A 72,089-nucleotide genomic window follows, 5' to 3' on the forward strand; every position below is an offset into this window, starting at 1 on the left:
TAAAATAATGGATAAAGTCCGCAGGGTCTCAACCCTGGTGACCTGGAGTTCTCTCGTGTGAAGATGGACGGCTGGTCCTGGTGGGTGCCTGGAAGTTCCCACCACTGGTCTCAGCTTTACAGATCCAAATACAGACTGGTTACACTCAGATGAGGGCTCTCTGGCTATAGGGCTACAAGTTGATAGCCACACACAATTTTAGGCAAGGTAGAGAGAGGGAGCCAGTCAAGGTAGCCTTCTTTCCTCAGCTTATTATCCAACAAGATTGCCTTCCAAACAAGCAGGTTCACAACTTTTGTTTCTTCCCTCTGCCATGTGATTGCCTTTTTGACTCCCAGCTTTTCATCAATAAAGTGCTTTGCAGTTCTACAAACAACTCCTTCTTCAGTACCGCATAGCTCGCGTGATTTCTTGGAAGAGACCTGCTTGTTTACAGTTCTAAGGTGAACTTATGACCTTTTAAAAAAAATCCCAGGTTAGCATCCAGGTGACCAGATATTGCCATGTCTTTCCATTTTGTAAGAGGAATGTCAGTCTTGGGAGATATGATTCTAACAATGGATTAACCTTATCTTCCCTCAAATATAAATGATTATATGGTGATTGTAATGAATTGATATGGTGTTTAGAGAAAATCAATTTCTTCTGGAGGGAGAATCCAGAACAAGGGGACATGATCTTAAAATTAGAGTGACGCAATGCAGAGGTGATGTCAGAAAGAACTTCTTCACAGAAAGCATAGTGGAAATTGAGAACTGTCTTCTCCCCAAAACAATACTGTTGAGGCTATCTGAACTGAACATTTCAAACTGAGATTGATAATTTGTTATTAGTCAAGGGTTAAGGGTCACGGAAAGGCATAAATAGAGTTCAGGTGCAGATCAGTAATGATCTAATTAAATGGTGGAATGTGGTCAAAGGACTAAGTTGCCTGCTCTTGTTTTTATGTTTCCATTGAAACAAGAAAGTAATCAAAGATGGCATTATCTATGATTGAGATGATGGGAATAAAGAAGCCACCTGAAATTGCAAGTTTGGGGGTGGGAGAGGTGGCTGTGAATATGTGTAGGTGAGTTAATATGGAGGGAGAGGTTATGGAGAATAGGAGGGTGATGAACAAGAGAGGAGAGAGCAAGAACAGTTGAGATGAAGTTATCAGTGGAATAGGGCGATAGACATAAATGAGTTTTGGCGATAAGGGCTATACCCATTGCAGTTTGAGCAGGGCAACTGGTAGACTGTAATGCTCTGCATCCAAGTAACTGTTGTTAGTTTGGATAATGACATGTAATATTGTCAGATTGAGGGTAATTTGAATCCTTAACCACAGTGCAGTGTGAAGCATTAGTTGTGAAGCTATTGATTTAACATCAGGATTAGTGCTTTGGTGCCCAAGAAAGAAAAGGCACTGTGGCTGCCTGCTATCATCAAATCATTGAACTTCTTCCAACACTGATCAGCAGCTCTGGAGCAAGAGAGTTGGCATATCTGTTTTCTTTCACATGACATTTGAGGCACTTTTATTTGGCTTCTTCCCTTGTGCACCTAGTCATTATTCTCTTCCTTGCTATATCTCTTCCAGGAAGGGTTTGTGGGTCACCTCACTGACATTATTGGCTGGATTTTCCCACCCCGACATGGGGCAAACTCACATTGGGCAGGCAGAAAAAGAGACACATGTGGAAGCCCTCTACCCATTTCCATATCTGGCTATATTTAGCAGCACGAGAATAGGGCAGGCCGCAAGCTCATATACAGCTCCTTCGACCTTGCAAGCACTATGGTAGCAGTGGGCATTTTAGACCCAGCTCTGCCCCCTTGCAATTTTGTTGACTCAAGCTGGCTCCTGAAGGTGGCATGGTGATTGCCAGCTCAGAGGTGTCATGAATCATGGGGGAATCCTGGTCAAAAGTTGGGAATCTTTTGACAGGTGAGAGCAAAAGGTATTGACAACCTCACATGTCATAGGGCAGAATTTTTACATCGGCGAGCTGGGGGCGGGGCCCGCTCGCCAACGCGAAAACGACACGGGATGATGTTGGGCGGAAACCCCGACGTCATCCCGCCCCATTTAAATATTCATGAAGATGGCGGGACAGCGCGATCAGCTGTCCGTCCTGCCAATTGAGGCCATTGACAGGATAGTTAAAACAATTAAAGGCCCTGCCCGTCCAGCCTTAAGGCTGGCGGGCAGGCCAGGAGCTCAGGCGAGCTTCTGAAAATACATGAAAACTCATCCACTGGCGGGATGAGGTTTCATGTTGGTTTTAAAAAACCTTAATAAAGTTTCTGTGATATTTATTAACATGTCCCATCTCGTGTGACATTGTCACATGAGGGAGGCATGTTATTAATTTTTTGATGTTTCTATTTTTAAAGTTTCAAAAACTTTCAGCGATCTCCCTGAGGCAGCACTTAGTCTCAGGGAGATGTGCGCTTTTTCGTGTGCATGCGGGAAAGAGCGTACTCTCGCATTTGGGGAATCCCCCCCACCCACACAGGAAGCGCATAGTGCTTCCCGTCAGGCATCACGCTGAGCGGGCCTTAATTGGCCCGCCCACTTAAAATGGCAGCGGGACCCGTTTCGGCAGCGGAGATCGGCTGCCCGCCTGCCGCCGAATCGGTTGGGCCCGCCCGCCCATCAAGGGCAAAATTCTGCCCATAATGTAATGCTGTATTATAAGTTAAATATGCTTTTATGCAATGATTTATTATAAAACTTTGTTCTTAAAAGGTAAGGGATTATTAAATTGACCAGCATTGTGAAAGTGGAAAAGCCTTCAGATGCATTTGAATACATTATATGATGGATAAAGTGCTCCTCTACATTGAAAAATAGTGATATTCAGATTGACTGTATCAATTGCACCCCCGCTATGATTAAATCCTTTCATTGAATGGCAGCTCAGACATCTGTTCCCCTGAGTTACAGCTTGAACAGATGGCTGAGATTTTTAAATGACTTTTAAAGATTTTAATACATTCAGCTCCAGAGATTTTGTTTACACAGCTGGGCAATGGAATTCCAGTATGAATCTGCCTGCCTTGATTTCTGCCTCCGCCCTGACTCAGAAAGTGGATGCTCCAACTTCAGCCTGTCCAGGCTCTGCGGGGTGAGAATATGATGGGTGAGAATGGCCACTCAGTAGGTGGGATCATAATGTCAAGAAATGGCCCGACTCCTGATTCCCGGCTCAAAGGGGAAAATCCGGCTCTATTTGTCCTTCTTCTCAGCCCCCTCCCCAGCATCCTACTCCCTTCTTTAGCTGCCTTGACCAAGTCCTTTTGACAAAATCTCACACTTGCCCTTGATTACATAGCTCTAACATTCACCTCAGACTGAAAAAATATTTATTACTCACATGCCACTTCCTACTTCAGAACTTTCTGAAGTTGCAGCCATTTGGCTTTTTGTCAGAAGTTTCTATACCTCTTACCTACCCCCACCCCACCCCTCACCCCAGCCCAGTATTCCTACATACATGGCGAGACACATCAAGCAATGGATATATAAACAAACTGACCTCAGGATTCATGGATTCATAGTAGGGACAGTGCTGGAGAGCATCAGCAGACAGTAATGTCACCAACTGGCACAACACCAGGATAAGTGGCCTATGGGTATTTTGGGTCATAGCCTTTTATGACCAATATGTCACAGCATGATATTCCTAGGAGAGTGATTACTTGACTTATTTATACAAGTTTTTACAGGCAAGCTTGACTAATGGCTCAAGTACTTCCTGGATTAAAGCTGCTGAATTCATATTAATAAGCCAACGCTTGCCTGATACCTCAATGAACTTATCCAAGGAGTAGCTGAGTCATACTGAAATGGTACAATCTCTGACTTGTTCTGTTTAAGCTGATCCAAGCTGAAGTGATGGGACCACAATTGGCTTCAATGTTCCTGGGTTAAGAAGGGGAAATGTTTCCAAGTGCACCGATCATTATTCAGTCGCCACTGATGGAAGAATCCATGAGAACATAGTTTGACTCAGCTGTGAAGCCTCCTGTGGTCAAATAATCTGCTGCATTGTCCTTTCAATGACAGTTATTGGAGCATGATTCAATGGAGTGAACAATTGACTTCAATTGAAATAAAAATTGAAAGAGATATAAAAAGGGCTTCTAACTCATTATCATCTGTTTTATTTTATCACAAAAATAAGATCTTGCTCCACTGTCTTCAGGAAGGGAAGGAAGGAAATTGGCAAGAATAAAGAAAAGTGGAATGATTATCACCAGATAAAGTGTGAAGTTATTAAAGAAAACTTTCTTAGCAGATAAGAGATAATATTCATGTATTTCAGTGAATCAAGTGAAAGCAAAGATTCTTTGGCATCATGATTATTTTTGTTACTCAGAAATTCACTAAGCATCGCTTGTTAGTGTTACCGATATGACACATGCTGGATAAGGAGACTAAATAGCATACTGGTCAACAAGATTGCACGTACATTTTTGCTCTGATATTGTCACTTTATTTTCTTCAGAAAATTTGAAATCCATATACGTCAAGAAATTAATGGCTAACCATTATACACATTTAGGAATTTATTCTTAATAACAAAATGGAATAGGGCAACAACCTAGACAAGATGATTTACAAATTAATGTATTTTTTAGTAACACTTATATGATCAGTCATCTTCTCTCTGACAGCTTCAACATCTATACAAGTATAATTTTCTCTGTTGTTGAATATGTGAATTATGTGTGACAAATAAGTCAGATGAGTTGGAAATAATTCAGCAAAATACTTCAGACAAAGTTCTCATCATCCTAAGTAGTGTAAGTAAAGAACTTGCACTGATATAGTGCCTTTCTTGACCTTAATACATTCCCAAAGTACTTTAACAATGAAGTACTTTTGACATTTAGTCACTGTTACAATTTGCACACAGCAAGTTCCCATAGATAGCCATAAAACAAACAACCAAACAATCTGCCTTTGGTTTGATTAAGGGATAAAATGTTGGCCAGGATACCAAGGGAACTCCCCAGCTCTTCTTCAAATAGTCCATGTGATACTTTATATCCACCTGAGAGAACAGACAATACCTCAAGTTAATATCTCATTCAGAACATGTCACCTCTGACATTGCAATACTTCTTTATTGCTGCACTGGAGTGTAAACTTAGATTAAATCTCTGGAATGGGGCTTAAACCCGCTCCCTTCTGCCTCAGAGCCAAGAGCACTTTCACTGTTGCAATGTTGATGCTTAAATTTTCAGTTAGTATTTTAGATTTAATAGCATTTGTGGAATTACCTTCACATTTCCATTAAATTAGAAAAAAAAAACTTTCTTTCAGAGTATTGTGATGACCCATGCATTTTGGGAAATGCCTGTATTTTCTTTTTGTGCAATGTCTCCTTTAAGTCCAAAGTGAAACTAGGGCATGTTCCAAGAGGATAATTGGTTTCCTGGTATGACATCATTAAGTTCCAATTAATAACAGCTAGTGCCAAAAAGCCAGATGGATCACAGCAATCAGCAATGTTGTTCATGACGAAGTTAGCCAAACAAATTGTAAAACCTTTGGATCCATCACAAATGCTACCCCAGGGTCCAGGCTTACACAGTCCTATAAAGATTTTACTCAAAAAAAACATGAGGAACTCAAAGTTAACACACAACCTTTTAATCAAGGACATGAAAAAACTATATAGACTATGCAAAATGGGAAAGGAGATTTCTTGAGAAGGTTGAAAGAAAGTGAATCAACCAGTGGCAAAATAAACTCTTGTTTGCAAGAGCATTGGACTTTTAGAATTCATGCAAGTTGAACTTTAAAACCTGATTGTCACATTTAGGTGGTTTTGTTATGGATGAAATCTTGTAGTGTTTCCTATGTAATATGCTTAATTGTATAATGGGACCAAGGGGTGGACAGCGTATAAAAAGGTAGCAGCCAAAGTGTTTATAACGTTAAAATGTGTTATATTTTGAAACAGTTGTGAAAAAATCCTTACCTCAGGAATGTATTTTTTTCAAGGGGGGAGGGGGGAATGTGTAATGACTCATGTGCTTTGGAAAAAGTCTGTATTTTCATTTTGTGTGATGTACCAATTAAGACTAAGGTATTCTGAAAGATGGGTAATTGATTTCCTGGTTATTACATTATTAGGCTCCAATAAATGCCCATGTGACCTGTGGTTGCCATAGCAATGAAAAATGATGCAAAAGTAAATATAAAACAAATTACAGTGGTGTTGGGTTCCAGCCTGTCTTGTGATAGGCAGTTCAGAACAGATCCTGTGTTGAAGCATGACTCTGAGAATGGAGAAGGGGCCATGTTACTGTGTATTTACAGCTGGAAAGGACAGAGAATTGAAGGCAGGGGAAGCAGGATTTTGTGGATTAGTCAAGGCCCATTGCTGCTATTTTAGGTTTGCCAGAGCCAACCAGACCATTTGAAAGGATCAGAGAAGGGAGTCTCTGGGGATTCTGTGCCATCAGGACTGCCATGATACAAGTGAGAGAGGGTTCATAGATGTGTGCCTTGTCACTGTCTGGAAACTTTGGATGGAATACAGCTGCTGGTGGAATACAGCTGCTGGTGAATATGACTCAAGGGCCAAAATGATTGGGAAGTGAGAGATCCTACCTAGCAGAGGCCAAGTTGGGAAGAATGGGAGATTGCATATGGGGTCATATTTGTGCAGGAAGTAATGTGAGTGCTTGTAACTAAATGAGGTGCATCTTTGTTGTATCACCTATTTAAAGCGAAATTTACCTTTGAATTTGAAATATCATTTGCCTGTTAATTAATGTTTGCGTTATTTTGATTTTATTTGGCTTGTTGTGGTAAAAATTTTAAAAAGTGAAATCTTGACCATTGGTTTTCTTTCTGTTGGCAATGTAGGGACCCCTTTCTTTTAAAAACAGTTATCAATCTTGATGGGGATCATAACAGTATGAAAATCTATTACATTAATTTGGTATTGTTGTACAAGGTTACCCATACAATCATGGACAGATTATTAGAAATAGGATCATTATTAATTTAAGGGGCCACAGAATTCTACACATTGAAAAGGTGTAGTTCCAGAATCTAGGGAGCAATGCTGTGAAAGAATTAGGATGAAATTATTTCACAAAAATTGCTTTATATTTGAAGTTGTAATGTCAGGATATGGTGATTACTTTGGTCATTGTGTACAAGACATTACTAGTCTGTAATGATAGGATTTCATGACAATGAAAAGGGTTTGCTCATCTGTAGATAATTTATTGAAACTGCTGAAGATGTTTTGCTGTACTTGTCCAACATAATGGTTTGTTCCACTACAAACCTTGTTTCCATTTTAAGTGCCAGTGAAATGACAATCAAGAGGAGTCCTTTGTTTCTGGGTTTTAGATCGTGCCCTAAGGCGTTGACTATTTCCACAGATGAATCCTGCCTCCCTGTAGTTCAGAGTGTGCTTTAATGTGCCTGAGGTCTATGTAAGATGGCCAATTCCCAGCATAACCAGGCAGGTGGACAGTTAAACTGACCTGTACTGAACTGTGAAAATGGATGTCTTTTTAAATATTTTAATGGGATATTGTGTTATTCTGTGAAGAGGGCTGTGTGTGTGCAAATGATTTAATTAAACCGGGGAAAGGTTACTAGAGACAGGTTGTCTGGGAGGTTAATACATGAAATGAGATATAGTGGGTTTGAGATACAAGTAAATTGGTTGGATCTAACATTTGCATTTTTGGATAAGTCGAGAGTTCGTTTGAATACCAAAGGGAAGTCAGGGGTGCAAAGAAACATTTTTGCATCTTACCGGGGTTCCAAGCATAAACAGAAAAGGGTATATTACATTTTATTGACCTGAATACAGAGACAAAATAGAAACATGAAAGATTTTATATTTGGAAGGATCTGATTTTCAAAGAGGTGTGAGAACAATGGGACCTGAAATGAAGGGGGGTAGGTATTTTAGAGTTACTGTGGAGAGCTTAGGAGTTGGCTATTGGTTGTTGGCTGTGGGATGTTGACTGTTGGCTGTTCGCTGTTTGAGGAAGATCTCCTGGAAATAGCTTTGGGCTGGGAGAAGATTCAGTTTGAATCAGCCAACCAGTCAAGCTAGAAAAGTCTTGGGCTGCAAAAGCAGTCATGTTCTGAAGTCTTGGATTTCCACAGCAGAATGGAAGAGAGTTTAAGAGGTCATGTGATATGCATTTATTAAAGCTACAGCAATTGGCCTTGGGTAATATTACTGGATTTTTATAGTTAAACATCTATAATGGAGTATTGCCTAAAAGGTGTTTACTTGTGAGTCTGACCAAGTAGGGAATCTTTGGGGGGGATGTTTTATAAGACTATTTTTAACTATGTAACTGTCATTTTGTGTGCTTAAGTTTTCTTTTCCTCTTGTTAATAAAACTTATACTTTTAATTTTTAAAATCCCAAAAGTGTCACTGGACTTCTTGCTGCTGAGATCAGTATGTTTTCTTCTCATTTTCAGAATACAAAAAAAAGGGTATGGCCCATAAGCCAAGTTTCCCTCTGGGATTTTCTTTGCTCAGCAATTAACATCTACTGTAGTCATAACAGGACCCATTGCCTTCCCATGGGTTGTCTTGTTAACTTATTCTTTTTAGCAAGTGAGAGCACACCTCTCAGCAGAATTCCTCATTAGAAATGCAGACTGGACTCTGATGATGTCATTGGGGCTTGAATCCAATTTTAATCTCTGACCTGTCGGATTTGGAATCAAGGATAAGGATTTTAAGACTGAGGCTTTGTTTAACCAGGAGCCAGCTCAGGGAGCACAGGATCCCATCACAGGACTCGAACTTCTACATTTAAAGGGACCTGTCGTTTGAAACAGCCAGCTGCTTTGGATACCTGGTGGCTGCTTTCAAAATGGAGCCAGTCACATTGCTGGTTAAGATTACAGACTGCGATTTGAAGTTGTTTCCAGCTGGCAAGGACACTAAAAATTGACCCCACTGGGTGGTCCTGTGAGGTATTAAAAGATATTTTGAGTGCTGGGCTTGTAGTGTGGAAGAACTTTGTAAAGCCATTCCAGCTTGTCACTCACATCAGGAGATTTCCCTGAAAAAAGCCATTACAATGGGTGGGCACAAGCACCAGAGAAATGAAGTGAAAGTGGGAGTTCATAGTTCAGCAGACACTGTTAGGACAGATTTAATGATTTTTTTCAATGGAGACTAACACAGCCCTCTGTCAGCAGACCAGCACTAGAACAAAGTAAACTTCTGTGATCATGGGGAGAATTTTCCCCCTTCGGTGGTGTTGGGCGGGTGTGAACCCAATCGGTACCCCCGATCGGGCCCATGCCATCATTTTACGTGGGAGGGCCAATTAAGGTCTGCCCAGCCTGACGTGCGCCTGGAAGCGCTGTGCACTCCCTGTGCGGTTGTGGGGGAGGTTTCCCTGAGTCGGGGCCTGCGCTCTTTCGCGCATGCGAATGTTTCCCACCAAAGCATGTCGGAAATGCCGTTTGAATGTGACAGTGTCAGTGAGCTGGGACTTGTCAAGGAACATTAATGAAAACATTTATTTAATCTATAAACCCTTCATGAAACCTCATTCTACCGGTGGATGAGGTTCCATGAAAAATGCGAAAGCCGCCAAGGCTCTTCGCCTGCCCGCCAACCTTAAGGTTGGACAGGCAGCTCAGTTTATTACTTTAATTGATATTTAAATGGCTGTAATAGGCCTTTGACAGTTTGGCGGGCCGCCGAACTGAAAATCTAAATGATGCGCGGTGACGTTGGGATGCCCGCGCCCGGCATCACCCCGCGTCATTTTACACTCGGCGAGCGGGCCCCGCCCCCGCTCGCCAAGCCGAAAATGATGGCCCATCTTAACCTGACCTCCTATCTCTACTTGGACAGCTACTAACAGAGGAACTATTTTCTCTCCATTGTACACTTAAACATGAAGTAAACCAAGGATTTGGTAAAGCGATTAGTATTTACTTTAGTAAAGGTGAGTGCCTCCCTTGTGTGTATTGTGTCGTGAGCTTCTGTAACAAGATAGCTTATCTCATGTTCTATTTTAGTGAACTGTGGAAATATTGGACGGGATTTTCTGCTCCCGCCTGCAGTGAGTGTAATGGCAGCCGGGAGGGCAAAATATCATGGGAGTCAAAAAGCCAGTTTCCTGTTGGCAGGGAAACAGGTTGCGATCGTCTGCTCCTGCCTTCAATGGTGGGTCATGTTTCCCACCAAAACATTTAGGGAATGCCAGTTGAATACATTAGAATATCAAGAATGCTCCTTGTCAAGGCAGTTCACTGGAATCACACCCTGACGTTGGATCAAAAGGCCACCTCGGTGCCTAATTAGATCAACATGCATCACAACCAGACATAAGCAATCTGCACCTGGTGAAATACACTTTTCTCCTGACTTTGAGGTAAGTTCGCCTACCTTGCATAGTGCTGCACCCATGCCTCTACAGACTCCATGTTAGGCTTCAGCACTTGGCTTCAGGGCTGTCTCAGGCAAGGCTCTATATACCAGACCAGGGGGAAGGTGGGGGTGGGTTCTAATGTGTTACGAGTTAAAGGTTTGACTAACTGTGGGGGAGACAAGACAGAGGCAAGTGAAGTGGCTGGAAGGCAAAATCTTGACTGGGGGGGGAAGACAGGGGAATGTTGAATGCAGACACATGACTGGAGTGGGGATAAGACTGGGAGTAAAGAAATCTTGTGGCCAATACTAAAGAGAGTCAAGGGCAGCAGTCCCAAGGGAGTTCCAGGCAGAATGGCAAGACAGCCGACTAAAGAAGTGTTAAGTCATTATTTTAGCTTGGAAAGATTGTCCTTGTCCCTGTCCAGGGAGGGGGAGTGCATGTCAGTCCATTGTTAGTAGCGCCCAGTATCTTGTGTGGAGGGTGTGCTCAGCACCTCACACATGGTGGTCCGGTGGGTTCCTCGCATAGTATTCAGCCGCAGATGGCACTGTCACAGTCAGTCGCAGTCAAGGGAGGCATCTGAAACCTGTAAATTGGGATAGGTAGTGTAGAGGCGGACACTCAATGGTCTCATGGGGGTGGGTCCCTATATGTGGCGGTACAGTAGGCCTCAAGAGGGAGGGGTAAGGTCTACATGGGGCATAGGAACAAACGGCTCAGGGGGTAACACAGGGAGATCAACCACTCTAACAATGGGATCCAGAATTACAGGAGGACTGAGAGTAATAGGAGGGAGGGAAACCTGAACATTATGCTCTGCCAGGATGATAGGGAGATTTCCACAGTCACACAGAGAGGGTCAAAGCTGGTCTGGCATTAAAAGCTGAGGACCACCATCTTGGAACCTGAAGCAATGGAGCTGTGGAGAATGAAACTAAAAACAATGCTGCTGAGGGGTTGTGGGGGCGGGGGGTTGGAAGGTGGCGGGGCGGGGGGTGGTGGTGGGGGGAGGTTGCTGCTGCTATTAGGGCTTCTGAGAGGAGTGTCTCACAGCACTGGGGGGTCGATTAAAGGGGCACCCATCTGAAACCTGTATTCTCAGATCAGGAGGAATGCACAGCTGAGACATGTTAAGGAGCATCACTGTTAAAACAGAAGCAATAATGAGCTGTTGATGTAAAATGCATTCATGCAGGATTAATTCCAATTAGTTCCAATTATCGATCTCAGTGCAGTGACACTGTGCAACAATCGTGGTTATTCCCCTCTGTGATAGTGATTCCAAAAACATGTGGGCACCTGGACAAGCAGATGGAGCCACCTCAGAACCTCAATGCTGTCAGGTTCAGAGATGGGAATCCCAGGCCCCCCAAAAAGAATCTCATGTCCTCACAAAACATCTGCCCTCAGGTGTATTACAAAGGATGTAGTCTTTCAGTCCACTGAATGAGTAATGTGTAAACTGGAATAAGTGCAGGTCATCCAAGTGCCTGACCAAGCCCATTTCGTAGAAGTAGGTGCACTGAGATGGGGCAAGGGGGAGGGGAGGGGGGGATTTGGGGGAGGGGAGGGGGGGATTTGGGGGAGGGGAAGGATTCTGTGACACTGAGAGAATTCATAGCCATGGCCAGAATTGCATTGGCCAATAGGCGTCCATACTGTCAGCAAGCCCTTAAAACCACAGTCACTCACTAGTCAGTGACAGAAAAAGAACCTTTGGAGACTGCTGATAGCTCATTTTTTTTATTTAATTGATCCAACAGAGAGGAGAACATGAAGAAAATGAAAGCTGCATTTAATGTTGCCTGCACCATCACAAGGCAAACAGGACCTCTGAGTGTGGCCTTTTAGATTACAGACCCTCAGGAATGACAGAGAGTGTGTGGAGATAAAGAAGAGGTTCCCCTTCTCCATGCACATCTACGTCTCTCCTTGTACACTACACCTTCACCTTTCCACAATGCAGATAAGGCAGGAGACTGCATGAGCCCCCATCTTACATAGCCAAGAATGAACATCATTTGTACCTGCAACACGTGTCAACAAGGCGTCTCTCACAAGAACTTTTTACATAGTGGGTGACGCATCACTGATGTCAGAGAAGAATTGAAAAGGGACATACTTGTTGAAAAAAGAGACATACTATTGAAGCTTTTCATCCTGCTCTCATCGGGACAATTTGCAAGAATACCAAATTGTAAAGGGAACAATAATTTATACTGCATGAGAAGAGAATGCTGCTGGGTTGTTGATTGAATCCACAGCTGCATGTAAGAATTTTTTTACACACTTTGATGGGCTCTATCCTCCACTCAAATTCACCTTTGAAATGGAGCAGTCAAATAAACTCCCTTTCCTTAACTTGTTAGTTGAGAAATCTGCCAGTGGGATTTCTACTATCACCTACCAAAAGCCTACCTTCTCTGGTCAATATATGCATTGGGATTCCTACAGTTCCACGCACTATAAGATTGGCCTTATCAGCAACCTTGTAAACAGGGCCCAAGCCACTTGCTCACCGTGCATGCTTGATGCTGAAATAGGGCGCATTAAAGCCATCCTGTGAGATAATGGCTATTCTGATCAGGTCATTGCTCGTTGTATATTATGCAAATTCATGAATGGGGCTAAAGCCACCACTTTTGGTCCTGCAAAGTGCCCAGTCTACCTCTGATTACCCTGGAAGGGTAAGGTATCTGAAATTTTGAGCAACAAGTGAAGCCAGTAGTTTCATGCTGCTACAATGCAGAAGCAACTCAAGTGGTGTTTGCCACTAACAGAACACTACCATCAAGTCAAAATGGCTTTCTGTCTACCACACGAATGTATAATGTGGTAAATGAATTTCAGTGCCGGTGCATTGCTAGGTATGTAGGCCGTACATACTAAAGACTTGGCAGATCATATCAAGCAGCATGTTCCTTCGGCTGTTCACAGCAGGCAAAATACTGACTGTACCCTGTGCAGCTTGTGCTTGCAAAAATCAAAATATAGTATCCAACATTGGACGTGATTCCGCACTTGGACAACATTTGCTAAAAATTCCTGAGTGTGCCAGGAATTAAACTGACAACCAGTTTTAGATTATCAGTCATGCTCACTGTGTGGCTCATTTATGCATGCTAGAAGCTACATTTATTAACACATAGGTCCCTGCCCTTTGCAGACAGAAGGAAACTCTTTTGAGTTACCAACAGTCACAGATTGCAACTCTTTTCGAGTACAATCACAGTTCTTGGTTTTCCAGGAGTGGGACATGAACCCACAACCCTCTGATTCAAAGGCAAGGGTGCTATGGACTGAGCCACAGCTGACACCTCCGCAGACAGAAGGAAACTCTTTTGAGTTATCAACAGTCACAGATTGCAACTCTTTCAAGTACAATCACGGTTCTTGGTTTCCAGGAGTGGGACATGAACCCACAACCCTCTGATTCAAAGGTGAGGGTGCTATGGACTGAGCCACAGCTGACACCTTCGCAGACAGAAGGAAACTCTTTCGAGTTATCAACAGTCACAGATTGCAACTCTTTCAAGTACAATCACAGTTCTTGGTTTCCGGGAGTGGGACATGAACCCACAACCCTCTGATTCAAAGGCGAGGGTGCTATGAACTGAGCCACAGCTGACACCCCTGCAGACAGAAGGAACATGTACACACATTACACCTTTTTGAACTAAACAAAATAGGTGACAGCTATTTCCTGGTTCATTCCCCCAGGGTAATGCCTTGACCAATCAGAGTCAACCTGCCTGGTTTGAATCTAAACAAAGCCTGGAAGTTAATTGTCAATTATCAGTTAACTGGTGTATTCTCCATCTAACGCCTCTACCAATCAGAGTCTACTTGCCAACCAATCAGCACTCTTTTATCATGCTGTATAAATTGTTGTTACTTTTACAGTTTGATATTCTTGCAAATTGCCTTGATGAGTTCAAGACAAAAAATTTTGACAGCATGTGTCTTTTTTTCAGAAATACTCAAGATAAATTGATGAAATCTAAACAGCTATCAGAGGTTTATCTATTCTGTGCTTGATAGGTGGGGCTACAAGCACCTTCAGTACAGATGTGTGATTGTTACGAAGTGGAGCTAGTTTTGGTGAGTTGTGTTGGTATTTGTAGGTGTTAGGAGTCAGTTTTAGCTATAAAGTTATGTTTGATTCGTATTTCTGTATCTCTATGTTCAGAAAGGTCAAACTGAGTTTTAGTTTCACTTTAAAAAGGGTGCTTGCATTTCTAATGGGAGTTTATGACTTAAGGAATTAAGTAAACAAACAAGATAGGAAGAATTGGGCTATTGCCTAGCAACAGAGGTCCAGAAAGGCAGGTCGCTAACACAGACACTCAGGAAAAACTAAAAAAACAGCAGTTTTAAGTTCAGTTTGAAGCCAAGACGCCAAGGGTCCCAAGGCCAAAGGGGTGAGACAGAGACAGAGGAAAGTCCAAAGAAGACCTCTAGTCACAGAAAGGACAGGAACCTAGAAAAGGTCCTGCTAATTGAAGGTAAGAGTGAGAGGCAGAGAGAAAGATTCCAAGCTTCATATTTAAAGAGACAAAAGCTGCAGAAAGCAGATTTAAAGCAGCTTTCAAGAGGCAGGAATGTCCAAAGAGACAACTGAAGGTCTGTAACTCTTTGCTATAGACGTGTGAAGCAGTGGTAATGTTGATGACTGAGTCAGTGAGAGAGAGAGTGTGTGGAAGACAGCTTGAATGCATGTGGTGACCCAAGGAAGAGGAACATCAGAAGGAGAGTTCAAAACCCTGGAGGTGAACCCTTGCAGAAGGAATCTAAGAGAAAGCATCGATTTGGGAGAATATTCCAAGGTGAGGTCTTAGAGAGTGGAGATTGGAAACCCTCGTGTGAAAAATGGAATTCAGTGAGACCGGTTGACTCACGGTGTGACAAGTGTCTGAAGGGCATTGAGGAGAGATCCATAGCATCTGGCTGGGGTGGTGACTGTTACTTAGTTTCAGAGTGTGGTGTGTCTGACCACAGGGTGTCTATCGGTTTACATGGACTGTGCATTTACTGTGAACATTAAAGTATAAGATAGCTTTTGTAGCTCGTGTTATCCTTACAAGTTTGTATATATCTGTAAAGGTATAGTTATGGGTGAAAGAGTAATGGAATATAGTTCATCTTTTCTCGTTAAATAAATGTTTTATTCTTTTGTTAAAAGTTCATTAGCTGACTCCGGTGACTCTGTTCACTAGCCCTTCTCCATCTATCTAGACAAACGAATAAATGGTAGGATCTATCAAGCTGGCTTCCACCCTGGGATCAGGCTTTTCCAGGGGTAATCTCAGCTGGGACCATAACAATGATACATGCTGTTGCCGGGTGTTCCATTGCAGGAAGCGATTGCTCACTGCTCAGCCATTGTAACTAAACTTTCAGCATTGAGTGCTGGTCAAGTGACTCATTAATGGATTAACAAATAGATGCAATAATGCTCTATACCTGTTATGACTGTTCAGAATTTCATGGCCAGGAATGGTATATTCTGCAGGAAGTACTATATAAAAGACAACAAAAGCAATTTAAACTGGGAACAGATTCTCTGCCTCAGTTTGCATGGTAACAGTTATTTTTTGGTATAAATTGCAAATTGGTATTGAAAGTGAGCTATTTAGAACTATTAGTCACACAAGGGAATGGTTTTAAATCATCAAATGTAGTGCTGTTGAGCTCCATTCCATAATTTCTCTGGAGCACCAATTATATTTGAACTCATGCGTAGACAGAAGTGTAAGACTAATGCTAAATGAGGGGAAGATGGTGTCATAGTGGTAACATCACTGGAATAGTAATCTGGCAAACCCAGATTAATCCTCTGGGGACATGGGTTCAAATCCCTGGTTTCAATTGAAGCTGGTGGAACTTATATTGAATGAATAAAATTTGGAATTGAAAGCTAGTCTTGGTAATGGTGTCCACAAAACTATTATTGATTGTCACAAAAACCCATATGGGTTTTATGGGGGGGGGGGGGGTGGGGGGGTGGGGGGGGTTGGGGGGGGGGTGGGGGGGGGGTGGGGGGGGTGGGGGGGGTGGGGGGGGTGGGGGGGGGTGGGGGGGGTGGGGGGGGTGGGGGGGGTGGGGGGGGGGGGGTGGTGGGGGGTGGGTGGGGGGGGGGGGGGGGGGGGTGGGGGGGGTGGGGGGGGTGGGGGGGGTGGGGGGGGGGGGGTGGTGGGGGGTGGGTGGGGGGGGGGGGTGGGGGGGTGGGGTGGGGGGGGGTGGGGGGGGGGTGGGGTGGGGGGGGGTGGGGGGGGGGTGGGTGGGGTGGGGTGGGGGGGGGGTGGGTGGGGTGGGTGGGGTGGGGGGGGTGGTGGGGGGGGGGTGGGGGGGGGGTGGGTGGGGGGTGGGTGGGGTGGGGGTGGGGTGGGGGGGGTGGTGGGGGGGGGTGGTGGTGGGGGGTGGTGGGGTGGGGGGGTGGGGTGGGGGGTGGGGGGGTGGGTGGGGGGGGTGGGGGGGGGGGGGGGGGGGTGGGGGGGGTGGGGGGGGGGGGTGGGGGGGGTGGGTGGGGCGGGGGGGGTGTTCGGGGGGCGTGGGGGCTGAGCGGGAGCGGGTGCGGGCTGGTGCACAGCCGATCGCCGCCTGCAATTGGCTGCACACCGCCATTTTACGTGGGCGGGCCAATTAAGACTCACCCAGCATGACATGCACCCAGAAGTGCTGACCGTCCCCTGTGCAGGCGGAGGGAGGAGGCTGAGTCGGGGCCTGTGCTTCCTCGCGCACGCGCACAAAAAAATACAGAAACCTCCCTGAGGCACGGAGCTGTCTCAGGGCATTTAATTTCATTCTGAAAAATAAAGAGGAAAAAAAATTTCAGACATGTCCCCTCATGTCAATGAATTTTAATTAAAAAATTTATTTGATGATTTATGAGTCCTTCATGAAATCTCATCCCACCGATGGATGAGGTTTCATGATAGATGCGCCTTAAGGTTGGACGGGCAGTTCCCTTAATTATTTAAATGAGTTTTTAGATGGCCTTAATAGACCTTTGACAGTTCAGAGGGTGCGCAGCCGATTCTGGTGCGTGCCCGCCGAACTGAAGATCAGAATGACATGTGGTGACGTTGGGACGCACGCCCTACATCACTGCGCATCATTTCATGCTTCGGCGAGCAGGGCCCATCCCACCATGCCAACCAGAAGATTCGGGCCATGAAGTAGGCTGCACGCCAGTGTGCTTTAAATATGGCGCCCAAAGCGAGGAAGCGCTGAGGTCACGGTGTAGTGGGCAAGTCCGAGCCCGCCCGCCAGCGATCTGGAGTGTTTTCCGTGAATGCATTATTAATGAGGCGGGACACACTGGGAATAGGATGATACGGTACAAAAAGTCGCCATTGTGGCTGGCGGGTAAAACAACTATTTTCATGGCCGCTACCACACTGTGCAAATCTGGGATGATTCCGCCCTATATGGGCCTGAAGCAAGTCATTGCATACAATCTGAGGCTTAGAGTGAGATACATAAAGCTCAGACTGCAAGTGAAGTCACACTTGTAGGCGAAGGCTGGAGCATTAAGTGCCTCATGGATCTTCTGTTACATTAATGGTAAATTCTTGAAGCTCTTTAACATGCTTGGGGGTGAGGTGCAATGTTAAGCGACAAACATGTTCAGCAATTGATATGTCGGACCCCTTCTTGCCTGACCTGATAAGATCATTAAACAGCTTGTGCTGCTTTATAGCTGAGAGGTTTGCACTTACTCCCAAGGCCTACTTGTTCCATTGTGCCTGAAACTGCTCCCTTTGCTAATTTCCTTCTTGTTCACTAAAATGAAAGGTTTTCCTCATCTGAATTTCAAAGCACTTCAGCAAAAGCCTCAGTAAACTTGAGAGGTTGATTTATCATCCACACTATTCCATTTGAATTAATTTTCAACCAACCAGAGAACGTTTTGGAGAAACGTGGCTATAACATCAAGCATGCAAGCAGGGATTCTGGAGGCACGGAATAATATGTAAATATGGCATTTATAAATTACATGAATTATAAAAAAATATTTAAAAAATACAATTAAGATATAAGAAATGCAAGGTTAAAGTAATTAAAATGGGAGAGAGAGAAGAGGCAGTGCAGGAAAAAGGAAAGAAGTAGTGCATGATATTTTAGCCCTTGAATTTCTGTGGGGATTTTGCTAATCTCCCGCTGTAACACGAACAGAAGACTGGCTTAATCCACAATCAATAGCCCCAGGTTTTTGTGGCCTTCCTTAATAGTTTCTCTATGTGTGAGACTGTGGATCATTAGCTGTCACCTTGCCTTTGAGTGAGAGGATTGTGGGTTCAAATCTTCCTCCAGAGAAATCTAGGCTAACGCTTCAGTGTAGAGATGAGGAAGTGCTGCATTGGTAGTGCTACCTTCCAGGTTGATGTTATACTGTAATCACACCACAGTTGATAATGGTCTTAAAAATGAATTGGATTCATAATTTTTGCTTTATTTTATATATATTTATGTTTGGTGTTGGAAAGCTGTGTCTGCTTGTGATCACTTCAGGCAGTGCAGGCGCTAATTGTAAAAACAAACTTTGCACTAGCAGAACTGAAAAGACTGTGGGTAGACTAAGTGGCACCCATGAATGTTTCCTTAAGTGCGCCAGTGGAAGCAAACTGTTGTATTGTTGTGACTGTTGGCTGTAACGAGACAGGAAGAGACAAATTGATGAAACCTAAACAGCCATCAAATAGAATGAATTGTTTCATGAATGTCTTTCTTCTTAATGATTTGATTGACAGTTGTAACCAAAGTCACATTTTGGTCTTATAAATAAGGACAGTTTATAGCTAAACTTTGAGAGCAATCTGGAAGAAGGAAGCTGGCAGCTATAGTCATGGTAGAACTTTGAATAGTGGCTCCTAGTTTTGGTAGCTGCAAAATTTAGCTTAGTGGTGCCCTTAGTCTCATTGCAATAAGTGCCCATTTGGTTCAAAAATGGCATCTACATTGCACATGCCCACTTCAGGCACAGCTCATACCGGATGCTGTTTTGATAAAGTCAAAGGTGTCAGGAGCATGCATGAGAAATATAGAGAATAGGCAGATCTTAATATAAAAGCAAAATATTGCGGATGCTGGAAATCAGAAGTAAGAAGAAAAAATGCTGGAAAATCTCAGCGGGTCAGGCAGCATCTGTGGAGAGAAACAGAGTTATTGTTCTAACATCAGAACTGTTTTGATGAAAGGTCATCGACCTGAAATGTTAACTCTGCTTCTCTCCACAGATGCTGCCTGACCTGCTGAGTTTTTCCAGCATTTTTTCTTCTTATTTAAAATGGATTGTAATTCAATCAGAGTCTAAGGCTGATTTAAACCCAACGGTGCCATTTTATGACTCCTTCAACTATCACTTTATCTCAAAAGGGCTAAAACCAGTCAATGCATTAGGACTGTCTCTAATAGCAAATTGCAAAAATGGAATTCCTGTATCCCAATCCCATGCATAATCCTGACAGTACGCTCTCATCATAGTTTTTAAAGTTTGATGCCATCTTTCCAAAGCTTCTTGTGTCTCCGACTGATAAGCTGTTGACTTAAACTATTTTATCCCCAAACTGTTCATTACTTCCTTAACCAGCTGCGAGATGAAATTTGACACCTGATCTGACTGTATTTCTTTAGGTAAACCATATCTTGTAAAAAATTTAATTCACTCCTCCACAATCTTCTTAGTTGTAATATTTCTTAAAGGTATTGCTTCAGGAAGCCTGGTAGACATATCCATTATTGTCAGTAAATACTGATTTCTACTTTTTTAGGGAGGGGTCTTACACAATCAATCATGATCCTAGTAAAAAGGTTCTTCAAATACTGGTATTGTGCTTAAAGGCACAGGCTTAATCACTGCTTGTGGTTTTCCTGTTATGTGACATGTATAACAGGTTCTACAGAATCTGACTACATCCCTATGCACTGAAGTCATGTGCCCCACTTTATTGCAACAAAAAACCTTTATTTTTGAATAGCACTTCTACCTTCAGCACCTTCCTTTTAAATCTGAGAAAAAAACCTCCTGGGAGCTTCCAGCTACTCCTTCTCTTCCCTGACTACCTATCTTCCTTTCACCTTCCCACTTTTTAATCCTTTTCCAATTCAAAAGGGTGCCGTAAAAAGGTTTAGCTCTATGAATTGCCTCATAATCATCAGTAATCTCTGCTGCTTGTCTGACAGAATCAACCCTCTGTTCCTCCACATGAGTTATCACAACTGAAGGGATTGAATCTTTAAATTCTTCCAAAAGAATTACTTCCCTAAGAGCTGCATAGGTTGTCCCTATTTTCAACACCCATATCCATTGGTCCAAATTACTTTGTTTTTCTCTCCCTCTCTCTTCCCCCTCCCTCTCTCTTCCCCCTCCCTCTCTCTCCCCCTTCCCTCTCCCTCTCCCTCATCACCACCATCACCACCAACTCTCGAGAGGTTTTTATATCATGAGACATTTATTAATTCACTCAAGCTAAATACATACACATGGCTAGAAAATCACTACTATCATAACTTTTAACACATTCCCAAACTAATCACGACTGAGGCAACAGTAACCCATAGACTTTAAGGAGATACCAGGCAAAGCATTTTCACCTTACAAATTCAAAGTGAGTTTCCTTTCACTTTGGTTGCTGTGCAGACAGTTGTAGGCTGACATTGCTTTGATTTACATGCCTCTGCCCTGCACACACAAAATTGCTCTCTGTTATATGCAGCACATCTCTTTGAATGTAAACTCTCATTGTATCACCAGCCCCTTTGAACTCCACCTCTTCTAACAATAAAACTGCTTTTCATAGTATCAATCTTATTCATAATACAAACATTGCTTGGTCTCTGCTAGCTAGGTTCTAGATTTCAATCCCCTTCCTGAATGCTCCATTCAGTAAGATGCACATCTGCCTCTACTTCTCTGGTTACACCTCAAAACTTGTACACATCAAAGCACCCAGACTAGCTGGCTTTAATCCAATTAAGACACACCCACAGACTAAATCTCTATCTTAAAAATAAATTCCAACAGTATTATATACATTAATAGCTTCATGACAAAATCAATCAATTTGATTCATTCATAGATGAGGCATTACATAATACTTCACTCGCTGCAGCAGTAGAAGTTTGTCGACCCTCTATAGCTGCACAGATCTTCACAGGAGCTCAACGAGCTTCATTCTTTCAAGCAAGAGCAGCCAGCAGTCCAACCTTTCTCCAAAATACTGAGAACAAAAGAAAAAAGAGAAGAAAAGTGAAATCACTGTTCACCGTCTTTTTACTGTGGGCCAGAAGCAGAAATCTCTGAGGAGGTTGACACCTTCCAAGGAGAATATTCTGAAGAGCATACATCCCCAACGAGAACTGAGAACACAGTCAGAACAAGAGACCACATCACCGGCACAAGAGACTGTGAGGGGGAGGTTTAAAGGAATGTGTGTACAATAGTATGGGATAAAGATGCAGAGTAAAGGGTTAACTATCCACTGAGCATGTGCATAAGCAGCTATGTCACAGTGATGTCACTCACTGAGAGGAGATGAGTGTGAAGCATCTCAGAGAGTAGCTCTGGCTATGTATTGGTCTTATTTAACCTTTGTAAATAGCATGTAAATAAATGTTTTTGAACAAAAGACTATTGCCTCCAGCAAGATCTCATCTACAGTAAGAAATCAATGAATCCCAAGATAAACCCACAATAACAGAGTGCAGGATGCAATTGACTGCATACGCACATGGCATTATGGATCCTACATTGGAATGCAGAGGTGTACCGCAACTGAAAAGGGTTCACTCTCTGAATGTGAAGTTGCTGTGCTGCCGTGCTCAGCATAGTATGCAGGTGAATGCCTGATACCCTGGTCTTTGTTACTTCTAAATGGATTATTCCAGTGCGCACCTGGCTAGTCTCCCACATTCAATTTAAAACCTGATTTCTGAATTTAGCAGTATATAGTGTTTCACTGATTGCCTCAAGCTAAACTAGGAATTAGCTGAAATGCCAGAAAAGAAGACACAAAAGATCCCATGGCCCTATGCAAAATTCATCCCTCAACCAACATCACTAAAAAGAGATTATCTGGATTTTATTACCCTGATGTTTGTGGGACCTCGGCGAGGGCAATTGGCTACCATGTTCCATACAACAGTAACTACAAATGGAATATTCCCTTCTAAGTTTGGTGACGGGGCCAGGAGGATGAGTTGGCTGAACACAAATGACCTTGCACTGTTCAGCTCATCACTTATGTATCCGTGTCGAGCACAGTGAATCTCACAACGGTGGCAGGCAGGAAGTTGCCTTCCCTGCCGTTACCTCGGGGTCGAAGATCTGGGCACCATACTTAAAGTGCACCAGGTCAGCAATTCAGTCACTGCAGGCCAGGAGCTCTGGGTTACTCCTCCAGGATGCCATAGAAATGCCAACAGCTTGCAGTCCCATGGTTCAGTGAAGTCTCCCTGGAGACTCTCCTCCAAGCCGTCCAATAAAGGTGGGAGGTGCTGTTTCCCCAGGATGGCAGCAGAAAGCTCTATCGCCTGACCATGACAGCCAGGGTAGAGGTTGCAGCGGAGGTTAATGCCCATTTAGTCCAGCGCAGAGATGCCCAGCAGTGCAGGAAGATGAATGATCTGCTGTGCTCCACCAGGGTAGGTGCACCGCCTACTCACTGCAAACGGACACTCATAAGGGCATCAGGCAGTCTAAGTGTGCAAGTGCACAGGGATGTCAGACAGGAGTTTGGGTTGCAGCACTCACTGCATATGGGACACCATCACTGAATGCGTGCCAGCCATTTCATGCTCTCAATCTCATATCAGTTTCAAGACATCCTGCTTCTTAATCACTGACTGGGGAGGGCTCATCAGCTGCCATTGGCATGCATGCTCCTGACCTGCTCATGCACCAATTGGGATGGCAATCAATCCTTCAGTCTTTCTGCAGGAGAAGACACCCACAACAAGCCCCAATGCTCTCAGACCGGAAGTGGAATTCTGGAACTTTGAGTCCTCACCCTTTTCGAGGAGCAGGCTGCCGAGATAGCTGGGCAGGAGCAGGACCATGTCTGTGCTGATGGTGAGACAGGACTCCCCCAGGAAGCCAGTGAGGTTACGTCTAGTCTGCAGATGTCAGCTGTGCACACTGAGAGATTTATTTATTTTATTTTATGCATGGCTAATCACTAAGTCTTTCCTTTCTCCATTCAAGGTATCAGCAACCAATCCAATAAGGCAGACCAACAATCCAGACCATCCATAGCCTCAGCCCACACTCCATCTCTGAGGAAGCTGCCTTAGAAGCCTCAGAGGATGCGCCACAGCATTCACCTGCACCCTCCATCAGCACAGGTACATGCTCCTTGGTGGGTGCACGTTCTAAAGTAGGCTAGGGGTCACAATCCATTGAGCGCATCACTGAAATGAGCCCACAGCTAGCAGAGGAAGTGACAGCCGAATTCTCTGAGGGCTGCTGGAGAACAGGGCCCTGCTCAGCCCCATGCAGATGATGAGCCTCTGGACTCTGGACATGTTCAATTCAATTCCTACCTTGACGATTTGTCATTTCGAGCTACCATGCGGGTGAAGGCAGCAAGTAAGGAGCCAACGGGCACATTAGCCTTGACTGCAAGAAGGATTTGAGTGTAGGATTTAAGAGGTGTGCGTGCAGTTACCTGAAGCCATTGTCAGACCTCGCATGGAGATTTGCGTAGCCTGCTCATCTCCTTATCAAGGGCGGCAATAGACCTCGCATAAAGAATTTACAACCAAAGTGCATTGGACATCATTGAAAGACTGGGGTTCTAGTGCATGAAGAGAGAGAATTGAGTGGACCTGTGTGCCAAGGACAATGAGGCTATCCATGTGAAGCATCAGCAGTTCTAAGAGGACTCTATAGGGTCCATGCAGGCAAGCTGTTTACCTTGGCTGGGGTGTCCACAATGACGGATCACAGTCTCACATTAATGCTAAGGCCATCTAGGACGGCGACTTGTAGGGGTCCCTGTGATTGGAGGGTCCAGAGTGGTTGCACCTCAGCAACCCATAGTGCAAGTGAGACACTCTCAGTGGCTGGATTTCAATGTTACAAGGAACCTTCTCAGCATAATAAAGATGTCAAGGATATGGCTTTAATATAGGTGAATGGCAATCGGGGGGCAGGAACACAATCACCCCTGATCAATCTGCATGGAGGAGTGATCTCGAGGGGCCAAATGGTGTTCTCATGCTGCTCCTCTCTGTGGACCCATCTATCTGGTTCTGCCTGAAAGAGCTGTCTGTAAGGTTGGCCCTCACTTTGAGAGCAGGGGTGAGGGTGACACGAGCACATCCCTGTCAAGGTTAGATTTGATATTCCTGCCGAGTTGCGATGCACATGGAGGGCATGGATAAAATCACAATTCCACTTACAGATTCCTGAGGTCCTAGGAGAACAGAGTGCTGTTCAGGTTTAAATGCGTGCATTTAGCATAGGGCTCTGTATATTGACACAAGTTGGCACATGCAAACAATCAAACCACCAATGGGACAGACTAGTGCAATTTAATTTAATAAATCAAGTAACATGAGAGCAAAGTATAACACCTGTAACCAATAAAGGAGCCTTCCAGCCAGCAGAGGATAGACAACCAAAAAGTTAATGTGTCAGTAGCTTAATCTGCCTGGATTTTTTTTTTAATTCGTTCATGGGATGTGGGCATTGCTGCCTGGGCCAGCATTTATTGCCCATCCCTAACTACCCTTGTTCAGAGGGCATTTTAAGAGCCAACCACATTGCTGTGGATCTGGAGTCACAGCAGATTTCCTTCCCTAAAGGACATTGGTGAACCAGATGGGTTTTTACAACAATTGGCAATGGTTTCATGGCCATCATCAGACTTTCAATTCTAGATTTTTATTGAATTCAAATTCCACAATTCAAATTCTGCCATAGTGGGATTCAAACCCAGGTCCCCAGAATACCAATCCAGTGACAGTGCCACGACACCACCACCTCCCCTTGGATAGCTGCTGTTCACCAGCTGTGCTCCTTGGAGGCATCCACCTCCCTCCCTCCCTTCATCCTTTCCTCTGACAGCAACGGGTGGCAACTTGCACAGAATGAACAGCAGCTCCACACCTTGCTGGGATCTCGATGTTGTGAAACCCATGAGTCAGGAACAATCCTGCTGCCGTGTGGACCTCACCATAGAGAGGAGAACACAACTGAGCATGACTGAGTTGCCTCATGAATATTTAGGTGTCCTTTTAGTCAGCCAGTTGTGATTACCTTGAACTCCACCCACCCGAAAAGACCCTCCTCCCACTACTAGGGATCACACTTACTGAGTAACTGTGTTCTCCAGGTCAGATTTTAAAAATGGTGCGTGTCACCTTCAAACACGCTCTACTGCCTTCTACCCTTTCACTGTCGCTCAGCTTCGCCCATCACCCTTGGCCTACCCAATATCCCATTCCTCTCCCCTCTGTCGCCTTTGAACTTTCCTCCCATTACGCTATATCTTATTACCCTCCACGTATCTTCCCTCCCCTCAGAGTTGACACCTACTACCGCCCCCTGACCCTGCCCATTGCATTAACTGAGTCACCTGTGTAGACCCCTCTGTGAGTGTCCCCAGGAAACTTTAACCCACCAGACTATCATCCTGGGCCTGCCGCCCGACAGCATCCCACCCCCCTCCCCACCCCCCCCACCCTCCAACTCTGACTGTTCCCTCCTCTGCCAAGTATTCTCATTTGAACCCCCAGGATGCCACCGCCGACAGCATCGACCCGCCCTCTAGGAACTGCACTAACCAACCATCCTTGCCCATAAAACCCCCTCTTCCAGCCAGCCACAGGAAATCCAGACCCAACAAGAAAGTCCCTTCCATCCGACCAATGTTGCCACACCCTTGCATTCCATCACTGTCTGCCCCTTGTTTCCTGGACAGTCTCCCACCTGCTTCCCCTTACGGCCCCCCATACCCCCCACCTGCTTCCCCATACAGTCCCCCATCCCCGCTTCCCCAGACACTCACCCACCTCCTCCATCTTGCATCCCCAGACAGTCTACCCCACTCCCTTCCCTGAGCAGAACGCCCCTCCTCCCTGGACAGCCTCACCCTCTCCCCTTCCTCTTCCTTGACTAGTTTCTCCTACTTCCAGCCTTCACCTGCCTCCGTTTCCAGCCTCCACTCCATGCTCCCGATATGATTGAAGCTCTGCACATTTCCCAGGGAGAAAGCAGCATCGACTGACCTCAAAGTCATGGAAGAAGTGAAGCTCGCCAGGCGCATGCCACTCATGGACGATTGTGAATGTGAACATTCTAATTTCTGATTGGCGGGGAACTGAAATTGGAGTAGGGGCTTAATTCCAGTATTGAGGCCTTTAAATGAGCGTGCATGATGTGCTAATACACGCTGAAGGGTTTCCCAACATTGTTTGGAAGCTTGAGCCACTGTTAACCTGCCTTTAAAGTCCTGAGAACAGCATTCCAAAAATTCAACCGGACATTGGGAAAGTAATTTTTGGCCTCCTGCCAAATTAGGTTTCCCAGCTTCCTCCCCCAAGCTGGTGGGACTGGAAGATTCTGCCCTATATTTCAAAAGTGCTCCATTGGCTGTGAAATGCTTTGGGGGTTACCTAAGGTTGCAAAAACCATCATATTAGTGCAAGTTATTCTTATTCTCACATGGCAAATATCAAGGAAAATATTAAAGGCTGGGAGCTGGAGGTGGGGAATTGTGATGAGCCCTACTGGAGGGAAAAGGTCCAGGTCATGTAGCAAGTGGGTCAGATTACTGAAGAATAGGTATTTTCAAAAAGAAATGATTGGCACTCCCCCTTACACAGGGGCTGAGAAGGACTTATCTGAAATTGCAAACTCACTGGATTTTTCTGTATTGGTGAGGGTACATGCTTGCTGCATGCAAGTTATGTGTCATCCTACTGAGCCTGCTAGCTCTGGCAGGTAAGTGTCAGAGGGCACCAGAGGGCACGATCCTGGCATTGCTGCCTAGTTTTGTGTTGTGCTCATTTCTCAGATTTTATTTCTCAGGAATTAATTACTTTGTAATTAACGTGGGGCAGGATTTTCGGGTTGGCGAGCCGGGGCAGAGCCTGCTTGCCAACGCTGCTCACCCGCCGAACTGTCAAAGGCCTATTAAGGCCATTAATAAAGTAATTAAAGTTGTTAAGAATGCTGCCTGTCCAACCTTAAGGGTTAAGAAGAGCCCAGGTGGCCTTCACGTTTTTCATGAGACCTCATCCGTGGGCAGGATGATTGTTTTCATCCTCCAGTTGGATACAATATCTCTATGAACATCTCTATGTGAACTACTCTGAGAGCTTTCCCACGGAGGTCTTTCGGCAAAGAACATTCAATTCCATCAAGTTTTCCACCTTTGTAGAGGGCAGGATGAGGTTTCATGAAGGATTTATTAATTAAATAAAAAAATTTGAAAATAAGTTAATGGACATGTCGCAGCTCATGTGACAGTTTTCCATGGGGGGGACATGCCTTTCGAATTTTTTTTTTCCTTTATTAAATTTTTCAGAACTTAAACTAATCTCCCTGAGGTACCTCCGGGTGCGCGTCATGCTGGGGGGGGCCTTAATTGGCCCACCCACATATAATGGTGGCGCGGCCCCGAATGGGGGCGCCGATTGGGTTGGCGCCTGCTCCCGCGCAACCCCCCAGACAGGGGAAAATTCTGCCCATAGGCTGGAATTTTACCAGGCCTTTAGTAATGGACCGGGTGGCGGGAAGCTGTCTGAGGAAAGGCCTGACATTTTCCAGTCATCATACCATTTTGTCAATGGCGGGAAAGGCGACAGATTGGCCACCTGCCCAAAGCCTAATTGAGCCACTTAAGCGGTCAATTAAGGGACACTCCTAATCTCGTGTCAGGGACACCCACTGCTGTGTGGGAGACCATCTAGTGAAACCTGGCAGCCTCCCAAAAGTTTGCAGGGGTAGGGGTGGGGGAATGGTGTTTCCATTTTGGGCACTCCATGGCCCACGAACAGGCCCCCTGGTGGCAATAGCCACCTCTGCAGGGACCATGCCAGATATGCCTCACAACTGGCTGGCTCCGGACTCGCCTACCCCACTTACCCCTCTTTGAGGCTGCTTTGGCCATTGAGGTGCCCTCTCCTTGCAGTGCTGTCTTAGCAATGGCCACAGCTAGTTGTGGCACTGCCAAAGCTGCTGAATTTCTGTCTCTCTGATTGGCTGCCAGGTCTTGGGCGTGGGCTGCCATCCTTAATGGATATGGCGGATGCAGTTTTGTTCCTTTAATTTGCCACCACAAACATACCTTCCTAGGTCCCGCTGCTGGCTAAAGCATGGTGACCTTCCGCTTTCGGCCTCAGCATCAGGACTTCAGCCATTGTGGCAAAATTCTGGCCCGAGGTCTTTTTTTTTATTCGTTCACAGAGTGTGGGTGTTGCTGGCTAGGCCAGCATTTACTGCCCATCTCTGATTTCCCTTGAGAAGATGGTAGTGAGCTGCCTTCTTGAACCGCTGCAGTCCATGTGGTGTAGGTGCACCCACAGTGCTGTTAAGGAGGGACTTCCAGGATTCTGACTCAGTGACACTGAAGGAACGGTGATATAGTTCCAAGTCACGATGGTGTGTGGATTGGAGGGAAACTTGCAGGTGGTGGTGTTCCCATGCGTCTACTGCCCTTGTCCTTTTAGTTGGTAGATGTTGCGGGTTTGGAGTGTGCTGTCGAAGGAGGCTTGGTGAGAATCAATATTGCAATTAAAGCTTTCGACTACTTTGGTATCTTTGTTATTGAAATGTTAGGGCTTCTTTTTGTTTGTGGTATGTGAGCTAAAACTTTAAAACTAGCCATTCAGAGTACACAACACCTTGAAGCTGAATAGCCTGGGGTATATTTATTTATTTATTGTTACTCAGTTAGATGGGGAGTACTTCACATTGAACATACTCCCATGACGCCTCCTTTAAGCAATCTGATTTATCTAAGTAAAACGCACAGGTAGCTTGCTATAGTTCATTTGGGATTTGGGATCGGAAAGGCCAATTAAGCCTCAATAATAAATGTTATGAGCAAGCAGTGTAACTAACTTGTAGGACTGATACAGTGAGCTATACAGCTACAATTTTCGTTGTACTAACCTTAACTGGTGAGGGGAACAAAAGCAAGTATATAATATTTATTGGGTGCATTTTATTTCAGGAAGTTTCTTGGCATTCCATGTTGATGCCACTAGCCCATGAGAAATTACCAAAAGGATTCTGGGGCAGATTGTATGTTCCTGGTACACAGTGGCTTTGTCACTGACCAGCTGACCCCAAGCCAGGTTCGTATGGCCATTTTACCGGCTGGAAAAGGTTTGGGTCGTAACCCCACGCACACGTCTGCTGACATTGAGGTTGACATTGACAGTCCTAGGGAAAATTTGTTTCTCCTGTCCCGCAGTATCTTCATTGGATTGCATGGTTTTGGAACTCTTCTTTGACAGTTCATGAACCTTAGGAGAAGCTTGCTGAAGGGTCAGGAACATTCTGAGAGGTAAGTGTTAAATGGTTTTATAATTCAAATGTCATTATTAAATGCTGTCTTATAAGTTAGATGTGTTTTTACTAGAGTGTTTGGTCACAGAGCTCTGTCCTACAAAGGTAAGTTGACCATTACATTGATCAGCATTGTGTGAGTGCTGAGATACATTCGGGTATGTTTCCCATTTGGAAACTGTTATTCTGCATTCAAAACCATAGAAAATGTTGCTTGAGAACTCTAATGTCATGATCTGAAGTGATTTAAAAGTCATCAGCCCTTTAAATTTGAAAAGAAAATGGGGCTGCAGCTTTTCCTTAGAGAAAAAAAACAGTCACCTGTTCCTGGACTGGTTTGATTGATAGCACTTCTGGTGTAGCTTAGAAAAAAAGGGTCATCTGTTCTTACGGTTTCAACAGGCTTCATTGTCTCTGAGTTTTGATGGTTTGTTTTGATAGCTGAGGTCATTATGAATGCTTAGCTGAGTTTCAGAAACTACAGAACCTCTTATCTCAGCAGAGGGCTGTGTTCACAGTTTGGTTGACAGTTTTTAAAGGTTAGTAAAAGATTATCGATCTTTGATGTGGTTACTGAATAGAAGTTTGTTTTTAAACAGATTGACCACTTAAGGCAATTCAGGTGTTTTTTATTGGTTAAGGATTATTTTAACATATATATGATATTTATGTTTTTCACGGACAGCTCTATTAGATTGTTAGAGGAGCACTTCCTTAATTTCCATTTCAAACAATTCTCTTTGCTATTACATAGCTCCTGAGGACTGTACATAGTAAATACTTGGTGAATAGTTATGAGGGATACCTGGGGGACATTGACGGGGCATTGGGAATATGAGGAGGCATGGAGAGGGTACAGGGAATATGAGAGGATGTCAAAGGGGCATGGTTGTGGAGGAGTAGGTTGGGGTTATAGGGATGAGGGTTAGGGGGTCAGAAGTACTATGTTGCCAATGTCCCAGTGAACCGAGGCAGGCCTTCTAAACAGTCCACCTCAGCGCATACACTCTTCCGATGCTGCCTCAGGACTCAGGACTAGGGAAAACTGAACCCTGTCTGTGCACATCTCCAGAAGAAGTAAATATGTTGGGTATGGGCAGAGGTGATGGGCTCAGGTTTTGGAAGTTGGAAAATGGCCTGACTCACATTTCCTGAGTCTGAGATGAAAATCAGGCCCAAAGAGTAATCAAATGTGGGAATTAAATATGAACCAAGATTCGAAGTGACCTGTCCTGACTCTATTACCTAATACACAGACTTATAAGCAGCAGTACATTTTGGCTTTAAGTGCATGAAGGACACAATGGAAAGAAGAATTCCCCCCATGCCAAAGTGCCAGCGTTCTGCTTGAATGTTCAACTTGGACATTTGCCACATGTCACATTAATACCATGTTTGCTTCCGTTCCAGAATTACCTCTCAACATTTTACTCCAATATTAGGCCATATCAATCAGCTTTATTTAAGCCAAAGAATATTTTAATCAAGGGTCACGTTGTTATTACCATGTGAAGCATCTTCTCCTTACCCACTCAAGTGTTCAGCTCTGGCCTCAATTATATCAAATTGTTGCTGATTTTAATGAAGAAAGCATCATCTTAAATGACAATTTTATCCTTCAGCAAAGACAACAGTGAAATGATGCAAGGAAACATTTATAAAGAGATAGAATTTTTTAAAAATAAGTATAAATGGAGACTTTTAGTCCTTAAAATCTGCTGTATTCCCCTGCTGTGTAATCCAAATACAGCCATTGATTATGAAGTCAGGGTTGACCTTGAGAAGAAATGATTAATTTAAGTTCAAAATCAGGCAGCTGAACTGCATGTGGCCATGAAAGCTCATAACAGAGCCAAGAAAATGAGAGCTGATCTTAATGAGAAACAATTCCTCAATTCCCAGTCTCTGCTCATTGAGCTTGTCCTAAAAGCAGCTGGTTCCCAGAAATGAACTCCTTTTTTATATCCTACAAATGCTAAATTTATAGGACAATTTCGAAGTGCCTAACCTCACAGTCAGGATAAAGAATCTAGACATAAATACAATTGAGGCAGATATAATTTTCCCCCTAACCCCCTCTCCCCCACCCCTCACCACTCCCTAAACAGCAGAAACGATGCTTGTAGGGAGGGTTGATGACATAGAAATTCAACGAATGTTCATATAGACTGACAGTCACCCAGATGATCTGCCCTTACAGATTCCCATTCCAAGAAGGTTTGCAAAACCTTCTCAGGATAAGTTTGAAATTGTCAGCTTTGAGACTGTGGGCTAAATTGTACCAGCCCTTTGGAAACGGGCTGGGAGACAGGAAGGCTGGAAAATTTGCATGGGAAGGAGTCAGGTGATGTGCCCAATGTCTTCCTGTTGCCATGTTGTTTTGGCCCAAGAAGAGCACACCCCAGCAACAATGGTTGCTCCTTCAGTAACGGCACTACCTGCCCACTGGCACCCACTCTTCCCTTCATAGGGGTCAGCTTATCTTGTCCCAGCGACCCCCGATCTCACTTAAATGACTTGAAGGCCTCATGGTAATCAATGCACATTTATCTTCCTTGTGCAACCCCAGCAATGGCCAATGCTAGTGTTGGCGCTGCTGAGGTGGTTGGCCCTCTGATTGGGCCTTAATAGCACGGCAGACATGGCGGCAGCTGACTGCTGCTGACAAAATGAAGCATCAGTCCTGCCGCCCACCTCCGCAGAATTCCTGCCTAGGGATCTACTCAGAATGGTGATTGTTGGATCCTCATCACTAGTTTAGTTGGATTAATGGATCCGGGTTGCACGCTTGTTTTGGGATGGCCAAGTTGGTATCATAGGCAGAGTAGATCAGCAGACAGTTCTTATGTAGAATACTTTCTATTTATTTACAAAGGAACTCAGCAGCTACACTTGTCTACTTTCAACTCAAACCCTGTCTCTATATTACAGACTCTAACTCTAGACTACTCACGACTGACTACTAAGGTAGCCCGTGCTACTCTGCTTTTGGATACTAAGATCATGTGATCTTCCATTATAACATTCTTCTTAAAGGTATATTACACATCAGATTACCACAGTGATGGAAGACATAAAACTGTTTAGGCCTGTGAATCTAAAAAGAAAGAAAGATTTTCACTTTTATAGTGCTTTTTATGGTCACCGGATATCTCAAAGTGCCTTACAGCTAATGACATACTTTTCAAGTGTAGCCACTGTTGTAATGTAGGAAACCATAATTAGGCACCGCAGTTGCTAAGTTTGGCGTCTAAACAAATCTGCATTTAGGCCAGGGACAGAAGTCCAGATGGTGGACAACAGAAGTTCAATTTCAGCTTTTATGGTGATTAAATAGCCTCCATTTCAGTTTAGATGTCTCCCAGCAACTTTGTAATATTTAATTGTGTGCCCATCAAACCCCTGCTTTTGAACAAGTGAAGCAATGTTGCAGTTAATATTTTGGGAGCTCAATAAAGTAAAGGATTACAGACCAATTAGTCTAAAACTGGTAGTGGAAAATATTTCAATTAAAAATGACAGAGGGCTGGATTTTCCTTATGGGATTCTAAACCCTTGCCCTGAGACTGGATGACATAGGCCTGGAATCTGTGGCAAGCAGTCACAGAGTGTGATCTTCCTCAGAGCAATCAATTAATGGTCAGAGGGTGGCCTCACTGTCCAATTAAGGATGACAGGGCACTCTCAAAGCTGGAAGGCTGAATAAGGGCCTTCAAGCTTAAAGCAAGAGCAGATCAGTGAGGGAGAGGGCACTTCAAATAGAGGAACCCTCTCTCCAATGCTTTCAAATTTTAAACGAAAAATGGCCTTTACAGCTGGGCTGCCACTGTGGGAGAGGAACCCAAGTTCTGGGTGGCGTGCGGGTGCTGCTGCACCTAGGCAGGCTGAGAGGCCCTCTCGGCCTGCCACTGGATGGCCACCTCCAGGCAGCAATACTCTCCCCCACTGCTTCCAGGGTCCTGGAGGTGGACTGGAAAATCTCAGTCAGCATCCAATTTTTGAAATCTATTATTTCATGGGATGTGGGCGTCACTGGCAAGGCCAACATTTGTTGCTCATCCCTAATTGCCCTTGAATGGTGTGGCTTGGCACGCCATTTCAGAGAACAGTTAAGAGCTCTGGAGTCACATGTAGGCCAGACCAACTACGGATGGCGGATTTCCTTCCCTGAAGTGCAAGATCCTTCAGTGCATTTAAGGAGCATTGATGACAGGCAGTTCTAACTTAGTCTGCCAGCATATGATTTTAAGGGTTCTTTGCATTAATCTGGTACTTCATGGGACTGTGAAACATTCAGAAGCAGTGGCTCAGTAAATGGTAAGAAACTGAGGGGACATTTCAACAGGAAGGTGCCCTCTCAGCCATCTTAATAAAAATATAATTAAAAAATTGAGAAAGCAGCCAGGGCACTGCTGTGGGGTGGGTGTGGGAGGAGCCCCTCTACAGGGCAGCCTTTGGCTGCATGCTCACTCAGGGAAGGCAGGGAGGGTCTATAGGCCTGCCAGGATCACTGGCAACCTAGCCTGCAGTCCACCCCCTCTCAACGCAAAACTGGACACCGACTGGAAAATCTCATTCAGCCTTCTTAATCTATGGTTGATGAAGCTTTTAATGAGCCTAATTGCTTGCCCACCTTATGAAGGTCAGTGGCCTTTTTGGGCCCCGAACTCTTTGTCAGCTAAACGGGATTGAGGATGGGAATTTCCAGGCCTGTCGTGATGGGACCCGCCCTGGGAGATTCGGCAGTCCAGCCAAAAGTTCATTGACTTCTGGCGGGATTCGACAATCCCAGCAGCGTGTGGAGCCAGAAATCCCACCCCTGGAAACCCTAAACACCAGCCGACCTCATAATGTTAGTTCTTGACTTCAGTGGGACCCAAAGGTTCAGCCCTATATGCCTTTGTTTATATGGCCAAGTAACTCCTTTTTTAACCATTTTATGAACTTCTTCTCCACCTTTCATGGATTTGTGAAGATCGTCCTGCATATGTATACTTTTCAAACTTTAAAAAATATACACAATAACTATCTGATTAAGTTGGGATACAGTAGTGTTTTCAACTTTTCAAACCTGGTCTATTGGTACCCTGGTGCTTAAAAGATTCAGTTTAATTTTTGGAGACTCTTCAAAGGCCTCCAAACAAGTACAATTAGTGGAAACTCCCAGTGGTGATCAATATATCTTGGGGCATGGCCAGTTTGGTGGTTAGGCCAACTGTTTCCAACAAGACTTTTTATTAAAGCCAGTGCAAAAAATTGTGGAAGCTTGAGTTGCACTAAACGCTATTTGTGCTTCAATTTCTATGATTGCCATGACCATATAAAAAAATCATTTCCTCCAAATGTATGTAGCCCCCTTTTAACTTGTGAGCAGTTAAATTTAAAAATAACCACCAGTCAAGCTTTATTCTTAAACAAGATAAAGGTTCGCTTATTACAAAACTACTGCTGTAAGTTACGTAAATAAAAGTGATAAAGTTATTAACTAAAATACAGATACAAAGATTAAATGCAGATAAGGATAAAAGGTACATGTAAAGATGAAATTCAATTCAGTCCTATAAGCTATCATTGCAGGTCTGCAGCTTGCAGTTGAAATGTTGGTTGTCTCGAGTGAAGGGCTGTATTCAGCAGCTGTGATGGATTCTGTAGTTGATTAGTCAGTGTTTACCTTTTCAGGTGGACTCAACAAGTAGAGCAGCTTTGGGGAGTGAATGAAGGTCCCTTTTCTTTACTGGTTCTTCTGGCATGACACTTGAAGACTGTATTCCTTGTCCAGGAGAACAGTGATGATTTCTGGACAACTTCCTCTGTGACCCCTAGTGGCAGAGAGAAAACACAGCCCTCACATTCTGTTCACAGTTAATTTGGCTGAGAGCTGTGGGCTGGAACTGACTTCTGGAGGCCTTCTGGCTTCACTGCACAAAATGGCTGTTCTCAGCCAGAGTTTATACAGTTCAAAATTCAAAATGACTGCTATCCCAAACTGTCAAATCATGCTTCCATATTAGGTGTTGGGTTAGTCCAGGTCTGGGGGCATAGTCCCATCCATTGTATTTTAGCCAAGATAATTAACCTTTTAAACGTGTCAGCCATTGACTTGAATGGCTCCCATTCTTCCAGGTTTGGTGGGATAGGAAAGAGCTATTCACTCCTCCAGGGAAGCCATTATCAATGAGTTTTTGTTTACCCTTGTGTAAATGTGCATTGTGCATTGAATTTCAAATGTCTTTGCATGTCTGTATATGTCTACTTGCAATCCACTTCGAGCTTTCTAGAAGCTTGACAAACATTACAGTAATAAAAAGTCAGGCAACTTTTGGAAGCCTTTTCAGGCTCTTTTTTGCCCATTTAAAAGAAAGATTAGCTTTTTCACAAAATTGATAATATCACAACTATATGTTCATGACAATGATCTTTTGCACCTGTTTTGACACTATCAGTGATTTATACTGAAATAAACAGTTCAATTGAGCGGAACCCCAGGCCCTGAAATCTCTTCCCTGAGTGTCCTGTAATAGCCTTCTCCAGCCTACACGTGCTGGGTTCCTTCTTAAATCACTGAAAGTAGCTTTTCCCTAGTTAAGCATTTTTATGTTAGATATTTGCTGATTTCTTTCCATGATTACTCTAAACTGGTCATTATTGTCTAGGTGACCTCCTACTGTAACAAACCCCACTTGTCCTATTCATCTAATGTATCCTTTCTGCTATGAACTGTAACAGTATACTTAATCAACATTGCCACACCCCTTTCTCTTTCTTTTTCTATCATTCCATTGTATTTTGTAACGTGGAATGTTAAGAAACTATTCCTGGCCTTGCTTGAACATTATCCCATGTTGCAACTTGTACTTGCAGCTCACCAACCTAATCAGCTACAGTATGGACATTGACATCTGTACAATTTAATACCTCCTTTATCACTTCTGCTATTTTCCTCAATCTTGTTCCTGCAATTTTAGGGATTTTTACTGCTGTTTACTCCGAAGTTCTTGAATGTGTTGTTGTCTCTCAAATCCGTGCCCATCCTTTTTGGAATGCCATGTTTGCCTCCCTCCAATCAGGTTTCTGATTTGCCATAGCACCAAAACTGCTCTTATCAAGGTCACAAATGGCATCTTATATGACTGTGATAAAAGTAAACTGTTCTCATCTGTTTCCATTCTTATCTATGTTGTAATGACCACTGGATATTATAAGATGGTTATGTTTTAAACTGTCTCCTTTAATTCAAGTTAAAATGGAGAGGGCCATTTGACCTCATACGAAGTCTGCCTAGAGACAAGCCCATGTGATCTATTTGACCTGGGGACATATTGAAAGCAAGGTGCAAGTTTTAACACCTGAAGCCAAAGCTGAAGGTAGCTGCTCTTGCTGCTTGCAGACTCACAGACTGTCTGGACATTCAGACAAAAAAGATTTGTGGGAGAAAACCCACAGCAGGATGCTACTACATCAAACAGCAGAAAAGGGCTGATTTTGGGGTAACCACCAAGTGGAGGGCTGGTGAGGACAGAACTCCTGTTTGAGGAAACAAGGTTGTGAAGAGTTAACAACACAGAATCAGCAGAGAGTGCCTTGCAGCTGGAAGTCCATTCAATTATGCTCAAAGGAATGAATAGGGATTTTTTTTTAAATGCACTAAAAGATTCACACTGGTGAAGCAGGGAGAAGAGATGTTGCTAAAGCTGAGAAGAGCTTTGGACTTGAAAGTCAAGACTAGAATTCTATGGAGAGTGTGGTGTAATGTATAAACGCAGCGTAACACAACAGGAGGTGCTAAGAAATTACTAAGGAATACCTTTCCTGTAGTTTAGTGTATAAGTCCCGCTTGGTAAAATGAGGTGGCAGCAAAGTGGGGGATGGTAAGGATGTGGGGGTTAATTGCTGGCTTTCTCACAAAGCCATCGGACATCCAGCACCTAGTGACAGGAAGGGTGGTGCACAAACGACACTGGCAGTTGTCGGCAGAAGGGAGGAGAAGGTGCCAGGAGTATGAGGGCATGTGACCAGAGTCACATAGGGGCAGTGCCATTAGTGCAGAGGAGATGACTCAGGGATGGGTTTGAGGGGATGGGCGTGGACATTTTGATTGAAGGCCTAGAACGAAGAGTGAGGACATCAGCCATTGGCCTCATCCGCCCCGGCCTCCAGTGCCTATTGAGGAGAATAGGCAGCACAGAAGGAAGGAGGTCCATGCACCAGTGGGAGCACATCACCAATCTCATGGCTAGCAAGAGGACCCAAGGTGGGAATGGCACAATAGGGTACAAAGGAGCACGCCAACAGCTACATGTGCAGAAGAACCTATCTCCAGAAGAGAGTCTACTGTCCAAGGCAGAACTATCTCCAGAGGCAGGATTTTTGGGTCATCGGGCGGGCACTGTGGGCGGGCCCGGGAGCGGTCAGGAAACAGGCCACTGCCTGCGATCGGCCTCCGACTGTGATTTCACACTGGCTGGCCAATAAACGGCCACCCAGCGTGAAAGGCACACTGAAAGGCCCAGCGCTTCTGGGGTGGGGGCAGGAAGAGCACGAGTGCTGAAGTCAGCGTGGGCATGAGGGTGCACACAATGAAAGCTCCCTGAAGGCAGAGAGCTGCCTCAGAGAGCTGGAGAATATTAAAGCGAAAATGAAACATTATGAAATTCCAAAAAAAATTTCCACTCATACGAATCACTCACCTAAACATATTGATGATAAAAATTCTGCCCAAACATTTTTGTTTTTTTAAATTAACATTGGAAACTTCAACCCGCCCTTGGATGCGGTTTCCTCAAAAATCCAAAAGCCACCTGGCCGATTCGCTTGGCCACCAACTGTAACGTTGGACGGGCAGCGAAAAATCCAGGTTAATTAATACATTAATGGCCTTAATGGGCCCCGTAATTGTCGGCGGGCATGCTGCTGACTCTTGCGCACGCCCCCTGACTGAAATATCATGCGGGTGCGCAATGATGTCGGGGTTACTTGCCTGACAACACCGTGCGCTATTTCATGCTCGGGCGTGTCGGGTGCGCGCCCGCACACAGCAAAACATCCCGTCTCAGATATCCGAATGGCAGAGTCACAATAGTCTGTAGCACTCCAGGGAGGCTGGTACTAATCTCCGCACCATTCTGCAGGACAAGCTTAGACCCATAAGGTTTGGTGGACAACCAATGACAGTGGCATGGAAGATCACTCTGGCTCTAAACTCCTGGACCTCCAGCACTGTCTAGGGATACACTGGGGATATGTGTGGGACCTCCCAGTCTGTGGCCCATTATTGCATCAAAGAAGTGATCAATACTGTGCTCAAGACGGCGGGTGACAATGTGCACTACAGCATAGATCAGGAAAGTCAGGCAGGCCATTGGATTTGGGGCCATTGCTGGATTCACCCAGTTTCAAGGTGGAATTGACTGCACGCATGTGGCCATCAAGGCTCCCCCGAACCAGCCAGCAGCTTTCATCAACAGTAAGGGTTTTCAATCCATCAATATCCAACTAGTCTTCAACCCTCAAAAGCGGCTCACATGTGTGCACAGTTCCCACAAAGCAGCCATGATGCCTACCTATATTGGCAGTCCCGGATGTCAGTGTTTTTCCGGACACCTGCATGCTTTCAGGGATCTCGATACTTGGAGACAAAGGCTGCCCAGTAAAGACATGGCCGCTCACACCTGTGAGGAACCCATGCATCAATGGAGAAGGGAGGTACACCACCCACCATGGATCAACTTGAGTGACTATCTAGCAGGTCATTGGCCTTCTGAATTTGCGATTCAGGTGCTAACATGGTTCAATGGAGCTCTTCAGTATGCTGCAGTGAGGGTCTTGTGTATCGTAGTGGTCTGGATAGTGCAGACATTGGGGAGTGGGGAGACATTGAACAATGAAGATATTGTAGATTGCGACACTTTCTCTGACGCCTAGGATGTAAGGGTGGCTCCTGACCACATGCTGCATAAGGAGGGATCCCATGGACCACAGGCAAGGCACAATGAGTTATTCACAAGGGAGGTTCGGGAAGTCCCAATGCAAAGCTGCGGTGATTCCCTTACCCTTTCAGAAAGATTCTTATCTTCAATCAGTCCTGCTGTCCACCCCTTCATTTTTCACTTCATCACCCATTACCCATGTGCATAGCACATAGAGACAAGGCTGAGGAGCAAAACAGACATGCCTTGGCCCAAGCCCATTGAGAGAGGAAGGCAGTAGATGAAAATTCATAGGGCAGCGAGAATTAAAATGAGAAGCAGAAAGATTGAATGCAAAACTTATTAACATCCTAGGCTCAACATTCTTCAGCTGCTTCATCAATAACCTTCTTTCCATCAGAAGGTCAGAAGTGGGGATGTTCACTGATGATTGCAAATTTTCAGCACCATTTGCAACTCCTCAGGTATTGAAGCAATCCATCTCCAAATGCAGCAAGACCTGGACAATATCCAGGCTTGGGCTGATAAGTGACAAATAACATTCACGCCATAAAAGTGCCAGCCAATGACCATCTCCAACAACTGAGAATCTAACCATCACCCCTTGACATTAAATGGCATAACCAATGCTGACTCCCCCAAAATCAACATTCTGGACTTTACCATTGATCAGAAACTGAACTAGGCTAGCCATATAAATACTATGGCTACAAGAGCAAGTCAGAGGCTAGGAATCCTGCAGCGAGTAACTCACCTCCTGACTCCCCAAAACCTGTCCACCATCTACAAGGCACACGTCAGGAGTGTGATGAAATACTCCCCACTTTCCTGGTGGAATGCAGCTCCCACAACACTCAAGAGGCTTGACACCATCCACGATAAAGCAGCCCAGTTGATCGGCACCCCATCCACGAACATTCATTCCCTCCACCACAAACGAACAGTAGCAGCAGTATGTACCATCTACAAAATGCACTGCAGGAATTCACCAGGGCTCTTTCGACAGCACCAACCAAACCCCCGGCCACTGCCATCTAGAAGGACAAGGGCAGCAGACACATGGGAACACCACCACTTGAAAGTTCCCCTCCAAGCCACTCACCATCCTGACTTGGGAATATATCACTGTTCCTTCACTGTTGCTGGGGCAAAATCCTGGAACTCGGTCCCTAACAGCACTGTGGGTGTATCTACAACACATCGACTGCAGTGATTCAAAAAGGCAGCTCACCATCACCTTCTCAAGGGCAGTTAAGGATGGGCAATAAATGTTGGCCTAGCCAGCAATGCTCACATCCTATGAATGAATAAAAAAAGAACATAAAGGGAACTTAACATCCAGATATTTTAATTACCTGTGAACCCCAAGTACTGCTAGGTGCTCTTAACTCTTTTACATGTACCCCTAATAGGTGCGACTGCTGTGCTTGCAGCTGAGGTGGAGGCAGGCTGGTGATGTTGCTGTCCTGTGGATGATGATAATGACTTTGGCAGCCATCCTCTGGATGCCTGAGGTTTTGAGGGTCCCAGCATGCTGAGGACTCCTGAAAAGGTGCAGGACTCTCCTCTGATGTTGCAGTACTGGAGACACTGGCAGGTGGCTGAGGAGCCACTGTCTGCACTCAGAGCACCCTAATACAAGTTAGCTGCTCCAGCTTTGTAAGGGACATTTGTAACTCCCTGCTGACCAGAGAAGGACAGAGACAGCTGTGTGTGCTGAACAGTGTGTTACAGGCGTGTCATCCCCCTCTCGTCTTGACACTGCTGCATAGCAATCATTGGCCAGGTGATGGCAAGGAGGTCTGCATGCATCTGCAGATCTACTGGATCAGGCTCTTCATGAGAGTGAGCAATCACTCAATTGACAAAGCCAAGTGCACACATGCTTGAGACATAGCAGCACTCTTAGCATGGAAGGATTCCTCTGCAAATGGGTGCTCATAGTCTCCAGCAGCTCAGCCAGATGTTCCTTACCTCTCGCTGCAGCTGCAGCAGTTGCTGTGTTACCAATGACTCCTGAGACATGTCCATCAGACTGGGGCTCAGCATGGGCCTGGAATCCCACAGTCCTCCGAATGTCAAGGCCTCCGGCTGTCACAGCCTCCATCAGCTCCTTGGGTGCATCTATGATGCGCTCACCAGCTTGTGACCCTGAATCTACTCATGAATGTATACCCACTGATGTGAGAGTATCTGCACTAGTCGACGGTGTGGGAAGTAATGTGATGCTGCACCCTCTGTTATAACATAGCAGATGATGTGTGCCAGGCAGCCCAAATCCATGAGGGAAACTTGGTCGCACTTTCACAATGGTTTTGCAATTTGTATTTATGAGATGTGTACACTGAATTCAGAAGTAATAAGTCCACCAAGACCTTTAGAAATGTTAAAAATTAAATTAAAATATTTATTAACAAAATAAAAGATGTCAAGCACATGTATAAGACTGCAATTACTATCATAATAATTCCTAAAATTCCTAATTAAACTGACTCTCAGTTAAACCCTCTTTAAGGCAATGATCCACAAATAGATTTTAGATTTAAAACAGAACCAGCAAGTTAACACAATACTCTGGACAGTGGAATTCCAAATGGCTTTTCTCCAGCATCAGCTTTGTTGCATATCAGACTTATGCACAAATGCTGGAGGCTTCATTAAGGCTATTTCACACACTCCTAGCCTTCAGACACATAGGGCTGAATTTTTCCGTCGGCGAGCAGGGGGCGGGGCCCGCTCGCCGATGTGAAAATGATGCGGGATGACGTTGGGCGGAAGCCCCGACATCACCCCGCCCCATTTAAATCTTCAGGAAGGCAGGGGCACAGCGAGATCAGCTGTCCGCCCGCCAACCTGCCAATGGCCAATTGAGGCCATTGATGGGATAATTAAAACAATTAAAGGACCTGCCCATCCTTAATGCTGCCCTTAAGGTTGGTGGGCAGGCCAGGAGCCCCGGCAGTCTTCTGCAAAAACATGAAACCTCATTCACTGGCGGGATGAGGTTTCATGTAGGTTTTAAAAAGTTTATTAAAGTTTCAGTGACATTTATTATCATGTCCCATCTCGTCTGACATTGTCACATGAGGGGGACATGTTAAGGATGTTTTTATTTTTCTATTTTTAAAGTTTATAAAGCTGTCAGTGATCTCCCTGAGGCAGCCTCAGGGAGATGTGCGCTCTTTCGTGCACATGCGTGAAAGAATGCACTCTTGCATTTAGGGAATCCCCCCCGCCCGCACAGAAAGCGCATAGCGCTTCCCGTTGGGCATCACGCTGGGCGGGCCTTAATTGGCCCGCCCACTTAAAATGCTGGTGGGGCCCGCTTCTCCAGCGGGGATCGGCTCCCCGCCCGCCGGAGATTGGCGGGAGGCCCGACAGGCAGAAAATTCTGCCCATAAACTTTCATTTTCTTTTATATGTGTTTCTCTCTTTTTAGGATATATATTCTATTGTTCCATATGTTTTTGAAACCGTACCTTCCACGTAACATAAAAACTTTCATGTTTCCACTATTTCCAGTAGCCTTTGGGAAAAATAATTACATTCCTTAGCCTTGCTAATCTGGCTAGTTGTAAATGGATTAAAATTCCTTTGAAATCCAAATACCCTTTCATTTATCTAAAAATACAAATTCCCTTCATACCTTACATGCTAAGCCAGCATCCATGTTTACGCATTATCATGTCAAGCGCCTTGCTTCTTTTGATGATTTTAAACTTGCAGTCTACTTGACTACAAATATAATTAAATCACACAGGCAGACCCAACTATACTTACCCTCATAAACTTACTTCATAACAAACCAGAAAAATATTATGAAAATTATCATACTTTCATGACACCTCTTCCTCCTCAGACGTAGCTGGCTGGCCCAAGGCCTTTCGAGATTTTCCTGCCTCAGGTTGACCCTGGCCTGCATGAGAAAACATAAACATGTAAGGGTTAAGGTCTTTCCATTTCCTCATTTTGACAATGCTTGTTATGAAGCTCCAACTTTCCAGTGTTAGTCACATAGGCTGTATGCTCTGTGTGCACCAGATGAAGCCTTATGTACCCGCACTCATTAACTCAATCTCCTGGCTTGGCACTCCTGCCTCACCATCAGCAATTGCATGGTCATCTTGGTGAGCTTCCAACCCTAGCCCACTTCATCCATGGGTGTGAGGATGTGGAGGCACAGTACCTTTCACCAGTCCAGGCCCTCTATTTAATGTTGTGTGCTGTCATGTCCTGCAAGCAGTACAAAAAGAAGACTGTTAGTTTCCCCACAAAGACAAACACAAGACCTATGCTGGTGGGGACCCAGCAGTCCATGATGGGGCACACAAGTGCCACTTGCATATATTCACTCTTGAGGGACCTTGTGGCAGTCAGCAATGACAGATCATATGAACATACGAACAAAGAGCAGGAGTAGGCCATTCGGCCCATTGAGCCTGCTCCGCCATTCAATAAGATCATGGCTGGTCTGATAGTAACCTCAAATCTGAATCCTGTCGACCCCCGAGACCCTATCACCCCCTTGCTTACCAAGAATCTATCCACCTCTGCCTTAAAAATATTCAAAAACTCTGCTTCCACTGCCTTTTGAGGAACAGAGTTTCAAAGACTCATGACCCTCTAAGAGAAAAAAATGTTGCCTCATCTCTATTTTAAATGGGCGACTCCTTAACTCCTTATTTTTAAAGAGTGACCCCTAGTTCCCAGATTCCCCCAAATGAGGAAACATCCTCTCTTCATCAACCCTGTTAAGACCCCTCAGGATCTTATATGTTTCAATAATGTTCCCTCTTACTCTTCTAAACTCCAGTGGATACAATCTTAGCCTGTCCAACCTTTCCTCATAAGAAAACCTGCCCATTCCAGGTATTAGTTTGGTAAACATTCTCTGGACTGCTTCCAAAGCATTTACATCCTTCCTCAAAAAAGGTGACCAATACTCTACACAGTACTCCAGATGTGATCTCATTAGTGCCCTATATAACTGAAGCATAACCTACTTTTGTATTCAATTCCCCTGGCAATGAACAATAACATTCTATTAGCTTTCCTAATTGCTTGCTGTACCTGCGTTCTAGCCTTTTGCAATTCATGCACTAAGACACTTAGAGCTCTGAGATGCAGAGGGATCTGTAATCTCACCATTAGATAATATGCTTCTCTTTTATTCTTCCTGCAAAAATGGACAATTTCACATTTCTCTGCATTATATTCCATTTTCCAGACCTTTGCCCATTCACTTAGAACCATAGGACCATAGAACACTACAGCACAGAAAACAGGCCATTCGGCCCTTCTAGTCTGTGCCAAAATATTATTCCGCTAGTCCCATTGACCTGCACCTAGTCCATAACCCTCCAGACCTCTCCCATCCATGTACCTATCCAATGTATTCTTAAAACTTAAGAGTGAGCCCGCATTTACCACATCAGATGGTAGCTCGTTCCACACTCTCACCACTCTCTGAGTGAAGAAGTTCCCCCTAATGTTCCCCCTAAACCTTTCCCCTTTCACCCTAAAGCCATGTCCTCTCGTGTTTATCTCTCCTAATCTAAGTGGAAAGAGCCTACTCGCATTTACTCTGTCTATAGCCCTCATAATTTTGTAAACTTCTATCAAATCTCCCCTCATTCTTCTATGCTCCGAGGAATAAAGTCCTAACCTGTTTAATCTTTCCCTGTAACTCAATTCCTTAAGACCCGGCAACATCCTAGTAAATCTTCTCTGCACTCTCTCAATCTTACTGATATCCTTCCTGTAGTAAGGCGACCAGAACTGCACACAACACTCCAAAGTTGGCCCCACCAATGTCTTATACAACCTCACCATAACATCCCAACTCCTATACTCAATACTTTGATTTATGAAGGCCAGTATGCCAAAAGCTTTCTTTACAACCCTGTCTACCTGTGATGCCACTTTCAGTGAATTATGTATCTGAACTCCCAGATCCCTTTGTTCCTCCGCACTCCTCAGTGCCCTACCATTTACTGTGTATGTCCTACCTTGGTTTGTCCTTCCAAAATGCAACACCTCACACTTTTCCGCATTAAATTCCATCTGCCATTTTCTGGCCCATTTTTCCAGTTGGTCCAGATCCCTCTGCAAGCTTTGAAATCCTTCCTCGCTGTCCACAACGCCTCCAATCTTAGTGTCATCAGCAAACTTGTTGATCTAATTTACCACATTATCATCCAAATCATTGATATAGACAACAAACAACAATGGTTCCAGCACAGATCCCTGAGGCACACCACTAGTCACAGACCTCCAGTCTGAGAAGCAATCATCCACTCCACTCTCTGTCTTCTCCCACACAGCCAATTTTGAATCCAGTTTACAACCTCTCCATGGATACCAAGTGTCTGAACCTTCTGAACTAACCTTCCATGTGGGACCTTGTCAAAGGCCTTACTAAAGTCCATGTAGACAACATCCACAGCCTTTCCTTCATCTACTTTCTTGATAACCTCCTCGAAAAAGTCTACAAGGTTCGTTAAACACGACCTACCACGCACAAAGCCATGCTGACTATCCTTAATCAGCCTTTGGCTGTCCAAATAATTACATATCCGATCTCTCAGAACACCTTCCAATAATTTACCTACTATTAATGTCAGGCTCACTGGCCTGTAATTACCTGGTTTACTTTTGGAGCCTTTTTTAAACAGCGGAACAACATGAGCTACCCTCCAAACCTCCGGCACCTCACCCGTGGCTAAGGACATTTTAAATATTTCTGCCAGGGGGCCCCTGCAATTTCTACTCTAGTCTCCCTCAAGGTCCGAGGGAATATCATGTCAGGCCCGGGGGATTTATCTACCTTTATTCGCTGTAAGGCAGCAAGCACCTCCTCCTCTTTAATCTCTATATGTTCCATGACACTACTGCTTGTTTCCCTTCCTTCCTTATACACTATACCAGTTTCCTGAGTAAATACTGATGCAAAAAAACTGTTTAAGATCTCCCCCATCTCGTGAGGCTCCACACATAGACAACCACTCTGATCTTCAAGGGGACCAATTGTGTCCCTTACTATCTTTTTACTCTTAATATACTTGTAGAAACCCTTCGGGTTTACCTCCACATTATCTGCCAAAGCAACCTCATGACTTCTTTTTGCCTTCCTGATTTCCTTTTTTAGTATTTTCTTACATTTTCTATACTCTACAAGTACCTCATTTGCTCCTTGTTGCCTATACCTGCTATACACCTCTCTCTTCTTCTTAACTAGATTGTCAATATCCCTTGAAAACCAAGGTTCCCTATGCCTGCTAACTTTGCCTTTAATCCTGACAGGAACATGCAAACTCTGCACTCTCAAAATTTTGCCTTTGAATGCCTTCCACTTACTGAACACATCCTTGCCAGAAAACAACTTATCCCAATCCACTCTTCCTAGATCCTTTCTCATTTCCACAAAATTGGCCTTACTCCAATTTAGAATCTCAACTCGAGGACCAGACCGATCCTTATCCATAATTAGCTTAAAACTAATGACATTGTGGTCACTGGACCCAAAATGTTTGCCTACACATACTTCTGTCACCTGACCTGTCTGGTTCCCTAATAGGAGATCAAGTATTGCATCCTCACTCGTTGGTACTCTCTATATATTGATTTAGAAAACTTTCTTGAACACATTTGACAAACTCCAAGCCATCTAGCCCTTTTACAGTATGGGAGTCCCAGTCAATATGTGGAAAGTTAAAATCTCCTACTATCACAACTTTCTGTTTCTTACATCAGTCTGCTATCTCTCTACAGATTTGCTCCTCCAATTCTCTCTGACTATTGGGCGGTCTATAATATAACCCTATTAGGGTGGTCACACCTTTCCCATCCTCAGCTCCACCCATATGGCCTCTGTAGATGAGCCCTCCGGGCTGTCCTGCTTATGCCCAGCTGTGATATTTTCCCTGACTAGTAATGCCACTCCTCCCCATTTCATCCCTCCCCCTCTATCACATCTGAAACAACGGAACCCTGGAACATTGAGCTGCCAGTCCTGCCCCTCCTGCAACCAAGTCTCACTAATAGCAATAATGTCGTAATCCCACGTACCAATCCTCGCCCTAAGCTCATCTGCCTTTCCGACAATACTCCTTACATTGAAATAGATGCACCTGAGAACATTTCTATCACGTACAAACCTTTGATTTCTGTCTATACATGCATTCCTCGCTTGATCTTTATCCTCCTCCACCTCACTATCTGCTCTAACACTCTGGTTCCCCTCCCCCTGCAAATCTAGTTTATAAGCCCTGGAGCAGCACTAGCAAACCTACCCGCAAGGATGTTAGTCCCCCTCCAGTTCAGGTGCAAACCGTCCCGTCGGAACAGGTCCCATCTTCCCCGGAACAGAGCCCAATTGTCCAGAAACATGAAGCCCTCCCTCCTGCACCATCTCCTTAGCCATGTATTTAGCTGCATTATCCTCCTATTTCTAGCCTCACTAGCACATGGCACGGGTAGCACTCCTGAGATCGCAACCCTGGAGGTCCTGTCCTTCAACTTTGCACCTAACTCTCTAAACTCTCTTTGCAGGACCTCCTCCTCCTTCCTATCCACGTCATTGGTCCCTACATGGACCACGACATCTGGCTGCTCACCCTCCCTCCTGAGAACACTTAACCTATCTATATCTTTTTGTAGCCTCTTATGTCCTCGTCACAATTTACTTTCCTACCTATCTTTATGTCATCAGCAAATTTGGCAACCATCCCACCCACCCCTTCATCCAAGTCATCTACGTAAATTGTAAACATGTCCCAGCACTGATCCATGTGGCAAACCACTCGTTACACCTTGCTAACCTGAAAAACACCCATTTATGCCTACTCTCTGCTTCCTGTTAGCTAACCAATCTTCTCTCCATCCCAATCTGTTACCCCCTAAACCGTGAGCTTTTTATTTTCTGCAATAACATTTGATGTGGCACTTTATCAGATGCCTTCTGGAAATCTAAGTACAGTACATCCACCGGTTCCCCTTTATCCACAGCACATGTTACTTCCTCAAAGAACTCTAGTAAGTTGGTTAAACATGATTTCCCTTTCACAAAACTATGTTGACTCTGTCTGATGACTTTGAACTTATCCAAGTGCCCTGCTATCGCTTATTTAATAATAGCTTCCAACATTTCCCCCATGACAGATGTTAAGCTAACTGGCCTGTAGTTTCCCACTTTCTGTCTCCGTCCCTTTTTGAATAATGGAGTTACATTTGCTATCTTCCAATTTAATGGGACCTTCCCTGAATCTAGGGAGTTTTGGAAAATTAAAACCAATGCATCAACTTTCTCACTAGCCACTTCTTATAAGACTCTAGGCTGAACTTTATCTGAACCCAGGCTCTTGTCAGCCCCCAGCTCCAACAATTTACTCAGTACCACTTCTCTGGTAATTATAATTTTCCTGAGTTCATCCCTCCCTTCCATTTCCTGATTTATAGCTGCTTCTGGGATGTTACTTGCATCCTCTATAATGAAGACTGATGCAAAATACCTGTTCAATTCATCTACCATTTCCTTCATTTCCATTATCAGTTCTCCAGACTCACTTTCTATAGGACCAATGCTCACTTTGTTAATTCATTTCTTTTTGAAATATTTACAGAAACTCTTACTATCTATTTTTATATTTCTGGCTAGCTTTCTCTCGTACTCCAATTTTCCCCTCCTTATTAATCTTTTAGTCATCCTTTGCTGTTCTTTATATTCTGACCAACCTTCTGACCTTCCACTTATCTTTGGACAATTATATACTTTTTCTTTAACTTTGATACTTCCTTTAACCTTCCTAGTTAACCACAGATGGTGTGTCCATCTCTTGGACTTTTTCTTACTCATTGGAATGTATCTATTCTCTATATTCTAAAATATTGCCTAAAAGGTTTGCCACTGCATCTCTATTGACCTATCCCTTAACCTAATTCACCAATTCACTTTAGCCAGCTCTGCTTTTATGCCCTCATAGTTGCCCTTATTTAAGTTTAAAAGCATAGTCTTGGACTCTTCTCTCCCTCAAACTGAATACAAAATTTGATCATAATATGGCTGCTGCTACCTCGGGGCACCTTCACTATGAGGTCATTAATTAACCCCATCTCGTTGCACAATACCAGGTCTAGTATAGCCTGCTCTCTGGTTAGCTCCAGAACATGCTGTTCTAAGAAACTATCCCAAAAACATTCTATGTACTCTTCATCTAGGCTATCTTTGCCCATCTGACTTTTCCAGTCTATATGTAAATTAAAATCTCCCATGATTATCGCCGTGTCTTTCTGACAAGCTCCAATTATTTCTTCCTTTATACTCCGTCCTATCATGTGGTTACTATTAGGGGGCCTGTACATGACTCCCACAAGTAATTTCTTGTCTTTACCATTTCTCATCTCTATCCAAACCGTTTCCACATTCTGGTTTCCTGAACTTAGGTCATCCCTCTCTATTGTGCTAATACCATCATGAACTAACAGAGCCACCCCTCCACATTTTCCTCACTTCCTGTCCTTCCTAAATGTCTTATACCCCTTGCTATTCAGGTCCCAATCCATGTCCTCCTGCAGCCATGTCTCTGTAATGGCTATCAAATCGTACTTATTTATTTATATGGACATCTCTTGCCAAGGTGCGGCCATACTTTTGACAGGATATGCTGCTATCTAAGCCCATTTCCAACAACTGGGCAGTCACACCCTCTTTACCAAGCCATCCCCCTCATGTTACTACATGCAAGCCCCAAAGGGAAATGAGGTAGGGAGTGCTCACCAGGGCCAGGGAGAGAAATCATGGGCCCTGGTGCCTCTTCAATTTCTGAGCTCCTTATTCCCCACCCCCACCCCCCGCCTCAGCTTTAACTCTCCCCCTCAAATCCTTCATGTGCCCAGAATGGGAAATTAAAGTCACATTGGGGTCAAACTGTTTTATATAAGAAAGGGCAAAGGCAAAACTTCTTGGCTTTTGTACTCTATGCCTCTATCAATAAAGTCCATCAAAATCTCAGGTTTTAGGATGATTCATTTTACAACCATGGCTTTGTCAGACAATTACACACAACTTTATCACTCATATTATGCAACCAACTCTGCTTCTTTGAACCTAGCCCTTTGCGATATCTGGACAGCAACATGCAAAAGACTTGAACCTCACACCACAAACCAACAATCCGATTGAACCTCACAAGCACCACAAACCAACAATCAGATGTACAAAAGGGAATATCTTGAACTAATGGTGATATATTCTATTGGTGCATGACACCTGGTTTCATTTCCATGGCAAAACCTTCCACTAAATTAGCACCAACCAATTCACCTGCAATAATGTGCTCTTTCTATCCACACAAATGGATTTTGTTAATAGAAAAATTACACTTTGCATTGAGTGAAAAATATTTTCTCATTTTAAATTGAAAATAACCATACTTACAAAAGGTGAGCATGGAGCATATAATAGAAGAGCAAGGTACTATAGATGCTGAAAACCTGGAATGTAAACAGAAAATGCTGGAAATACTTAGCAGGCCAGGCAACCTCTGTAGAGAGAGATAAACAATGTTGAGTCTTCAAGTCCATGATCTGCACTAGTTTTGATGAAGGGTCATTGATCTCTGTTTCTCTCTGTACAGATGCTGCCAGGTATACTGAGCATCTCCAACACTTTCTGTTACTATTGGAGCAAAAATAACCCATTTTGCCAGCCCTCCAAAAAACAATCAGATTTCTTGTGAGCCTCTCATTTCCCCTTCAGCAAGAAACCCAGCAGCAGCCGTCTTAGGTCTGATTTCGCACATTAAACATGAATTTAAAAAAACATTCACAAATTATTGAGAAAAAAAGTCAATGTCAAAGCAATGAATTGCTAAGTTAAGAAATAATAGCAATTAATAAATTAATAAAAATGATCATTAAAAAATGCCAAGCAGCAGAGCTAACTAATAATACCTTTTTCGCCTTTTCACTTAAGGAGCGAAGCTAGAACGAGACAGACTAGGCCCCAAGTCCTTGTCACCAGGGAAGGGGAAGGGGAAGGGGCCGGGTCGAACTAAGGAGTTATGCCAACTTTAGGCTCACCTCTGGTGATGCGCACTCCGAGCTGGCCTCAGCGGAATTCATATGAAAGTGGGGGTCGGAAGCACCTGCCACCTCGGCCCCGGGATTCGACGGCCCTAATACTTCGCGTTTCTTAATTGGTTGGCCATTGAATGCCCAAACGGAAACAGCAGCTGCTTCTGGTGCTGCGGCTGTAACCCATACATTCAGCCGCTATCGTCAGTCACTGCTTCAAATTCTGTTTCTTAGCTACTGATGCCATCCTTCTTCCTCATAACTGTCTGACTAAACCAGAGTGTTCGTACCTGGGTGTCATAATTGACACTGGTTCAAGCTTCCAATCACATATCCATGTCACCAATAAGATGACCTATTTTTATCTCTGTAGCATTGTCCAACTTCACCCCTGCCTCAGCTCATCTGCTGGTGAAACCCTCATTCATGCCTTTGTTTTCCTTGTGAAAATGCCTTCCTGGCTGGTCTCCCATATTCTATCCTCCATAAACTTGAGGTCATTCAAAACTCTACTGCCAGTGTACACACCAAGTCAAGTTCACTTATTGCTGTATTCACTGACTTAAATAGGCTCACAGTCATGCCACATCTTGATTTTAAAATTCCCATCCTTGTTTTTAAATTCCTCTATTGCCTTGCCCCTCCCTATCTCTGCTATCTCCTCCAGTCCCACAAGCCTCTAACCCTCCGAGATATCTGTGTATATCTAATTCTGACCTCATGAGCATCCACAATTTTAAATGTTCCACGATTGATGGCCATGTCTTTAGCTTCATAGGCCTTAAGCTTTGGGATTCCCTCCCTATATGTGATGACTCAACGGAGCAGGCAGGTTTCATCAAGAAACAGTTAGCTTTATTACAGAGAGATTTACAGACAGTTTCAAGCTCAACCAGGACTCTCATCAGGAAGTCCCACCCCCACGGATTACCTGCGCTACAAGCTCACTGGTCGGAGCCCCCCGCAGTACATCACGTAACCCCCTAATTGACAGAAGGGAGGGACTAAACTCCCAGTTACCACATTTCCTCCCCCTTTAGTTTTTTTATAATTTCTATTTACAGGGAAACATTTGAAAAATCCAACAAACATATACAATTTCAGATGATTATACGGCTAGAGCAGCGTAGCTCTACCACTGGAGGTTCCTGAATGCGATCAACAGGGTCTCGAACGTCATCGGAACATGGCAGTTCAGGATTTGACACCTCTTCAGAGACATTTGGCATGTCTATTCTAGGTCAGACACCTCAGGAATCGACATTAACCACAGGTGGATCAGTTGATTGTTGTGATATCTCTCTGGCATGAAAATGATCTACATGCTTTCAGATTATTCTGTCTCCCACTTGTACTTGGTAAGATAGTGGACCAGTCTCTGACACAGTGGTTCCAGGAGCCCAACAGGGGCTGCTGCCAAAATTCCATATATATACCGTGTCACCTACACTGAAAGTGCAAGCTTTACAGTGTATGTCATGGTTAAACTGCTGATTACTCTGGTTCTGTGCCACCTTCCCCTCTAAGTTTGGAAAGACGAGATGTAGACGTGTACGCAGATGGTGTTTCATTGCTAACTCTGACTATGTGGAACCCATTGTCGAAGGTGGTGTTGTACAATAACTGAAAAGAAAGCAGGAAAATCAAGATTCTAGAGTGCCTTCCGATAGCTTTTCCATTCCAGACTAAATAGTTTGTACTGACACCTTGGCTAGGCCATTCGATAAGGGATGGCAAGGGGCTGTTTTAATATGTCAGATTCCATTCAGATCCATAAATTTCTGAAACTCTGTGCTGGTAAAAGCAGTGCCATTATCTGAAACGACAATTTCAGGTAGGCCATGTTTGCTGAAACTGTGACATAGCTTTTCGATAGTTGCATTTGACATTGGTGACTTGATTTCATATACATCCATCCATTTGGAATGTGCATCCACAATTAACAGAACATGGTACCCAAGAATGGTCCTGCGTAATCGATACGTAAGCGAACCCAGGGTTGACCAGGCCGCTCCCACAGATAGGGGGAAGCCTGAACAGGCAACTTTTGATGTTGCTGACTGTGGAGACAGTGCTTGACCAAGTTTCCAACATCTCCATCAATGCCTGGCCACCATACATAGGTTTGTGCAAGCATTTTCATTTTTGATATGCCCAGATATGGAGTTCTGTCAAGAGCAGCTCTCTGCCTTGAGGTGGGACCACCACTCTTGACCCCCACAACAAAATCCCACCTTGGCAGCTCAATTCCATCTATCTGACATGGAATGGTCTCAATTCTTCAGATACAGGCAAGTTTGGCTATCCTTTTAAGACAAAGTCTCTGACTTTCAATAATTTTGGATCTCTGTTTGTCCAATTTCTAATTTGTTTCGCATACACAGGCGAAGAAGCTAAGAAATGCAATAATTCCTGCAGCTGGGAGTATGCACAATACTAAAATAAAAATACCTGGAAAAACTCAGCAGGTCTGGCAGTATCTGCAGAGAGGAACACAGTTAATGTTTCGAGTCCGTATGACTCTTCAACAGAACTAAGTAAAAATAGAAAAGAGGTGAAATATAAGCTGGTTTAAGGCGGAGTGGGACAGGTAGAGCTGGGTAGAGGGCCAGTGATGGGTGGAGATAACCAAAAGATGTCATAGACAAAAGGACTAAGAGGTGTTGAAGGTGGTGATATTATCTAAGGAATGTGCTAATTAAGGGCAGAAAGCAGGACAAGCAAGGTACAGATAGCCCTAGTGGGGGTGGGGTGAAGGGAAGGGATTGAAATAGGCTAAAAGGTAGAGATAAAACAATGGATGGAAATACATTTAAAAATAATGGAAATAGATGGGAAAAGAAAAATCTATATAAATTATTGGAAAAAAAAGGGGGGGATTGGAAAGGGGGTGGGGATGGAGGAGAGAGTTCATGATCTAAAATTGTTGAACTCAATATTCAGTCTGGAAGGCTGTAAAGTGCCTAGTTTGAAGATGAGGTGCTGTTCCTCCAGTTTGCGTTGAGCTTCACTGGAACAATGCAGCAGGCCAAGGACGGACATGTGGGCATGAGAGCAGGGTGGTGTGTTGAAATGGCAAGCGACAGGGAGGTCTGGGTCATGCTTGCGGACAGACCGATGGTGTTTTGCAAAGCGGTCACCCAGTCACCGTTTGGTCTCTCCAATGTAGAGGAAACCACATTGGGAGCAACGAATGCAGTAGACTAAATTGAGGGAAGTGCAGGTGAAATGCTGCTTCACTTGAAAGGAGTGTTTGGGCCCTTGGATGGTGAGGAGAGGGGAAGTAAAGGGGCAGGTGTTACACCTTCTGTGGTTGCATGGGAAGGTGCCGTGGGAGGGGGTTGAGGTGTAGGGGGTGATGGAGGAGTGGACCAGGGTGTCCCGGAGGGAATGATCCCTGCGGAATGCCGGCGGGGGGGTGAAGGGAAGATGTGTTTGGTGGTGGCATCAGGCTGGAGTTGGTGGATGATGATCCTTTGAATGCAGAAGCTGGTGGGGTGCTAAGTGAGGACAAGGGGGACCCTATCATGGTTCTGGGAGGGAGAGGAATGTGTGAGAGCGGATGCGCGGGAGATGGGCCGGACACGGTTGAGGGCCCTGTCAACCACCGTGGGTGGAAAACCTCGGTTAAGGAAGAAGGAAGACATGTCAGAGGAACTGTTTTTGAAAGTGGCATCATCAGAACAGATGGGACGGAGGCGAAGGAACTGAGAGAATGGGATGGAGTCCTTACAGGAAGCTGTAGTCGAGGTAGCTGTGGGAGTCAGTAGGCTTGTAATGAATATTAGTGGACAGTCTATCACCAGAAATTGAGACAGAGAGGTCAAGGAAGGGAAGGGAAGTGTCAGAGATGGACCATGTGAAAATGATGGACGGGTGGAAATTGGAAGCAAAATTAATAAATTTTTCCAGGTCCAGACGAGAGCATGAAGCACCATCAAAGCAATCATCGATGTACCGGAGAAAGAGTTGTGGGAGGGGGCCGGAGTAGGACTGGAACAAGGAATGTTCCACATACCCCATAAAGAGACAGGCATAACTGGGGCCCATGCGGGTACCCATAGCCTCACCTTTTATTTGGAGGAAGTGAGAGGAGCTTAAGGAGAAATTGTTCAGTGTGAGAAAGAGTTCAGCCAGACGGAGGAGAGTAGAGGTGGACGGGGATTGTTCGGGCCTCTGTTTGAGGAAGAAGTGGAGAGCCTTCAGACCATCCCGGTGGAGGTTGGAGGTGTAGAGGGATTGGACATCCATGGTGAAGAGGAGACGGTTGGGGCCAGGGAACTGGAAATTGTTGATGTGATGTAGGGTGTCAGAGGAATCATGGAAGTAGGTGGGAACGGACTGGACAAGGGGAGAGAAAATGGAGTCAGGATAACAAGAAATGAGGTCCATGGGGCAGGAACAGGCCGACACAATCGGTCTGCCGGGACAGTCCTGATTGTGGATTTTGGGTAGGAGGTAGAAGCGGGCCGTCCGAGGTTGGGAGACTATAAGGTTGTAAGCTGTGGAAGGAAGATCTCCAGAGGAGATGAGGTCAGTGACAGTCCTGGAAACAATGGATTGATGTTCAGTGGTGGGGTCATGGTCCAGGGGGAGGTAGGAGGAAGTGTCTGCGAGTTGACGCTCAGCCTCTGCGAGGTAGAGGTCAGTGCACCAGACATAATGCAATACATAATGCACAAGCCAATATGCACAATACTGTCTGGCAATGGGAGACTGAGTGCATCTGCATTTGCAATGTGTAGGCCAGGACGAAGCATATAAGTATATTCATATGCAGATGATGTTAGAGCCCATCATTGTATTCTTGCTGATGCTATTGGCGGGATGGCCTTGTCCTCACTGAATAAACCCATTAATGGTTTCAGGTCCTACACAATGGTGAAATTGCGACCATGAAGGTACTGGTGGAATTTTTTCACCCCGAATACCACCGGTAAACCTCCCTTCTCAGTTGTGGAGAGAGTTGTCAAGACATAGCCAATGGGCCTTTCAGACCCATTTTCCATTTTATGGGATAACACAGCTCCCAACCTGTAGGGAGAGGTGTCATATGTTAATACCAGAACTTTTGGTGGGCTGTAGTGTATCAATAGACATGACAAATGCAACAATTCCTTTGCTTTCATGAAGACTTCTTCCTGTTGTGACCCCCAAGACCAATGGTGGTTCGTTTTTAGTAACAAGAGTAATGATGCCAGCACAGTTGATAGGTTTGGTAAGAAGCGTCTATAGTAGTTGATCATGCCCAGGAAAGATGTGAGTTCTGTTACATGGGATGGTGATGACGCATCTTTTATTGTTTGTGCTTTATCTTCTACTGGGTGCAGTCCCATGGTATCCACCCTGTGGCCTAGATAGGTCACTTCTGGTGCCTGAAATGTGCACTTTTCCTTCTCTAACTATACGCCGGCTTCCATGGACCTCCTTAGCACCTCCTCCAGGTTGGTCAAGTATTCTGTCTCAGTTAACCCCGTGATGAGGACCAAATATACTACCACTCATGGGACGCCTTGCAAAATTGTTCTCTGGAAGATAGCACACACCGACGAAACCCCGAAGGGTAGATGGGTGTACTGATAGAGACCCTTGTGTGTGTTAGTGGTTACGTACTTGCTTGATGTGCTACCCAGCTCCAGTCACTGGTGAGCATGGCTCATATCCAAATTCGTATAGGACTTGCTTCCAGCCAGTTTGGTGTATAAGTCATCTATCCCTGGGATAGGGTACTTGTCTAGTTTGGCTGCCTTATTTGTGGTCAATTTATAGCTTCCACAGATACGTATGGTATGGTTGGGCTTAACCACTGGAACTATGGGCACAGCCTATTCCGAGAATTGAACAGGTTGGTTAATGCTCAGCTTTTCAATGTATAAGGCACAGGTCTTGCCTTAAAGAAGTGAGGCGTTGCCTGTGGCTCCACATGTATCTTGGCCTGCAAGCCTTTTAACTTCCCTATCTCATCCCAAAAAACCAGGCTGTAATTCCTTAGAAACTCTGGGATTCCATCTGATTTTAGGTGAAATATCTCACACCAGTCGAGTTTGATCTTCGGGAGCCAATCCTGACCTAAAGGACTGGGTCCCTCTCCTTTCACAATTATTACAGGCAGCTGGTCTGTCTGTTACTTGTAAGAGACTGGGGCTGTGGCGATGCCCTTTATCTGAATGGATTTTCCCATGTATATCCTTAATTTAGCGGTTGCCCACTCCAGGTTTATTGGCTGTCTACCTTCATTAAGGCACCTGAAAGTGTGCTGTCCCACCACTGTGGTCGAGACATCCGTGTCCATTTTCAGTGGCTTCTCATTAACTTGTAATGTCACAGTAATAGGTCCACTCTTCACAGCAGAAAGGAGTAAATGTCAGGAGCGGCAGCTTCAGATGTTGTTGTACCCATTACTTCCAGCATGTTGATTTGCTGTTTTGCAGACTACTTTAACTTTGTCCAGCATTGCCTAATCACGTGACCCTTCTTATGATAGTAATGGCATTCTGCCTCTTTGAATTTACAGGTATCCATTCCGTGGTCACCCCCACATCTATAGCTACCTTATCTTGAAGTCACTGCTGAAGCATCTCATCACTCCCCTCAGATTGCTTTTTAATGTTTCTCACAGTCGACATTGAATCGCGATTTGATTCTGCAGGTCTGGCATTTGCGCCACCCTTGGCAGCAGATTCATGCCCATCATGAAGTACGGTGCAATTTTCCACGTGTTGCAAAGCCTGTAAGTCTCTTGCTGTGCTTTCCATAGCGAGGGAGATTTCGAGGGCATGCTGAAAGTCGATGTCGACCTCGCCAAGTCAACTTCGCTGTATGGCGCATTCTTAACAAACCAATCGGTCCTGCAGCATATCGTTTAATGTGTCCCCAAAGTCGCAGTCTTCTGTTAACTGCTTGAAGTTCGCAACATAAATCATAGGCCATAAATCATAAAATGGACTACCCCGGGGCCCTACCGCTGGAATTAAATTTAAAACACTGCATTATTACAGATGGCTTCGGCTGGAAGTGTGTTTTCACGGGGTCCACTAATTCAGTATAGGACTTGGAATTGGGTGCGCTCGGACCGTCAGGTTACAAATGAGGTTGTATGTTTTACTGCTGCATACACTTCAGAGGATCACTTTCTGCTTTTCTTCCGCGGTATTCTCGTTTGCTACAAAATAAAATCCGAGGCGCTCTACACACTGGCTCCAGTCTTCCATAGTCGCATTATATGGATCAATTCTGCCAAAGAGTGGCATGACTGGTGAGTAGCTTTTTTCCAAAAATTTGATGTACTCACAGTGACAGGGCAAGGTGCGGAGTCAGAGCTAATTTTACCCTCGTCCCCAGTTGTGATGACTCAACAGGGCAGACAAGTTTCATCAAGAAACAGTTAGCTTTATTACGGAGAGATTTACAGATGCTTTCACGATCGACCAGGACTCTCATCACTCCCCCCAGGTTGCCTGCACTACAAGCTCACTGGTCAGAGCCCCGGCAGTACATCATGTGCCCCTCCATTGACAGAAGGGAGTGACTATACCACCAGTTACTCCACTATATCTCTCTGTCCCTCTACCTAATGAAAATCTATCAGTCTCCATGTTGAAAATTTCAATTGTCTCTGCATGCATACCCTTATAGGGGAGAGAATTCCAGGTTTCTACTACTCTTCCTGTAAAGCAATTTCCATGCTAAATGGCCTGCTCTCATTTTAGGATTCTATCACCTCGTTTTTGATTTCTCCCACAAGAAGAGCTTGTTTCTCTATAAATCTGTTGAATCTTCTTAATATTTTAACCAACTTGGTCAGATCACACCGCAATCTTCTATGCTCAAGGGAATACAAGCGGGGTTTAAGCAAGCTATCCTCGTAATTACACTTCTAAGTTTATCTAAAAGAGCAATTGAAGGGAGGAGTCCTAGTCAATTTCTCCCTTCCCTGAGCTCAGCACTGAGACTAATTATAGAGGCCCCCTAGCCAAACTAGCTGTGATCAGCTAACACAGTACAGACTATGGAATGAAATCTGGAAACTTATTTGTTTAAAAGACTCACTGAGCAGTGCTTTATTCATTTCACAATGGTAAGGGGATTTCGTTGTCATTTCAGTATATTTGCATAGACACTGCTGGCACCACGACATCAATCTTATTTTTTTCTTCTTCATTCGTGGGATGTGGGCATTGCCGGCGAAGCCAGCACTTATTGCCCATCCCTAGTTGCCCTTGGGAAGATGGTGGTGAGCTGCCTTCTTGAGCCGCTGCAGTCCATACAGTGTAGGTACACCCACAGTGCTGTTAGGAAGGGAGTTCCAGGATTTTGATCCAGCGACAGTGAAGGAACGGTGAGCTAGTCCCAAGTCAGGATGGTGAGTGACTTGGAGGGGAACTTGCAGGTGGTGGAGTTCCCATCTATTTGCTTCCCTTGTCCTAGATGGTAGTGGTCGTGGGTTTGAAAGATGCTGTCTAAGGAGCCTTGGTGAATTCCTGCAGTACATCTTGTAGATGATACATACTGCTGCTACTGTGCATCAGTGGTGGAGGGAGTAAATGTTTGTGGATGTGGTGCTAATCAAGCGGGCTGCTTTGTCCTGGATGGGGTCAAGCTTCATGAGTGTTGTTGGAACTGCACTCATCCAGGTAAGCGGGGAGTATTCCACCACCCTCCTGATTTGTGCCTTGTAGATGGTGGACAGGCTTTGGGGAGTCAGGAGGTGAGATATTTGTCACAGGATTACCAGCCTCTGACCTGCTCTTGTAGCCACAGTATTTATATAGCTAGTCCATGGTCAATGGCAACCCCCAGGATGTTGATAGTGGGAGATTCAGTGATGCTAATGCCATTGAATGTCAAGGGGCAATGGTTAGATTCTCTCTTCTTGGAGATGGTCATTGCCTGGCGCAAATATTTTTTGCCCAAGCCTGGATATTGTCCAGGTCTTGCTGCATTTGGACATGGACTGCTTCAGTATCTGAGGAGTTGCGAATGGTTCTGAACATACTGCAATCATCAGCAAACATTCCCACTTCTGACTTATGATAGAGGAAGGTCATTGATGAAGCAGCTGAGGATGGTTGGGCCTATGATACTACCCTGAGGAACTCCTCCAGTGATATCCTGGAGCTGAGATGACTGACCTCCAACAATCATCTTCCTTTGGTATGACTGCAACCAGCAGAGATTCCAGTTTTACTGGGGCTCCCCTTGGCCAAATGCAGTCTTGATGTCAAGGCCAGACACTTTCACCTCACCCATGTTTGAACCAAGGCTATAATGAGGTCAGGAGCTGAATGGCCCCGGCTGAGTGCTCCTACCCAAACTGAATGTCAGAGAACAGGTGATGTGGGCGTTGCTGGCTAGGCCAGCATTTATTATCCATCCCTAATTGCCCTTGTTCAGAAGGCATTTAAGAGTCAACCTGCTGCTGGCCTCCAGATGTGGAGTCACATATAGGCCTGACCAGGTAAGGATAGCAGATTTCCTTCCCTAAAGGGCATTAGTGAACCGGATGAGTTTTTATGACAATTGACAATCATTAGACTTTAAATTCCAGATTATTATTGAATTCAAATTTTACCATATGCCAAGGTGGGATTCAAACCCAGGTCCCCAAAGTATTACCCTGGGTCTCTAAAACACAAGTCCAGTGACAATACCACTATGCCACCCATTTAGCTCTGTCTAGTAGCCCTGTCTTGTAACTTCACCAGTTTGTCACCTCGCTTTTAGGTATGCCTGATGCTGCTCCTGGCACTCTTCATTACACCAGGGTTGATCCCCTGGCTTGATGGTAATGGTAGAGTGGGGGATATGCCGGGCCACGATGTTACGATCGTGGTTGAGTACAATTCTGCTGTTGCTGATGGCCCGCAGTACCTCATGGTTGCCCAGTCTTGAGTTGCTAGATCTGTTCGAAATTTATCCCATTTAGCATGGCAGCAGTGCCACACAACATGCTGAAGGGTATCCTCAATTTGAAGACAGGATTTCATCTCCACAAGGACTGTGCGGTGGTCACTCCTACCGATACTGTCATGGACAGATGCATCTGCAGCAGGCATTTTCGCGAGGATGAGGTGAAGTAGGTTTTTTCCTCTTGTTGGTTCCCTCACCACCTGCTGCAGACACTGTCCAGCAGTTATATCCTTTAGGACTCGGCCAGCTCGGTCATTAGTGGTGCTACTGAGCCACTCTTGGTGATTGAAGTCCCCCACCCAGGGTATATTCTGCACCATTGCCATTCTCAGTGCTTCCTCCAAGTGGTGTTCAACATTGAGGAGCACTGATTCATCAGCTGGGGGTGAGGGGGGAGGTGGGGTTTGGCGGGGAGGTTGGGGTGGCGGTACGTGGTAATCAGCAGGAAGTTTCCTTGCCCATATTTGACCTAATGCCATGAGACTTCACGGGGTACAGAGTCGATGTTGAGGACTCCCAGGGCAACTCCCTCCTGACTGTATTTCACTGTGCCGCCACCTCTGCTGAGTTTGTCCTGCTGGTGGGACAGGGCATACACAGGGATGATGATGGTGGTGTGTGGGACATTATCTGTAAGGTATGATTCTGCGTGTATGATTATGTCAGGCTGTTGCTTGACTAGCCTGTGAGACAGCTCTCCCAATTTTGGCACAAGCCCCCAGATGTTCGTGAGGAGGAATTTGCAGGACTGGAAGAGCTGAGTTTGCTGTTGTCATTTCTGTGCCTAGGTTAATGCTGGGTGATCCATCTTTTTTTATTCCTTTTAGACTTTTCAGCAGTTTGATACAACGGAGTGGCTTGCTAGGCCGTTTTAGAGGACATTTAAGAGTCAACCACATTGCTGTGGGTCTGGAGTCACATGTAGGCCAGCCAGGTAAGGACAGCAGATTTCCTTCCCTGCAGGACATTACTGAACCAGATGCACTTTTACGACAATCGACAATGGTTTCATGGTCATCAGTAGACTTTCAATTCCAGATTTTTACTGAATTCAAATTTCACCATCTGCTATGGTGGAATTCAGACTCAGGTTCCCAGATCATTACCCTGGGTCTCTGGATTACTAGTCCAGTGACAATATTCTGAGGTGAGATTTTTCCAAACATTCTTGTTCCTCCTGGCCCACAAAGTAACACAAAGAGATTTTAGAAGAATTTAACCTCTTCTGGCCCACGATCCATTTTTCAGCAGGTTTGGCCCAGCAGGGACCCTGACACTGCTCCACCCCAGTTAAAATAGCAGGCCGGGGCCTGATGTAATCGGAACCATCTTTGCATACTTAAATAGGATCCTGCTGGTTTGAAACTGCAGACGGGATTTGTTGGGAAAGAAGTGGACAAGACCCTCACTCCATTTTAACAGTCCCCTACCTGGGTTGTAAAAGCTGTAGCAAATTGAAATCAGGGCCAATGTGTATTAAACTGAGAGGGAAAATGCCAAATCAGGGCAGAAGTTCTGATGATGCTCCTGAATTTGCACCAACATTACTGCTAACATCAGGAAAGGAAAAAAAAAAGGTCAAGCCCATTATTTGGACTTGCTTGAACTCAGTATTCTTTACCACAGTTAGTGTACCTGCCTGATTACTGTACAATAGCATCTAGGTGAATTTTTGTGATTTCTATATTAGTGCATTTTTATGTTTCTACATTTCTGCCCTTAATTTTGTAGTTAGCAGCTTTTTGGTAATATGATTTTATGTATAATATGTATTAATTCTGAGAATATTAACAATTAGAGTTTTTTGATTAGTGAAGAAAAAAGGTTTAAACACAATTTTGGCAGTAATTATAGCTTAATAATATAAATAAATATAATCAGAATTTGCTAAATTATACATAGATTTTATGTGCACTTGCAGACTCCAGTTGCATCAGAGACATACTTAATTCATGACCTAATTTGGAAGTACCACATACAGCCTTGACTACAAGTCATGTGGATTTTTTTTAGCACAAGCATTCGTGGCCAGATGGGTACACATTCAATGGAATATTTATTAATACAGGGAAGATAAATCTATTGTGGTTAGTGGCTGATTGCGAGACCTTAGCTAGCTGAGATATGGGTATGGAAGGCATAATGCCAGCAATTCGTTTCTGCCTGGGAAATTATAAAATGTTTTGTAGGTGCTAATGGGATATCTTTTAGAATTTTAGTTACCAGACTGATCTCCAGGGCACAAATTTACCTCTGAATTATTAAGCCAGAAAGGACATAATCTCATAATAACCTTGTAATTAGAGCGCTCTCTCATCTTGTTAACTTTTATGTTGTCAGTAACTGATGGATTTGCAATAAAGTAAGAAGCTACACTGCCAGCACCATGACAGCCTTAATCCTATAATTCCTGGATTACAGATGCTGTAGTAGTTGTTTATATTAAAAAAATCCTGATCTGTGACACTGTCAACTTGTAGATTTTATACTTCTTTTTAACTAGCTTACTGTACATTCTCCAGTACCTTGCCATCTATTTTTGCTCTGAACGCAGATATTTCCCCTTGGTAGTGACTATGGGGGAGCTACTTTTAACAATGGAAAAATTCTCTTAATCTTAATTTTTAGTTCGCGGGTGGGCGCGTGCCCGATCCGCTCGAGCGTAAAATGACGCGCATTGACATCGGGCGAGTGTCCCAACATTACTGTGCGGTCGCCTCATCCACGGGCGGGATGAGGTTTCCTAAAGCAACTAAAAATAAAATAAAAAATTTAAAACTTAATTAATAACGTGTCCCTGCTCATGTGACAGAGTCACATGTGGGGTCATGTTTTATAACATTTTTAATTTCTTAATTTTGTTTAAACTCATCTCCTTGAGGCAGCTCTGTGCCTCAGGGGGATTTTCAAGCGCTCACTCGCGCACATGGTCAAAGTTCACGCTCGCCCAGCTCGCCCTCCTCCCCCCATTTGCACAGGCAGTGTTGAGCGCTGCCGCTTGCGTTTCACGCTGGGTGGGCCTTAATTGGCCCGCCAGTGTGAAATCGCCTTCTGGCCTCAATCGCAGGAGGTGGTCGGCTTCCTGACCCCTGCCCACCGAGCCCTGCCTTTGAAGACTGACCCTTTTGCTACTTCTACTTTGACCAAAAAAGACAATTCCTCAGGGATATTAAAAAGTGAGGTTTCCTTGAAGTATAGAGTGGTTGAATTTCTGGACATCAGTAATTTTGCCAATACCGGGATATTGTAGCTTGGGCCCCTTTTGATGGTGGAAATCCGGCTGGGAGTCCAGCAAGCATAATCAATGGCCAGTGGCCCAGAAAAATGGGTCAGAGTTAAGACAGAGTTGGAAAGCCAAGCTACTTTGCTCTGAAAAGGAGATTCACACTCACAATACGTAATACACCACTTGAGGATGTCTCCTGCAGTTGTTATGGGAAATTGGATGATATTAGCTCTTCCAAAAAATCACCAACAATTTTCATTTCTATAGTATCTTTAAAGTAGTAAAATGTCCCAAGGCATTTCACAGGTACATAATTAGACAAAAATTGACACTGAGGCAAAGAAGGAAACCTTACAACAGATGAGCAATGCCTTGGTCAAAGACTTGGCTTTTAAGCAGCGTTTTAAAGATAGAGAGGTGGTGGAGTTTAAAGAGTTTAAAGAGTCTAAAGGTGAACTAATGATCCAGAGATACGAGTTCAAATCCTACCTGGGCCCGAGAATGTAAATTCAGATAATTAAAGTTTTGTTTTAATTGGAATTAAACTGGAGTTGGAATTAAAAGGCAGTAACAGTAATGGTGATTATGGGCTGAATTTTCCCAGAATTGCGCTAAGTGCAGTAGCGGGCGGGTAAAATGGACTCCTACCCAACAATGAAAATGGCGGGTTTTTGCGCAGTATCTTCCCGAGCCCACCTACCTTATTATATATTCACTCCTGTGAAACACATCATTTCCATGGCAGCCTGGCTCTCATTCGCCCGCTTGCCATCACCCTACTGTTGCATCATGCCGGCTGCCATCTTTAAAAGGCAGCCGCCAGCAAAGCACTCATCACACCACCAGCTCACCACCGGTGTCTGGGAGACTTGGCCTGCAAAGTCAAAAAGATTGCAGCCCCCCACTTCAACGATGGGTCCCTCGAGTGACTGCTGGATGCCGTGGAGGCCTGCAGGGATGTGCTCTACCCCAGCTCTGGCCACAGGATGGGTAGTGATGTCACCAACCAAGCTTGGGAGGTGGTGGCAGCGTTGGTCAGTGCCAACACCCTTCAGAAGAGGACAGCCACCCAGTGCCGCAAAAGGGTGAATGATCTCCTCCTTTCCGCCAGGGTAAGTCACTCTTTTCATCACTCCTAACTCACACACTCTCAAGCTCATCACACAACTACAGGGTCCTCACTCACTGCTAGTGCAAGGGACCATTCACTCTTTCACACACATCGCCATTGTCCTCATCCCATCCATGGGACCACTCCCCACCCACACAGGCCAGGCAGACTTATCATCAGGCCCGGTAGGAATCCTGATACACTCTCCCCATCTCTATCCATGCAGGACAAACTGGCTCAGATTAAACTAAATTAACAAAATCAGGGGCAAAATAAAAGCAGCCCCTTAAAGGGAAACTGCAAAAACAAAAGAAAAAACACAAAGGAAACTTACCAACATCAAATCAAAATGTGATTAAAGGGGTCAATACAACACCCCACTCTCCATGGTGGCCACTGAGTATGGAAGGCCTCAATGGTGCCGGCAGACACCGCATGCTCCCTTTCCAGGGATACCCAGCCATGAACGAAGCCGCGGAAGAGGGGCAGACAGTCGGGTCGGCCGACCCCTTCGTTCGCCCACTGCCTGGACCTGTTAATAACCAACTTGGCCAAGCCCAGGAGCAGGTTCATGAGGACGTCCTCCTCCCTCCCACCCCCCCCTCCGCACCAGGTGCCCATAAATCAGGAGCGTGGGGCTGAAGTGCAAACAAAAAACAGTAAAAGGTTTCTCAAGAAACTAAAAGGGGGTGCAGCATACAACAATTAACATATACGTGGTCCACGGACTCCACAATGGCTGCAAAAGACGCAGGCATCTTGGGAGTCCGTGAACCGACACAACCTACCATAGTATGGGACTGCTGCCTGCAACAGCCTCCACCCCAGGCCCCTGATGGAAAGTGGGAGGACATCCCCATAGAGGCCCCCCACTGGGGACTTCCGCTGCCGGACGGCAACAAGGCACACCAGGGCGTGTCTGGACGGCAGGGCAAAGAAGTGAAGCATGTGCAGCAGCAGCCCATACACAAAACTCCTCTGCGCTGTGCTAAAGGCCACGGAGGGCATTTCTGCAAGGCGGCTCAGGTTGCGGGGCACCAGCTCCCGAGGGAGGGTTTTGGGCTTGGGGCCAATGTGGAATTCCGTCCGAACAGGGGTGCGCTCAGACGGAAGACCACCGCGCACCTGCGCCCCCTCGAGGCCCAGTATAACGTCGGGGCCGAGCACGACCGTCCTAAGGTCATGAATGGCATTGGCCGCGAGTGGGATGTTCAGGGAAGCATCAACTCCTGTGGTAACATCCAACCTCCTCCTCCGCCACCCAGCACGTCCCAGATCATGGTCCCCCCGGCAGCCACAGCCATCCTCTCCGCCAGCCACTGAAAAAGGGCAGAGGGGGATTCCTGGGCAGCGGCTACTCCTCACTGCGGAGAGCTGCGTCGCGAGCCGACCATGTTCCAGACCTTGATCAGATCCTGTAAGGAGCCACGAAGGCCCCTCAGGTCTATAAACAGGAGCAGCAAGTCATAATTCAGGCCGTGCACCTGGCAGAAGAAATACATCGCCAGGGCACACCATCTCGGAGGGGGCTTGACGGAAAGGTATCGCTGCAGGGCCTGAAGGCAGAAAGTCACCACCTGGGTGCGTAGGCACACCAGCACCTGACCACCCTCCCTAAGCGGGAGACTCAGAACCTCAGCAGCAGACCCAGTGCAGACTTTTGTCCCAGAAGAAGTCGATGAGCATTCTCTGGATTTTTGTGACCCGCCGGTACCACAACATGGCGGCAATCAGCTGGTTCATGACCAGAACTCAACCCCAGTAAGACAGCACTCGGAGCAGTCCTGTCCAGTGCCGCAGGCGAGCAGTGACTTTGGCCTCCAGCTCCCTCTAGTTCGCCAGCCAGGATTCCTCAGCAGGGCAGAGGTGGACCCCCAGGTAGAGGAGACAACAATGGGGAGAAAGTCCTCCCCGGTGCTCACCTCCGAAACCCCATCCTCCTCCAGGTCATCGCCTCTAGCTTCCAACCCCTCTCCCGTATCGAGTACAGGGGCTGGTTCAGGGCTGCCTATTAGCTCCATCTCCACCTCGATCCCACCCCCAGGATCAAGGGCAGAGGGGTCCTCTCTGCTCTCCTCTTGAGAATATGGGCCAAAGGCCTGCGGCAACTCAGAGCCCCGCTCTCCCCCAGGCACCGGGTCGCCCAGTAAGTCTGGAAAAAGCTCTAGACCTAGCACGGAGGTACCCAGCGCTAAAGGTTGGGAGGAAGCGAGGAGGCCTTCTTCGTCACCATCACCCAATGACCCAGCGGCGGGGGCCATGAAGGGACTGTCACAGCCCCCTGGTGGGCCAGATGGCACTTCGGGGGTACAAGGTGGGTCGGAGTGGAGGTGCACCACTTCAAGGGCAATACCCTTACCGAACCCCGAGGGGCCCTGCTCTGGGGACAGCAGCAAGGGGTTGGGGATTTGGGCTTCCCCCACAGGGCAGAGCCAGGACTTAGTGGCGGAGACGCCACCACCACTTCACTGGGGGAGGGGACAGATCCGACCTTGCCAGTCGCGAGGTCCTTCCCTTCCGAAGGATGGCTTCTCTTCCAGGGTAGGCTGGGGGCTGGGGACACCTCCAACAGCAAGGCTCCTGCCACCTCGTCCAGCCCCTGTGGACGCTCCGCTCTCTAGGATTGGGGCAAGTCCTCCCTCTTTAATAGGGCCACCGGCTCAGGATCACGCACCCCACCGCCGCCGGCCCTGGGAATCGGCGCAGAAACGATGCTGGGCCCAGCACATGGCACTGAGGTGCACATGGGCCCGGGAATATGTGCATTCATGGTGCCTGGGCTGGATGATTTTTGTCCCCCCGAGCCGGTATCTTCAGTGGTCTGGAAATCAGGGTAGGTTTGGGGAGCCTCGGGGGCCGCCTCCAGCGGGCGGGTCTTCCTCATTGCCTTCTTACGGTGCGGGGTCTATCCACCCGCCTTGCCGGCAGCCGAGATGATGGTGGCTGCCGGCGGCACCTCCCCTTGCGGGGAGGAGGATGGAGCGGTGGCGGGGGGGTGAGCGGCGGTGCCAGCCGTGGCTGCCTGGATGGTGCTGGCAGCCTTGGCGGTGGGGCAGTTCTTACAGACATACCCCACCTCCTTGCAGGCATAGCACTGTCCACCATCCGCAGCCCAGAAGACCCTGTAGGCGGCCCCCACATATTCCACATTAAAGCCCCCCTTCACGCACTCCTCCTGGGCCAGGCGGATGAAAACCTGGCGCCGGAAGGAGTACACGTGTGTCGGGGGGGCAACATCACTGAGGCCGAGTGGGATTGGTGCAATCTCCCCCAGTTGATAGAGGTGGGGGGGGAGGAGCTCACTGGGGCCAAAGGGCAGGACATTGGAAATGATGATCCTCTGGGCAGTGGCCTCCAAGGGGTCTATTGCCAGAAATGTCCCGCCCACAGTGAGCCCCTTTTCTAGGGCCAGGGTCACCACCTGCTCTGACCTCAAGAAAATTACAGCTTTGCCGTACATTTTCGAGGTGGCAACTACGGCTGAGGGACCAACACCCCCAGCCATTGTCTTGACGCACGCCACGATCATCATTTTGGGGTGGGTGTAGCTCTTCACCCCCAGGGCCTTGGTAAGGAAGTAAAATGGTGATGGGGCCGTGGGAGCAGCAGAACCCGCATAAATTTCCTTAGGGGGCCCGGCCACCGGTGACAGCACCGACTCCACAGCCACCCGGGAAGGCCCAGCTACAGGCGACCCTGTGGCAGCCATAGGGGCTGAACCACACCCACCCCGAGCTCTATATTCAACAATATCCCACCCCGGGGAAAGGGGGAAAGGATGGTGTAACCTCCCCCTCCGGTATGACAAAAACAGAGAGGAGAGGAGGGAGAGGGGTAAAGGACAGGGAGACACAGGGGGAAAGGGTAAAGGGTAGGCAGGTGCCATTTGGTGGAGTGGAGTGTGGGTGGGGGCCTCGATGTTCCTCCCATATGGGAGGGCGATGTCTTCACCAGGCAGCTGGTACTGCCTGGCACACAGAAAACTCGGCAGCCCAGCCAAAGCCCATTGACTTTTGGCACAACCGGACGATCCCAGAGGCGGGCAGGGGCAGAAAATCTCGCCCTAGCTGTTAACACTGCTGAAGCCGTGAACATTTTTCGCTTCACCTCCTCTGTTCTCTTACATCATCTTTAAAGGTTGGGTTGGGGGGTGGGGTGGGGGGGGGCGGTGTGTTGGTGGCGGGGGGGTGGGGGGGGGTGTGGGGGGGCTGGGGCTGGTTTACACAGTTCCACACATTAACCCTTACAAACCCTAATCCTACAGTAGTCATTTTGATCCTGCCAGTTTTCTACAGAACAAAAGACCTCCAATGTTACATCTAACACACTGAAGACACACCAATTATTTCATTTTGACAACCGACAATATTACATAGGAAGGAAGATACTTAGTGACTTTATATATACACTTACTAAATTCATGTATATACTTAGATAAAAGCAAAATACTGCAGATGCTGGAAATCTGAAACAAAAACAAAAATTGCTGGAAAAACTCAGCAGGTCTGACAGCTTCTGTGGAGAGAAAGAGTTAATGTTTCAAGCCCAGGTGACTCTTCTTCGGAACTAAAGAGAAGTAGAAATGTGGTGAAATATATACCGTATAAGGGGGGGTAGGACAGATGAAGCTACCTGTCACTTGCCATTTCAACACACCACCCTGCTCTCATGCCCACACGTCCATCCTTGGCCTGCTGCAACGTTCCAGTGAAGCTCAACGCAAACTGGAGCAACAGCACCTCATCTTCCGATTAAGCACTTTACAGCCTTCCGGACTTAACATTGAGTTCAACAACTTCAGATCATGAACTGTTTCCTCCATCCTCGCCGCTTTTTGATCCCCTTTTTTCAAATATTTATTTTTAAATTTTTATATATACATTTTATTCCCACTTATTTCTATTATTATTTTTTAAATTTATTTCCATTCATTGTTTTATCCCCACCTTTTAGCCTGTTTTGATCCTTGCTCTCACACTGTCCCCTCCCCCCACCACAACCCCACTAGAGCCATCTGTCACTTGCTCATCCTGCTTTCTACTCTTAATGTTGCAATTAGCACCTCCTTTAGCCATTATCACCACCATCAACACCCCTCCGACCTTTGTTTATGACATATTTCACAATCTCTCCTTTGCCTCCACCTATCACTGGCCTTCTATCCAGCTTCATCTGTCCCACCCCCTTATACAGTATATATTTCACCACATTTCTACTTCTCTTTAGTTCTGAAGAAGAGTTATACGGACTCAAAACGTTAACTCTTTCTCTCCACAGATGCTGTCAGACCTGCTGAGCTTTTCCAGCAATGTTTGTTTTTGTTACATGATATAATACATTACATAATATACTCACTTAATTCATGTGTTTGTATTACTCTGTTACATTTAAGATATAAGTTATTTGTACAATACTAGTGAGGAATGCTGAGATTTTGTGACAAGAGCAGGCACAGCTACTTGTTCTGCATCATATGTATAGAAATTATTTTCTTTATGCCTTATATAGAAATTGTTTTCTTCGTCATGTGCCTATAAAATCACAATGGAACAACAATCCGACAATATTATATTGCCTTACGTTGGTGATATTTATTCACTGTTTCTGTTCAGATTTGTTGAGACTCATTTGAGTCAGTGAGATGGTGAGGTCAGTAATAAGTCAATTTCAGTTGCTGTTTTCTTTGTCTCCATCAAAAATCAGATGAAAGAAAGAGCTAATGGATGTGAAATTGGATTTAGCAGTGCTGCTGGCGCTTGTGCTATGGAAGCCTTGAAGTGAAATTATGCCTCGTTGGCTGATTTGGTGCATGTTTGGGCCAGAGTATTTCTTAAATGATTTCTTAAAGATTATAAGATGTATAAGATGTAGCTGTACAAAGGGACCTGGGTGTTCTTGTCACTGAAAGCTAACATGCAGATGTAGAAAGCAATTA

Source organism: Cetorhinus maximus, chromosome 7 (assembly GCF_964194155.1).
Source record: "Cetorhinus maximus chromosome 7, sCetMax3.hap1.1, whole genome shotgun sequence".
NCBI lineage: Eukaryota > Metazoa > Chordata > Chondrichthyes > Lamniformes > Cetorhinidae > Cetorhinus > Cetorhinus maximus.